The sequence below is a fragment of the Typopeltis vanoorti genome, chromosome 20 (genome assembly GCF_054136105.1).
Source record: "Typopeltis vanoorti isolate ZY-2024b chromosome 20, IOZ_Tvanoo_1.0, whole genome shotgun sequence".
NCBI lineage: Eukaryota > Metazoa > Arthropoda > Arachnida > Uropygi > Thelyphonidae > Typopeltis > Typopeltis vanoorti.
The window spans coordinates 59,877,141-59,949,229 of NC_143568.1; the positions used below are offsets into that span (position 1 = coordinate 59,877,141).

General features: G+C 36.1%; 1 pseudogene; it reads right to left on the minus strand.

The window, feature by feature from the left end:
- Nucleotides 1-17,364: 17,364 nt before the first annotated feature.
- Nucleotides 17,365-53,942, minus strand: LOC150095471 (uncharacterized; annotated as a pseudogene).
- Between the last annotated feature and the right edge of the window lie 18,147 nt (nucleotides 53,943-72,089).

A 72,089-nucleotide genomic window follows, 5' to 3' on the forward strand; every position in this document is an offset into this window, starting at 1 on the left:
GAAAATGTGACATGGATGTGTGTTTTTACAGTGTTTGGAATGTTTGGGTGATGTTTTTGAGATAAGATATCTTGGAATTTTCCTATGGTGACACACATTTGTCATTGTTGTCGTCTTTTGTCTTTGGTTGTGTATAGATGGCTGTACTAATTTTCCAATACATTTTGGGGTATTTCGTATTTCTTTCCTGTTAAAGGTGGGAATGCTTAGAGTAGAGTCGTGATGGCAGGAGTGTTTAGGCTTTTCTGAATAATTTAATTATATGCTGGTGTCCCTCAAACACATACACACACACACACACACACACACACACACACACTAGACATGAAAAGTCGCTAATGTATCCATGTTGATACTCTAATATGTACCCTATAATTATTCTTATGAAAAAAAAAACTATTCAGTATTAGAATTATGCTTACCAAAACATACGAGCAGTGATTATTGAAATTACAATTATCAATTGTTATGTTTAAGTTAAAAAAAAACAAAAAACACTAACTCACATTTCTTTCCAGAATGGGAACATCTTGGTACTATCTAGGTTTTCTGAATATTCCAAATTGTTGAATTTTAACATATATTCACAGCACAGAACACAAACACAAGTCTGAAAATGCAGTTGACTTTTTCATTATAGGTTACTTAGCTAACATATATTCACAAGACAAAAACACACAAAACATAGGAGTTGAAATATATTTCTGTAAATAAACAGAAAATATAGGACACATTGTTTAGATTACCACCCATTGGGTTCTGTTCGTTTTCTTGGTGATGACTCATTAATTTCCGGTCTTAGTTTTCGGTTCTCTTTTCAGACTATGGAACTAGAGTTACACAATTTGTATACAAGTAATTACATCCTGTAAGATGACGTTCAAAAAGTATAATTTCCCACATTTTCCCCCGCTTCTGGAGCTTCTCTGATTACCGACATCGTGGAAGAAAAGTAAACTCAGTTCATGCCTTCCTCTTAATCTCATTTATTTCCGGTATTAGTCTGTTTGTATTAATCACATCCTGTAATATATGAGTTACGGTATTGTTCAAAAGGTATCATTTTCCCACGATTGGATGTTTCTCAAATGCTTACATATGACTAAGTGATTACCATTCACATGATTGTGATGACACATATCCTAAAATTATTCATTCTTGATTAAGGATTTTATACACTTATTGTTTTCAAGTAGATGGCTTGTTTGTTTGTTTACATTTTGTGTAGCTAGGAAACTGGAATTTATTTCAAATGAATATTAGCTCTGTAATATACATACCTTGTTAATTTCTATGTTACCTTTTATTTGACTGTAATATTATTAACAAATTGTATTTACTCAATCTAACATACAGAAATTAAATAAAGGGAAAAAGACAGTATTTTTTTTTCTTATTCTTCTGATTTCACATTTGCACTGATGATCATAGTATATGATTTCCCACTGGTGCGAAATGCCAGTTCATCTTGAAATTTCACGTGCAGTGCATTCCCCATGTGTGGAGCTGCCAATTGTGTAACGGTCTCGTGTTCGACCTCGTGCACAACTGCAATAGTTTTTTTTTGGGTCTCCCACTTCTCAAACCTTTTCATCATAGCTATCAGTAAGGAACAAGACATCGGGCCCTTTCCACTTCTAATACACCGCATCGAACGATAGGTGCGCAAAGTCACACTTGCACATTCGGAGTTGTGATAATACAGCTGAACTAAAAGTGTTTATCTCGTAACGATAACATGCCTCACCTTGGCAGAACGTTTAACTTCAGTAAAAAACGTTAAATGCTCAAAGTTAAACTTCAGTATTCACTGCATCTGAAATTTACGTACCTCGGTTTAAATAGTGACAGGTAGCAGCTCCGGGACCGCTGCACCGCCACCTGTCGGTGACAAATGTAACTCTTCTGGCAATAAAATTTTTCTTTCATTATTAAAAAATCCCATGTCTTTCTGTGCATTTCTGTGAAAACCGCATTGTGCTACTGTCTATACTTTTCGAATTATAGAATTTTTACTTTTTCTGTGACTTTTGTATCACCCGGTATATATATATATATATATATACCAGGTGATATATTTGATTTTTCTCGCTTTACAGAAAAGCTACCCACGCCAACAGATATCTCCACGGTCACTCCCATCATTATCCTCCTCAGAAGTTTGGAATCTTTTCTACACTAGGACATCGTTCTCGCTCTCTTCTTGATGATAAGATAGAACTTAATAAAGAACTCAATTTTCTCAGGTCTACTTTTCAACTAAATGATTATTTACAAAAAGCAATTGACAAATTTTTATTAAATCCACCCCCTCGCAATAATGAAGAGACCAATAAAGTGAAAGGTAATATTTCTATAAGTACATAAGCTCTGTCTCACCCAAATTGACCAAGGTTCTTAGGAAATGCAACATAAGAACTTTATTTACTCCTCTTCCGAAAATCCACTGCTTAGTGAGCCGTCCGAAACCCAGACATCACAACCTTAAAAATCCCGGTGTTTACCAGATTGGGTGCAACTGCGATATACCATACTGAGAAATCAATCGAGTTACGCATTGAAGAACATAAGAGAGACGTCAGTTACAAGAGAACGCAAGCCAGTGCTTTGTCTAGTCATGTTCTGTTCTCGGCCGATTCTGATGAAGAAAACCTTAGCCATACAGTCCTATGGATAAAGTCTGATAACATTTTCCGTTGCCAGGATGAATTAGAAAGAAAGATAATAGAATCAAAAGAAATCATTATCAAACCCCTACATCTCAACAACAACCTGAGTTACAACCTTAGAGACTGTCACTGTGCTACGATCAAATACTGGTGTTCGCGAGATGCTATACGCATGCATACGCCCAACAATGAAGCCAACGAGAGAACAGTTTTGAATGCGCAGACTTCAACGTTTCAACGTTAATTAATTATACACTAACTTTCTGTGCTGCTTACAGTTATTTCCCTCTATGTTTCAGTGGTTATTTCTTTTGTAATATGCACCTGAAGAAGGCTGATACAAGCCAAGCTGAAACTAGTTGTGCTGTTAAACTTTGTTTTCATTTTTCTCGGTTTCTAGTCATTCAATATTTTTAAAAAACGTATATCAACCGACTAAATCAATCTTCCTATATATATATATATATATATATATATATATATATATATATATATATATATATTGATCAAATCCCTTAACTGTTTTAGTGAAAAGATGAAATAATATTGTTTAGATATTAAAAGTATTTATTTAGTAAACCATGCATTATTAAATGTAGAATAGTTAATGCAACAATAGTCATTTAAGCTGATATTTTTAAGAACAAAAAGGATATGATCTAGTGAAATTTTAAATCTTTTTCGTGGATACAAGCTCCTCTCTGGCGTCCGTGCCGACCAAACATTACGCGAGGAAGGTTGCGCGCATTTTTATTATTGTTTTCTATATTTCGAGTTTTATCAAGTACCTACCGTAGAAAAATGAGTTCAGATATAGAAAAAAATCAAACTCTGACCGAATTTGTATCTGAAGAACAGTTCAATGAAACTGTCAGGATGTTTTTGAACAAGCGGCATGAAAAAGAAAAACCTTTGTGGACTCGCGAAAGGATAGAAGAAGCTGTCACAATCATTGAACAATTTAAATTAGCACCACTACTTAAACTGCAACGGACACATAAACAGTACTATTATGGAAAAAAATACGATGTTATGGAAGTAGGTACTAAAAAATCTTTGATTTTGAAGAGAAAGTCTGAATTCGATCCAATTGTGAAAATAGTACCAACGGAACATTTTTACCACATACTTCGGGAAACCCATCAGTCAACTGGCCACGGAGGAAGAGATAAAATGCTGTATAGTTTGAAATCGAAATACCTAAATACCTACTTCAGTTGTACTGGAGTTTTCAAAGCTGTGCACGGTATGTCAGTCTAAAAAAAAATTTCCAAACAAAGGAATCGTTGTTTGCCCAATTGTATCTAGCGACTTCAATCATCGTGGCCAAGTCGATTTAGTTGACTTACAGTCGACACCAGATAGAAATACAAATGGCTATTAAACTACCAGGACCACGCGACGAAATTCAGCTTTCTTCGACCGTTGACTACAAAAAGAGCTGCTGAAGTAGCAATGGAGCTATTAAAAATATTTTTGGAAGTAAGTTGTCCTCATATACTACAAAGCGACAACGGCCGTGAGTTTACGGCTGCTGTCATACAAGAATTAACAAGCCTGTGGCCAACGTGCAAAATTGTAAATGGTAGGCCTAGACATCCAGCTAGTCAAGGGTCTGTTGAGCGATCAAATCAAGATGTTCAAGCTATGTTACGTGCTTGGCTAATTGACAATGACACAAAAAATTGGGCTATAGGTTGTTACTTTGTTTAATTCCAAAAGAATTCCTCTTTTCATCGAACCATTAAACGATCACCTTACAAAGCTTTATTTGGAACAGAACCAAAAACAGGACTCCAATCTAGTCATATTTCAAAAGAGTTGCTTGAAAAACTTGTTACTGAAGAGGAATTGGATCTACTACTTAATCAGCAGGACCATGACATTATTTTAACACCAGAAGACTTACCAGCAGCTTCCTTAGAGAACAACAACAACACTTCAACTTCAAAAGATCCAGCAGCATCTGAATTAATTGATTACAATGCTTCAACTTCAAATGATCTATTAATAGTTAAATCAACCAACAATAACACTTCAATGTCACACGATCTACCGGCAGCTGATTTACTCACCAAAAAGGCTATTAAATTTAGAGGATCTAGCAGAAATTGAATCAATTTCTTTATCGACAATAAGACAACTCGAACCAGTTAACAACTCTACTTCAACTCCTGCTTCAACAGTTAAAACATCTGTAGTGTTACTTGCATCAGAAGGGGAAGCAGCTGTCAGCGACAATAAAGCATGTTGTGTTATTTATAGAATGGAATCTACTGGAGCCCATTCATGTGATATTTGTAAAAATCCGGTGCAGTCAATATGTGGGAATACAGTAGGAGAAGAAGAATGATATGGATCGAAAATTCTATGCTATTTATGCCAAAAAGAAGAGAGCATTAAAGATCAAAGGGAAAATGCTGCAAAACACCTGAAAAGATCAGCTGAAAAAATGAAAAAAGTTTCTTTGAAGAAATTTAAAGACGTGTTAGTGAATTCCACAGTTTTGGTGTATGTACCTAAGGTAGATAGAGGCCCATTAGATGGAAATAACATCGTGAGGATCGTATTAGATATAAAAAATAATTTATACCAAATTGGTACCTCAGTTGGAATTATAAAAGATTGGCTACCTAGAAACGCTCTTCAAATAGCTACTACAACATTTACCGAAACAGTTCCACAGATTAACCTAAGTCTGCGTGAGATTGCAGGAAAATTATCCCTATTTGGAGGGCAAGGATTTAAGAAGTGTTCCTGTGAGCAATCCAAATTACGATGTAAAACAAAAAGATGTGCCTATAAAAAAGTAACGTACTTTGTAACTCGAGATGGCACAAATTAACAACGTGTTTTAATAAAAATGAATAAACATTATTATTTATTAATTACATTCACGAAAAATGTTTAAAATTTAACTAAAATATCCTTTTTGTTTTTAAAAATATAAGTACCTATTTCTTTTGTTAATTAGTTTCGAATAAATAATTTGTGTTTCAATGACTATTGTTGTATTAACTATTCTACATTTAATAATGCATGGTTTACTAAACAAATACTATCAATATCTAAACAATATTATTTCATCTTTTCATTAAAACAGTTAAGTTTAGGGATTTGATCAAATCACAAAAACAGTTAAAGGATTTGATCAGATCACTTACTTTCTTCAGGGAAATCACCCACAGAGTTGTTATTTTAACATCTTCCGTGAATTGATCATATCCCTTAGGGATATGATCAAATCCCTATTTTCATCATTTCCTTGCGACACACACACCGACCAGTATGTACCTCCTAGCGAAACCATGAATGCTGTAACTTATAGAGGCGAGGTCGTGGACAACTCTGTTCGTCAATATGCCGGTGGTGCGATATGAGAGACATTTATGCGAGATAATGCTTGTCCTAATATAGCGAAGCTCCTGGACCGCGAACTTCAGGAAGAGACTATCTCACTTATGGACTAGCAGCCATCCCCCTGACCTTATTCCTAACGAGCATGTTCAGGATGTTCTAGATAGAATTTTTACTGCTTTTAACCAAAACCTTAAATAACTCACGAGAGCTTTGCAGGAGCAATGGTTATTAGCGAGTGAGTTCCTGAACAACATCGATGTGAACACAGCATTGGTGTGAGAGGGTGATAACATTTTTTTATTAAGGCACTTGTGTAATCTCATTTTGAGCTCTTATTTTTGACCATCACCTTCTTCTTCTTACGACTTGTTATTGAATTAAACTATTTATTCACAATTTTGGGGGATGTTTCCTTTACATCTTATATTATACTTGTTTTTCACAGAATTGTATAAAATTTCATTGTACAGTTTTTGAGTTATCGTAGGTTTTATCTTTGTTCCTGAGTTTTTGGATACCAGCGTATACATGCATACACCGAATATGTATTTTCTGTATTGATTGTATGAATTGCTACCAGTAAAAAAACATTTTACTAATATGTGTCATTTCTAATAAGTGAGTCAACATGGGTTTACTTTTTATTGTATAATATAGGCAGTTTTATAAAACAACGTCTCCATGAGTTGATGTGCTTGAATCGTTTCACATTACAAACAAACATGCACGCATCTACACATGTATACATATTCTACATACGAGTAAAAATGATTTTTTTTTCAAATAAACAAAACTTTTGCTCAAAGAAAATCGTGGTCTTCTCAGACATTGCTTAACATTTTCATGCATCGTTTAAAGCATTGGTATCCAACCTTTTAGGTTGTCTAGGCCACATTGAGTGAAGAGGAATTTTTTTGGGCCGCATATAAAAAATAAATAATAATATACTTAATGTATAAAAGTAACAAAACTTTCTTTATTTTTTAAATTTTTTATTGTAATAAAAAAGGGGGGCAGCATAAACAAAGCACTAGTGAGATAGTTGGCCTTCTTTACTTGAAACTAATGCATCAATGTCTGGTTCGATGGAAGTGATTGTAATTCTTAGTGAGTTCTCAAGGTTCTCGTAAGAAATTTTTGATCTAATTTTCCTCTTCGTATGGTTCATTCTTAATAATAGTTGTTCACAAATGTACCTACTACCAAAAAGCAATGACATGAATAAAGCGTGATTGTGAAGCGAAGGATATTTTTCTCTGGGAAGATAGGCCTTTTAAAAATCTAGCAAAGAGACATGATCAAATTTTTCTTTGAGTTGAATATCTGATTGCAACTCTATACATTCCATTTGAAACTTCAAAGGTAATGTATCATGTCGACTGAAAATAGAGTCTCAAATATATAAAAAAAAATGATAAGTTTTTCTGAAATCTTGAAACCTTTTCTCAAATTTCTGCATCAAAACCGAAAGAAAGAGAACATATTTTTCACATAATATGATAATGTTAAACGTTTAAGATCTTATTGGACCACATTATTAACAGTCCGGGGCAGCCGGTTGGACAAGCCTGGTTTAAAGTAACATTTTGAACATTCTGAAACCTATGATATCGAACACTATTTACACAGTACTTTTACGAATTACTGAGGTTTCAGCCTCCAGAAACTTTGGTTTTTCTAACTAAACAAATCAAGAAAATCAGCCGGAGGACCGCGTATTGCAGACAATAATTACAACGTATATATATATAAAATTTTTTTTTTTTTCAAAATAAAATAATATAAAATATTGAATTTTTATATAAATATAATGTGACAGTTTCGTAAATTTCATGGTTTCGTTCATTTATAACACCAAAAACTACCCACGCAACCAACCTTTCTTCCAATCTTTTCAAATTCACATAGCTTTTAAATAGTGTATATTACATCTGCAAATGGAACACGTTACTTCCGCAAATGAATCAAGTTCATTAAAATTCGTTTCTGGAGTTTGTCTTCTGTTTTTGAAACTTCCGTTGGATAGTTATAGAAAAAGTTTGTATTTTTCAAATTATTCATGCTTCTAGATCTTCCCCAATTAATTTCTTAAATAATGATATTCTCACCGCAGCGGCGAGAATTTAATCTAGTGAATTTAATTGCTACCAAAACACAATCTTGCCTTATTTCTAGGAAGAAAGATCTCACTTACCTCTGCCTTACGGTTATCAATATTCTAATATCCAATGAAGATCAATTTTCTAACTGTGGATTGTATACTGCTCACACAAGGTATGTGTACATCAAAATCTCCCTAAGAATTACTAAGAACTACAGCACTACTACTCAGAAGAGAGCAATCCATTTAAGAGATAACTCCTCTCTCACAAACTCCTTCCAATCGCTTAAACACCCTTTCTCTCACCTCCGCCATTGATCTCATCGTGCCAATGATCTTACACAAACTCCCTTCAATCCATCTCAAGATGCTCTGCTTTTGCATTCTATTTTTGATGTACTTAGCATATTCTCCATCGAAATGACCACCACCATTTCTTCACATTCTTCTAATCATATGAGAATATGATTAGAAGAATGTATATATGTACGCACATATATTATCGTAAGGCTCAGAGGAATATATACAATTACTCTCCGATCTACTCTCCACTTTAGTCATCACTAGAAATTTCGTGAAATAAAATGGGAGCGAAAATGATTCCAGAATAGCATGAAAATGTGGCTCTCATTCTCTGTGGTTATGAATAATAGTCTATACAATTATTTTTTCGATAATTAGTAGATTATAATTAGTACATTATTCGATAATTTGTAGAGCATCTAAGATTTTCTCGTGCAGGGCTACTTTAATAATAATAATAATAATAATAATAATAATAATAATAATAATAATAATAATAATAAACTGCATAATTTTAAAGAAAGCGTTTACGATTAGCACGACTTTCTGCAGGAAAGTCGTGCTAATCGTAACTTTAGGCTTCTAGGCTGCTAATCGTACTTTAGGCTTCTAGAAAGTAGTTCTGCGCATTCAGAATTCCAGGAGTGAGCAATCTTTACTGACGTCTAAATTTTGTTTTAACTACATTTTGGTTTTGATAATGTGACAATGTCGACTACCTAAATTTTAAGAAGAATTTCCGAAACGGTTTCTTTGATTTGAATGAGATACACATCTACATTTCAGCTTCGCGAGTACATTACGCGCAGTATTTAATCATATAAGCTTTTTACATTCACCGAAAAAACAGCAGAAAAAAAGTATTTATTTTCTTTGTTGGTTAATTAACCAATAAAGAAGTTTTTGGTTCAAAATTGCGAACTAACTTGATCAAAGTATTTCTCAAATTTAATTCTTTATCATCGCGAAAAATCCACAACCTATTTTAAATGTAACTTTTTTTTTTGAATGAGATGTGCTTTCCTAAATGCGTCAATCTTGGAATTTCTAAATATTAAACGCAGATAGCTTTTTTAATGTTCACTTCAACTGATTAACACATGTCATTTCATAACGATTAGCAAAAGAATATCAAAATAATACTGCAATATCAGTTAAGAAAGATCAAGAAATGATCCTTTATTGGGTTAACACTGCAGTTAATAGTTTCATTTTGTATTTTTGAAAAATAAAACGTAATTAAATTATAAACGCAATTTAAATACCTGATCAAAATCCAATATCCCAATCGACGTTTACTACAGCACTTCATTACTACAGCACTTCATATAACGATTAAGACTTTTATATTCACTTAAATGCTTGCAGCTTAAAACACATTTGCGTACCTAGATGTAATTTCACTGGCTAATAAATTGCTCTTGTAGCTAGCTACTACTACGAATGCACTACAGTCATGTATTTGCCGACTCCAACAATTGCCTACGTGGCAGAGAAATCCCACAATTCCAAATTCCGAAATTAAACCAAACATGATAATATCTAATTGTTGACTTCGATTTCAATAGTAAGAATTTCACAATCAATGACGAAGGCATCACACCTGTAGTACCAACTGCGTCCTCTGCGTTCAGAATAATAAACTGTTAAAACAAAAGTACTAGCATATCACACTGCCTCATTAAAGGATGATATATGTCATCATTATTGGCGTGAATGTCACAAATCCAGTGCGCACGTGGAAATGAATATTAATTTGCAAGTCTAACTTCAAGACTGAAAAAAGGTATCAGCTCGCTCAGTATGAATATCTTTATAAAGTTTTACAAACGTTTTGTATAACGATATTATTACTATAATTATTTCCTACATCGAGTATTGCCATTGAGTGAAGATTATCATTTTCATGTGAAGCCATCTTCAAAATCTAGTGTCATACAAACCATGAACTTGTTATAACGCAAACGACACAACATGGAAAGTGGTAAGAAAACGTTCACACTTAACCACCTTACCGGCCACTATGGATCAGATAGCATCGTCATACGCTTCGTATTCATCGTGTATTTCAAATTAATATCAATTGTATTACAATTTTAATAGGCACTTCGCATCCACGTTTACTTGGACGTATATATACGTCCTGGCCGATAGCGTGGCAGGTTCTATGAGACATTGCGGATAATGATAAAAAAAATAGTTAGGCATTTTGTTTGGATATTTTGCAGCTGATTGAAATTCATGAAATTTTCTCAAGTATGTAAAATTTAGTGAAGAGTGAAAGCTCATTGTTCCCATTATAACCCTTACTTTCACAAATCGTGAGATTTGTGAAAGTAAGGGTAATAATGGGAACAATGACCTTTCAGTAACAGTTTCAAAATTACCTTTTTTTTTATTTTATTTTCTTTTTTGTCCATTACGAGAAGGAAGATTTTTTTTCATAGGGACAAAGAGGTACTTTTTTATTTCAGTATGCCCCTTAATTTTCTTAAACCAGAGAAAAATAAAAATCACCACGAAGTTCGCATTTTTTTTTTCAATGAGTTGAGGTTATCCTTCTCTTTTAGATGCAAATGTGTGTATATTGATTGATGCTTCTGATAATTTTAAATCTTAAGAACCATTATAAGTTATTATAAAATTAATATCATGCTAGATTTAACGGGGGTTGCTTCTTATGATGCCACTTGAAAGAACAGCTCTTGAAGATTATTTTTGTTAGATGTTTTGTAACTTTCTTTTTACCCTCCATTCAGAATTGTTTTAAAATAATTTAAAAGTACTAATTTAAAATAATTTAAAAGTACTATCGAAAGAAGCATATAATTCAAGGAGTATATAACTTTTCCTCAGGGAAAGAATTCTTAAATGAGGATCCCTTGGTGAGCTACTCGCAAAGTATAATTAATATTGCTACAGTATAGAAATGACAATTGCAAATAATAATGTTTATGAGTTATATTATAGTGTAATTCATAAACTGTGTAACCTAGCAACCGTATCATTCTTACGACATCTCTGGAAAGTTTTATTTTTTAATATTTTTTATCCAAAAGAGTAATTAATATCTCTGCTCTATTAGGAAAGGCTCTATTATTCTTTATTCTTTAGTTATTATAACTCAATTAAAATTATAATAACCGAATTACTATCAAATACTCTGCTTGGAAAGAGGTCAACGGACATCCGCATCGGCAAGGTGCATCGTGCCCTGTAACGAGTGACGTGTTTCTGACGGTATAAATTGGAGGAATATGATGTTTCCAAGTCAGTGCAACTGTGTCCTGGTGAAATGGCTGCGAGAAGGGAAGGGAACTGAAGGTGTTTGAAAGAGGCGTTGCGATTGGATGCCATTTTGCAGACCTGTTTGTTGAACATATTGGGCCCTGCTAGATCAACCATACCGAGATGGAAGCACAGGGAGTCAAGTAAACGTCGACCCACAATGGACGAACTACCACACCCGAAAGTGACAGTAGGGTGTTACGAATAATAATATGTAAAAACCCCCATTCGTTGGCCAACACTTTGAATCCGAGCATCGACCGGAACACGAAACTGCACAAAATCATTCAGAACTGAGACCCACAATATGGGTTTCCATGGTCGGACGCAATATGAAAGCCCCACATTACCTGAACCAACGTACAGCATCGTATTCATTGGTGCAAAGAGCCTGTACAGTGGGATGTGACGCTTGGAATGTTGTGTTGTAACCCCAACCATGAAATTCGGTGGTCGCAGAGTGATGCTGTAGTCGTGTGTTTCTTGATTGGGCCTAGAACTTCTGTTTGTGGTGCCACGAAAATTGATCTCCGAGAGGTATCTGAACATTCTGGACAATGCAATGCTTTTTTACTTTGTGGCGTTTCTACGGAACTGACCATTGTCTCTTTAAGCAAGACAATTTGCACCGTGTTATAACGCTGCTGCTGTAACTGCGTACTTTGTGGACATGCGTATCATCATACTTGACTAGCCTCCATAGAGTCCTGATTTCAACCCTATTGAACATATTGAAGTCTCAGTGGCGCAGAGCGAGCTCAATAAAAGTTTGTTTTAAAAGATGTATACTTCTTCAGAAATTTGCTGAACCTGACAACTTTCTTAAGGAATATGATAAGGATCCTTCCATTCGGCTGTATGTTTATGGGTAGCACAAGAACTTTGTTGCGACACGGTATTTTTGTGTTGTTCTAAGAAACGAATTAAGCCATTGAGTAGGGAACATCGACTAAGTCATGGAAAAGGTTCCATACGAGGTCCATTTGAATCCACCTTCAAGATCTACGTAACTATCATGCACTTCACGAAATTGGTATTACACATACGACAGTGTGGAAAGTTTTAAAGAAATGGTCATAAACTTTTGTCTTCCATCTACAAGTTAAAAATCCATAGTATATCATTACTAGACGGAGCTTAGGAATTTTTTCATATTTTATAAAAATATTTTTGGTATTTTTTTATTTATTTTCAATCCACGAATAAATGGAGTAGTGTCGCACCATACCATGAAGTTCATCTCGCACCTAAAGACAATCGAAAGTATCCACTATCACTGAGGAATTTGAACCCAAAGCCATTTGAATTATTAGGACAGCAGATACGTTAACAACTCGACCAACCAGGCTGGCAAATTCCAACACATTACAGACTGTGAAAGCTGATAAAGATTTGTCAGTTGTTTTGTGTTGATATCCTACATTCGCTTGAAAATGAAGACAGGTTTCTCAAGTCTGTAAAGTTTAGTGGCGAGTATACACTTTGTTATACTGATAATGGTTGAGTTCTCATCTGAATTCTCTGGAGCGAGAACTGATGGCACTAAAAAAATAAATTTTTCCAGTTGAAATGTCTGAGTGATAGAGACTTTTATTCAGTAAGTTAACAAGACTTACGCAAAACCCTCAGCCTGGGGACCAGGGTATCTTTAAAGAGTCTTGCACCTATCTCTTGACCTGTCCAGCAAGGAAGGCCCACCAGTAGTAACTACCGTTGCCATAGTTTTTGAAGTCAGTGGTGTGCGCAAGTCTCCTAACGAGGTCAAGCGGGAGATACCATTAAGGAGATGATACCATTCAGTTTATATTACAAGACAATGAAAATGACCTTCAAAAATTTTGTTTATGAATGAAACAAAAAAAAATATATTAGAACGAAAGTCGTGGTATTTAAACGTCGAGATCGTATTATATCAATTTTTGCATAACATATCTAAATGACAAAAATTTACATGAAGAAATAAATAAAAGAAATATACATAACAGTTAAAAGAACACTGAATAAAAAAAACGAGACGAGAAACCAAACTTAAATTTACAGAGTTATGCCTGCTCCCATTCTATTATATGGTTCAAAAAACATGGACTGTTAAAAAGAAATATTAAAGTAAAATACGGGCAGCAGAAATGCGATTCTTAAATGTAACTAAATGCACAAAGACTATATAAAAATGAAGATCTCATTGGAAAAGTGCTTCGTATCTACAACGTAAATGAAAAGATCGAGGAATATAGAGAGAAATATAAAGAGTACTTATATAGAAGGAAAAGATATCGACTACCCAAAGAGGATAAATATAGAACTAAGAGAGAAAGAGAGAGAGAGAGAGAGAAAGTTGGGGGGGGGGGAAGGCGAGCTGCAAGACGGAAAGATCAGTAAAGCAGGAATAGACAAGTGTCAAATCCCTCATAAGAAGAAAGTGAAAATATTACTTCGAAGAAAATCCTAGCCAACAACCATTCTCTTTTCCAACTGAACAAATTTAATAATAATAATCTGTTGCTCTTATAATTCTTAACGGCCCCAACCTGTCTAAACTGTCTTTCGTAACCATATTTTTATAAGGTGGTTAGTTATTTGCCTAAATATGCACTTCTGTATGGAAATTACGTTTGTTCCGCTAGCGATGTGGCCTGGTTGCTGGACGAAAACGATCTGAGTTTCTGGAAAGAAATATCTTTTCACCTCCATATGAGACGTGCAAACTTAACTACACTTGAATTTTCTGATAAAGATTCTTCGAGTCCAAGTATTCAGACTCCTAGTCGTGCCACTAAAGATAATTGAAATTAACTGAGTAAGGATATTTCGAACAAAACACAATAAACATAAGTTTCAGATATTTTTTCTTAACCAATGGAATATTTCACTCGTATTTATGGAACCAAATATTTCGGATAAATGTTGGCAACAGTAACATCTTTTTAATTTTCAATATAAGTTTGAATTATCTTATATTGATTTATTTCATTCTATAGAATATTCTTTTTAGGATGGCTTTTCCGAATGTTTAGGTTAACTGCAAAATCTTTATATTAAGATTTTATTTTTTGAATGAGTTTTAATTATAATATGGATGGGACTTGGGGTACAGTTTTTGTTCAATCATATATTTTCAGTTACTTACTTTACTTTCCGAGTCCGGAATACCAATCATATCCTCTCCATCCAAAAAACAGCGGCTTGTATCGCCCTGTCATTGACCGTCAAAATGTCATCCGTGGAGCACACCTCGATTAGATTTGGTAACATAAAAGATGTTCGTCAGTTTGGACGTCTCCGCAGTCACAGCTGTCATCATCTGCATAATCCCATTTCATCAGGTTACTTCTGCATCTGGACACTCCCACTCTAAGACGGTTCAAAGTCCTACAGGCGCTATAGGGTAGGTGATATCCCTTGGTTAACTCTTCCTTAATTATGGGGGCTTCTTGAAGTTGAACCGAATCCCTCCATAGAACATGGCGTCGCTTCTCAGATCTATGGATCAATGGTTTAATTCTTTGCATAAAACTATGCCTCAATTTGAGTCGAGAAGCCGTCATGATATGGCCGTACATTGGATGTCTTTCGTCCGTCATCTGCTTTTTTTCTCCATCTCATCGGCCACTTGACGTCTTATGCCTGGTCGCGCTATGACTGCTAAGGGATGCAGCTTGTTGACTGGGGTTGGTCTTAGGCATCCGGTTATGATCCTAATAGTATCACTTAAAGCCACATCCACGTGTTTCGTATGGGCGGATGCCTCCAACACTGAGGCAGCGTCCCTGCAGCAAAACTCAATGTCAAAGCCGTCAAGCGAAGTACCTCTGATTGAGCTCCCCACGTCGTGGCAGTTATTTTTCTTATAATGTTATTTCTAGCGTAGAGTTTTCCTTTTAGTTCCTGGCAATGTACTTTATACGACAAGGTACGATCCATCCAGCTTAACTCCAAGATATTTGGGGTTGCTGCAGTGTTCGAGGCTTTTTCCTCTCCAGACAATGTTTAACTGGCGTTCTGCTTCCCTGTTGCGCAGATGGAAAGCGCATACCTGAGACTTGTTTGGGTTAGGCTTCAAGCAATTGGTCTCATAGTAATTGGAGAGTATTTCTAAGGCTTCTGTCAACCTCTTCTCAACTTCTTTTCAGTTAACTTGCCGAGCTAGAAGAGATGTAATCTGGAAGTCATCAATATTAGACAGTTTTCAGGAAGTCTTTCAACGTGAGTTAAGGCCAACGGTTTCAACATCACTATAGACGATTATTACCATTTTGATAGAAGAATAGATCATTTATGATCATTTCAATAGGAACTAAAAAGTTGATGATAGCTCCTCCTAGTTAGTTTTTCGATTCATTGGATGCTGCATTTACCATTTACTTGTGAGCGTATAGGGTGATATGATATCCTTATACAGTATGACGCAAAAAACATAGTACTGAATAACTAGGATGATGTATTTTAAGTAGTAAACGAGTTTATTTACGAAGAAATGTGTTTACACATGATGATGATATGTACATCCACAACTATGGGTGGAATCTTGGTCGAATAAAACATTTACGACCGACGGTAGATTATGTGCTAGAAATGCGCACCTTGTTTTTAAGATAGGTTTTGTTGCACATGCAAAGGTTCTCTCCCATCTTGGAGAACAAGGGTTGGGACATCTGCTGGACATATCGTGTAATTATATCCGTTTGTTCATCAAGGTTTGAAGGTGCGTAGCGATGGAATGCTCATTCCTTCAACATTTACCAAACGAAGGCATCAAAGGATGTGAGAACAGGAGAATGTGAAGGGGCGGGAATTCTGTGAACCTCGAAACGAACCTTCAGGGGAAGTGTTCTGATAAATAGGCTGTAGAACCACGTGATTTGTGACAGGTTGCTTCGTCTTTCTTTTTTTTCTCGTTTTTTTTTTTTTTGCACGACACATTTTATGCAAATCCTGAGTGAACGGAACCAACACACTCTCCATCTAGTGTTTGATATTCAAGTTCACAGTTACACCACCCTCTTAAGAGAATCCTTAAGGTACCCAACTCCTTGAGGATTCTCTGTAATGACCGCCACTGTATCCCAAGTTTACCGTTGTTCAGAGTTGACTGCGTTTCGAAGACTGCAACACCAGCACATGCCGGTGATGCTCATTTATTTTATCAGTTCGGGGTCTCTCCGAATTCCCTTTGCATTGCAGCAGACTCCGAGTATTTCGGAACCTCTCTAGATTAAGGCAATGGTGACACTATTGCTTGGGGCACGCTTACTGAATCGACGGACGAACAGCTCACAATCATCTGGTAGGCTTGAACCATTTTCTGTACCAACCCCGTATGCACAAAACTAATGCTAAACAATAAACGTGTTTTTTTCCAACCTCAACACCATTGCTACCGCAACATGTAATGGCGAAGAGGCCACACTTCACCTTCTATTAATGTGCATGGAGTCGAACGGCATATCTTATAGCGCATGCATTGAAGGAGGATGTATAAGTTCAGCACGGTTTTTTTCTTTTGTTGTACAACCAAAAATATTGCTATGAGTACAATCAGACATCAATCACAGGTTCCTTAAAACAATTTATTAGAAATATACATGCCAGCATTTAAAAAACGGATCATTGACTAATGTCCATTTATTTATAATATTTCGTGGACTATGATCGTGACTGCTGATCATTCGTTTGTAAAAGCACGGCTGTAAATCTTTCTTTGTACCATACATTCCTATTTGAGCTAATTTTGCTTACTCCAGCTTTTTCAGCGACAATTCCTGTTATGTACACATCTTCGAGATATAAATAAGGTGTATCAAGTGAGGTCTCGAAAAGGAATCTAGCAGCATCTACAGTAAAGATATAGCTTGGTCCTAATTCAAAATCTGGAAAAAAGTGTTTATTGTATTCCTCATAAGTTAGATACCATTTACTACTTGGGTTTCTATGTGGAGCCTATTAACCATTAAAATACCCATTATCGTCTTGGATACATTACTTTTCTTCAAAGTCTCCATTAAAAGGTTACATTAATTTATTTATTATATATAATATATATATATATATATATATAGTATATATATTATATATATATATATAGTATATATATTATATATATATATAGTATATATATTATATATATATATAGTATATATATTATATATATATATATATATATATATATATAGTATATATAATATATATATATATATAGTATATATATTATATATATAGTATATATAATATATATAGTATATATAATATATATATATTATATATATATATATAGTATATATATTATATATATATATAGTATATATATTATATATATATATAGTATATATATTATATATATATATATATAGTATATATAATATATATATATATATATATATATATAGTATATATAATATATATATATATATAGTATATATATTATATATATAGTATATATAATATATATAGTATATATAATATATATATATTATATATATATATATAGTATATATATTATATATATATATATAGTATATATATAGTATATATAGTATATATAATATATATATATATATACTGTATATATATTATATATATATATATATAGTATATATAATATATATATATATATAGTATATATAATATATATATATATAGTATATATAATATATATATATATAGTATATATAATATATATATATATAGTATATATAATATATATATATATAGTATATATAATATATATATATATATAGTATATATAATATATATATAGTATATATATAATATATACAGGGTGTTCGGGATAAATTTGACATATTTATAATTAATTATATTTTTCCGTAAGTTACATGTATTAACACACACTTCTCTTCATTTAAAAGTTTGGACCCTTCTTCATTCATATACAAGATGTCAGAAAGGATGGATAGCTGGAACCCACCTGAATCATGGAAGAGAATAACTTGTATCATGATGATTCGTGCCCGCCATCAAAATAAGGATATTACGACTGCTGCCCAATGCTCCCTGAATACAGTAAAAACAATCAGGCATGAACTAGAGACTTGCAATGGTGACTACGAGGATGTAGCAAGAAGAAAGATCCCTAGCAGACGATCTGATTGCGTTCGTACAGCAGAATTCCTCGCAAATCTGCAGGAACAGGTGTTGAAGAACCCTGGCATTGGAATTCGGGCTTTGTTCGTGGAGTTGCTAACTGTAGTCAAGCCCTGGATAACAAGGGTAGCCAATGGTAGGCCGTATGTATGGCAGCAGGATTCGGCCCCTTGCCACACCTCTGGGAAAAGTCAAAAATGGTTGTCTGAAAATTTCTACGACTTCACCAGTCCAAATGTTTGGCCTCCAAACTCCCCAGACCTTAACCCCATGGATTATTTTGTATGGGGCGCAGTTGAAAAAGACACCAATCGCACTTCCAGTAATACAAAAGCCCAGTTAATGGATAAAATTAAAACAGTTTTTGCGGCCCTTCCCAGGGAGACTGTAGCATCAGCTTGTTCGAGGTTCCGAAGCAGAATTGAAGCTGTGATCGATGCTAATGGTGGTTATTTTGAGTAAATCTTGTTGATAGTATTGTAATTAACTCTGCCTGTAATGTTTTTTTGTCAATTCTTTAAATTTAATAGATACAAAGAAGATTTTCTTTTTCCTTACGAAACTGTCAAATTTATCCCGAACACCCTGTATATATATATATAAGTGTGTGTGTATATATAATATATATATATATACACACACACACACAGTTAACCTTGAACAACGAGTGGACTAGGGACGCCAAACCTCCATGCTGTTCAAATATCAGCGTGAAACATTTGACTCCCAAAAACTTAACTCCTAATAGCCTGCTGTTGACAGGAAGCCTTACCGATAACATGAACAGTCCATTAACACATATTTTTATGATACTTATTTATATATTATATACTATATTCTTACAGTAAAGTAAGAATATAGTATATAATATATATACTACGTCTCCTAATTACGTCTCCTTCTGTTTTCTCTTTTGATCTTGCACAGCATGCACGCTTTTCTCGTATTTTTGTTATGACATTACATTAGGGATATAAGCAACAGGTTTTAATAATGGAAGATTGGATACAACATCAGGCTACAACAACAAAAGGAAACTATGGCACATGCGATAGTTTCCTAATGCAACAGCGGTATTTTCTTCCCCGATTAGCGTGCGATAGTTTCCTTTCGCCATAATTATTTCATGTACTCAATATAAAATTCTCCAGGTATATTTTAATATCAGCGATGTAGTTGGGTACGTACGCCTGGCAGATTCCTGGTGTTATTCCTAAATTGAACAACTAATTTCACCGTCAACACAGTCACGCATGGTTAGGATTGACTGCCATGCTAATATTCCGACAGTAATGAAACTGCACTGTTCGTACAGAATATCCTTTCGTTCAATTATTTTTATAAACATTGTTTATTCATTTCTAATTAAACTATCCTTAGGAAACAAGTAGGGTAAAGATATTTAAATCACTTCGCAATATACATTAACTTATACACACGTAGAACGTATCATCATTTTGTGCAGACCTCTTCGGAATAACTAAGATTCATCATTGAAAGGAAATAAAATAAACGTAGGTTAACCTGTGGAAAGACTTGAACGTTAGTTGAAATGGTACCACTTCTCCTGTTAGAATTCTGAGTAGCGGAAGTTTACGAAAACAGCATGCCAGAAAGCGGAGCTCTTGCCGTAAAACGCATCTAAAAACGTAGTGGAGAGAAATCATCTTACTCTTACAACGGTAAATCTTCCATGACGTCACACGTAGGGGAAAAAGACATCGCCAGGTTAGAAAGGAGAAGATCTTCTGAGCAGTGATTTGCATTTTGTGGCGTTTCTCATATGAATGCTGTAGACCAGGGTTTCCCAAACTTTTTCTACGACGGAACACTTCACAAATCCTGAAATTTTCACCGAACACCTTGGTTACTTTGTAATATATTAATTAATAATTAATTGTTAATTTAGCTGATTTTTTATTATTAATTAATAATTAATTAAACATCAATTAAAAATAAACATTATTTAATTAATTTGTGCTGGTTTTCATTGGCATATCCCATTCTGATCACCAAATATATTTATTATTTAAATTAAGGGAATATTAAATCCCACATTGTTTTAAAACCAAATAAGAAACTCAAAGATTGGAATCAGAAAGTTTCATGCCGAATATAGTATAGTAAACTATAAAAGTATCGGCGACTACTAGCGTGAGCTAATGCACGTTGTACATACTTCGGTTTTAAAACAATGTGGGATTTAATATCCCCTTAATTTAAATAATGTTCATATCGCCGAAATGAAGCTATTGGCTCTTTATATTTAAATATATTTATAATATTATAAGTACTTACGAGTGAATGCAGACTTTTTCTCCTGTGTGCTGGTAGTTTCCCCCTCCTTTTGTACATCCTGGAGATCGCTCTGTAGGCTTGAGATGGATGAATCACTATTTGTTGCGTCACAAACACCTTCAATACGAGAGATTTCTTACCACCAAAAATAAACAAAGTCCCTTGTCTCTTATTCATATTAGAATTTAAAAAATCTATATTCCTATTACTTTTAAAAAAATCACGGCATTCCAGTTTCAGAACAAGCACTTACACACTGCAATACGAACTTCCGAAGGAAGTATTCAGTATTACTAGATTGGAGAACAGGATGCAGACTACCTTGATCTTCAATTTCAGCGGAAAAATTTTCTTTATATTTCCTTGCTGATTGGTCACTAGCATTTGCAACAGATGTTATTTCTTTCAGTTTTGAGAACAGAGGAAACGCCGCCCATTGCTGTAATCGACTTGCAGGCAATTTTTATGATCGGTTATAAACAGGCGTATTCTCCTCCTCGATTGTTGAAAGATTTCGATGTGTGAAAATGAAAGATAATTCATGAAAATTTCCATGTTTAAAAATATGCCGCTTGGTCACTGACATTTATGCACAAATGTCATTTTCTTCAGTTTTGAGAACAGAGGATACGCCGCCCATTGTTATAATCCTCTTTCAGGCAATTTTTATGACCGGGCATAAACAATGGTATTCCCTTTCCCAAATGTAAAAAGGTTTCGATGTGTGAAAACTAACGATACACAAATGATATTAAGCGTTCTGGGTCTAAGCTTTTAGACATATTCACGAATATTATTCTCCTCAGAATATTTTTAAAATAAAATATTTATTCATGAAAAATGCTTAGAAAACTAAAATGACAAATTCCAGGAGAAATTCTCGTGGAACATTTATTCACCTTCCAAGGAACACAGTTTGGGAAACCCTGCTGTAGACAACGCCATTAGGTTCGAGTGGGTGCGTGACAGCATCGGATCCTCTCGGTGAGTTAGAGATCCTGCCTCTCCCCATCTCTCTAACTCAACGAGTAACGAGTTAGAGATGGAGAGAGGTAGGAGCGAAGAAAGACGTCCTCCTTCCACGACATGTTTCGTCTCTCTTCTCGCCGACAGAAAGGTAGGGAAACGTCTACCGTTCTGGACGGAGGTGACTTCGGCCTTTTGTCGAGATATGCTGCGAGAACGCGAAGTAAAGTGTTGGGGATACCGTTGGAAGAGGCTACTGCTGCCTATTGCCGAGTGGATTCTGGAACGCAAAGTGAAGTGAAGTGAAGTGTTGGGGGCTAGGGTCGAAGGATGTAACTGAAGTATTTGGCGCTATTGCACTAGAACGCTTATTCAACGCTCGCAGGACGAAGACGCCTTACTCTTATAACGGGACACTAGCCATGCGCAGAATTCGTGCCACCTCGGACGTGAGCGTCCCGCGTATGGGAAAAAGGACGTCGTCGCCAGGTTAGAAAGGAGCAGATCTCCGGGGCAGGGATTTGCATTTCGCGACGTTTCCCTTACGAATGCTGTACACGACGCAATGAGGTTCGAGTGGGTACTTGGCAGCATACGATCGTCTCGTTGATTTAGAGATGGGGAGAGGCAGGAGCGAATGAAAGACGTCCTTCTTCCACCACCTATTTCGCCTCTCCTCGCACCGACCGAAAGGAAGGGAAACGTGTCCCTTTCTGGCCGGAGATGACAGCGGCGTTTTTGTTGAGCATATGCTAAAACGCCAAGTGTAGCGTTGGGGGTTAGAGAGAGAGGGAGGTGACTACGGCCATATGTTGCTACTAGATTAAATCCATTATTTTTGGCTTCTCCATGGAGTCCAGAGAATCATCGTGAGACACTAAAATCAACCATCATAAGATTCCTATTATACTTAACCTTGAATTGATTCACGGTCTGGGAACTCTCAACCAATTTTAGTAATCCATTCCACTCACTACTCTCAAAGTCAAAAAAATAAAAAAAAATAGTCCGCATATCCCTGCTCACCACAATGTACAACTTCCTTAGACAGTCATGTATTGAAATACATCGCATCAAGTTTATAAAACACTTAATATCTTAAGCGATCATTATTTCGCCAGTTTCCGTCTATTAACAAAACTTTAACAGAAACCTTCAATCTATCCTGATAATCAATATTCCTAAGACCATCTTGATCACTCATCTCTGAATTTTCTCAACAACTTGGTCCTAAGAAATTCAGATGAACAAATCTGAGCAATTTTATGACCGAACATGACTTACAAAGAGAACTTCCTTACCTTTTTACTTGTTACATTGTATTTAACATTACTTAAGTACATGTATTAACATGTATTTAAGTAATCTGCCGAGCTATTTTAGCAAGTTTTGTAATATACCCTTATTCAATGCTAGCAGGAGGAAGTCGCCTTACTGTTCTAACGAAGAACGGCTTGTGTTCCTTATAATGAAGCACAAGCCGTGCTCCGAATGCATGCCACCTCGGACGCGGGCGTCCCACGTAGGGACAAAAATACGTCGTCGCCAGGTCAGAAAGGAGCAAATCTTCTGGGCCGGGATTTGCACCTCGCGACGTTTCCCCTACGAATGCTGTGGGCGAAGCCAGAAGGTTCGAGTGGGTGCATTGCAACATGAGCTCATCTCTCTAACAGATAAGCTTAGGTGTTGATGGTTATTCATGACTTATTTTTCACGGTATTAACAACACCACAAACACTTTTATCAACAAAGATGTTTTATTAATGCTAATATTTCGCTGATTTTCAACTCAGCATCATCAGAGCACAACACACATGTAAACGCGACAGTGAGTGAGTGAAACAATATAATTGCAAAAGACAAAGGATCTAAAGTCCTATTTTTGGCGCCATCTAACGAAAAAAAAAAAAACAGCAGTTATCCAGGAGTTTTTCTTAGGATAACCGTCTCCCAAATTTTGGGCAAATTAATGCAACCATATTTGTTAAGGTTGGGAGAATTCTTCAAAGCCATTGCTGACTCAAAAAATAATCTTTCAGATCTATAACGACTCCTAAATAGCACATTCGTTTTCCTCCATCTAATCCTGTGTGAAGGAGTGTCCAAAGCGTGGTCTGCCAGTCCCGACTACCATAGTAATAGTAGCGAATGTATCTTTCATGTTCTTCCAGGCGGATGTTCACTGATCTTCCTGTTTGCCCATAATAGGCCAAGTCACAGTCACATGGAACTTCATACACTCCTGGGTGTGCTAAAGGGTGAAGTTTATCCTTTGGCGAGCGGATCAGAGTTGCCAGCTTGACATGAGGTTTGAAGGTGGTGCGAAGGCCATGTTTCAACAATAGTTTGGCTATCTTTTCCGATGTACCTCTGATATAGGGAATAGAAATTGTCATGTTGTATTCTTGTGTATTAGGGGAGGGCAGAGTAATGGGCCTATGTAGTATTTTATCTATTTTGTAGGGATTGTAGCCGTTGGCTAAGAACGTATGGCGCAGGTACTGGAGTTCAGTGGTCAGAGCTGTATCGTTAGAACAAATGGCTCTGGCTCTGTGTGTAAATGTTTTAAAATGCCGTACTGTTGGACTGGATGATGATGTGATTGTTTATGTAGGTATCTTCCTGTGTGTGTGTGTAGGCTTTCTGTAAATAGAAAAAGATAGTGATCCATCTGAAAGGTGGGTGACTAATGTGTCAAGAAATGGTAAACAGTTATTTGATTCTTTTTCTACTGTGAAGTGAATTTTGGGATGTTGGCTCTTTAGGTAGGTGACAAAAGCATCCAAAGTGTCTTGTCCATGGGGCCAGATGGCAAACACATCATCTACATAGCGCAACCACACTTGTGGCGTGTATGTAGCTGTGTGTAAGTACTTTGTTTTCAAAGGGTTCCATGTAAAAATTTGCTAACGGGGGAAGGAGGGGGGAACCCATCGCAGTACCATTAATCTGTTTGTAGAATTCCCCCCCCCCATGTAAAGTAACCTGCATTCATGGTAAATTGAAATAATTCAAAAATATCTGGGGGAAATTTAGACTTGATTAAATCAAGAGTGTCTATAAGTGGTACATTGGTAAATAAGGAGGTGACATCGAAACTAACCATTATGTCTGAATTTTTTAGGATTAGATTTTTAACCAGTGTTTTGAAATGGATTGAATTTTTTACAAAAGTATGGGAGTTGCCAGTAAGAGGGGCAAGCGACTTAGCTAAATGCCGAGCCAGTTTATATGTGGGACTATCTATGCTATCAACTATGGGGCGTAGGGGAATATTAGTTTTGTGGATTTTTGGTAATCCATAAATTTCTGAAAAAAGTGACATCATGGCCCAAAGAAATCATCAGGAAAATAAAACCAATTCATGTTAAAACACCACGTATTTATGGATTACCAAAAATCCACAAAACTAATATTCCCCTACTCCCCATAGTTGATAGCATAGGTAGTCCCACATATAAACTGGCCCGGCATTTAGCTAAGTCGCTTGCCCCTCTTACTGGCAACTCCCCTACTTTTGTAAAAAATTCAATCCATTTCAAAACACTGGTTAAAAATCTAATCCTAAAAATTCAGACATAATGGTTAGTTTCGATGTCACCTCCTTATTTACCAATGTACCACTTATAGACACTCTTGATTTAATCAAGTCTAAATTTCCCCCAGATATTTTTGAATTATTTCAATTTACTATGAATGCAGGTTACTTTACATGGGGGGGAGGAATTCTACAAACAGATTAATGGTACTGCGATGGGGTCCCCCCTCTCTCCCCCGTTAGCAAATTTTTACATGGAACACTTTGAAAACAAAGTACTTACACACAGCTACATACACGCCACAAGTGTGGTTGCGCTATGTAGATGATGTGTTTGCCATCTGGCCCCATGGACAAGACACTTTGGATGCTTTTGTCACCTACCTAAAGAGCCAACATCCCAAAATTCACTTCACAGTAGAAAAAGAATCAAATAACTGTTTACCATTTCTTGACACATTAGTCACCCACCTTTCAGATGGATCACTATCTTTTTCTATTTACAGAAAGCCTACACACACACAGGAAGATACCTACATAAACAATCACATCATCATCCAGTCCAACAGTACGGCATTTTAAAAACATTTACACACAGAGCCAGAGCCATTTGTTCTAACGATACAGCTCTGACCACTGAACTCCAGTACCTGCGCCATACGTTCTTAGCCAACGGCTACAATCCCTACAAAATAGATAAAATACTACATAGGCCCATTATTCTGCCCTCCCCTAATACACAAGAATACAACATGACAATTTCTATTCCCTATATCAGAGGTACATCGGAAAAGATAGCCAAAGTATTGTTGAAACATGGCCTTCGCACCACCTTCAAACCTCATGTCAAGCTGGCAACTCTGATCCGCTCGCCAAAGGATAAACTTCACCCTTTAGCACACCCAGGAGTGTATGAAGTTCCATGTGACTGTGACTTGGCCTATTATGGGCAAACAGGAAGATCAGTGAACATCCGCCTGGAAGAACATGAAAGATACATTCGCTACTATTACTATGGTAGTCGGGACTGGCAGACCACGCTTTGGACACTCCTTCACACAGGATTAGATGGAGGAAAACGAATGTGCTATTTAGGAGTCGTTATAGATCTGAAAGATTATTTTTTGAGTCAGCAATGGCTTTGAAGAATTCTCCCAACCTTAACAAATATGGTTGCATTAATTTGCCCAAAATTTGGGAGACGGTTATCCTAAGAAAAACTCCTGGATAACTGCTGTTTTTTTTTTTTTTCGTTAGATGGCGCCAAAAATAGGACTTTAGATCCTTTGTCTTTTGCAATTATATTGTTTCACTCACTCACTGTCGCGTTTACATGTGTGTTGTGCTCTGATGATGCTGAGTTGATAATCAGCGAAATATGAGCGTTAATTAAACGTCTTTGTTGATAAAAGTGTTTGTGGTGTTGTTAATACCGTGAAAAATAAGTCATGAATGAGATCATCTCGTTGACTTAGAGATGGGGAGAGGCAGTAGCGAAGGAAAGACGTCCGTCTTCCACGACTTATTTCGCCTCTCCTCTCACCGTCCGAAAGAAACAGAAAAGTGTCCCTTTCTGGCCGGAGTCGTGCGTCTGCGGCCTTTTGCTGAGCACATTCTAGTACGAAGTGAAGTGTTGGTGCTAGAATGGAAGGGGTAGCTGTTTCATTTGGCGATATTGCCCTAGAACTCTCATTCACTGCTTGCAGGACGAAGTTGCCTTACTCTTACAACGGGACACTAGCCGTGCTCCTAATGCGTACAACCTCGGACGTGAGTGTCCTACGTAGGGAAAAGAGATCGTCGCCAGGTTAGAAAGGAGCAGATCTTCTGGGCAGCGATCTGCACCTCGCGACGTTTTCCCTGAGAATACTGTAAACGACGCTAAGAGGTTCGATTGGGCGCGTGGCAGCATGAGGTCGTCTCGTTGAGCTAGAGATAGGGAAAGACAGGTGCGAAAGAATGACGTCCTTCCTCCACGACATTTATGGTCTCTCGTCTCACCGACCAAAAGGAAGGGAAGCGTGTCCCTTTCTGGCCGGAGATGACTGCGGCCTTTTGCTGGCACATGTTAGAATGCGTAATCTGGTGTTGCAGCTAGAGTCGAAGGAGAACACAACGGCCTTTTGGCCTGAGTTTGATTCCACAGGTTCTTGAGATAATAAGTGTTAACATTTCAGCGATCACCGGAGCAGATTACATATATTTCAAAACATTCCTGCCTATTTAACAGAAATATTTTACTTGGCTTCTCTCTGTTCCAAAACCCGAATACCTAACAATTACAATGGAGATGTTAATTAATTCATGCTTCTGAATCCACAAGATAACCATTGTTTTTTTTTTTCTTTTAAAATAAAAGGAATTCTATCTTCTGTTCCTATCCGTTCAATGTTTTACTTATCTCGTATATATACGTAATCTCTAATGTTCTCCTGTTCATATCTACGTATAGCATATTGTATTGTGTTATTTACACATACGTGAATGAAGTTAATGACAGTCAGACATCGCAGATATTTATGGCAATATCGTGCTTTACACATTTTTACACTGCAATAGATATTCTTTTCATTGATGCCTTTTCATGTATTCAGTATAAACACTTAAACAGCTATTAATTGCAACGAGGTACGATGCAAAGGAGATCTTCCTAATTCCTGTTCCCTTTAAAGATACTTTTCCACTGACCTGACCTACTACAATGAGGCAACTTTCGGCCTAACGCACACGTTAATCATCCATCAATAGCGAAACTAATTATTGCTGCATTGTTTTTTTCTAGTTTAAAATTTTAATAAATTTTATCGACATGACGATATTTTATACATATTTTTGTTATACATTTAATTATCTGTATAATTACCATTATTTTAAAACAACTCATGTGAGTTAAACTCTTTACTAGGCGCCTTAACAGAAATATTCTAAACATGCATTTAAAAATAATATTAGGCAAACCTTGAAACATAGTAATAGCAAATGCATTATTTTTATTGCACGCTAAAACCTTAACATACTGATCTTCTTTGAATCTGGTCGTCAATAATCCTATAATTGGTCAGTGACTTGGATTCAGAGATGCACGTTTTGCTTTTTAAGCTATCATTTCCATCAAATGATTCCACCTGCTCATGGGATGAGATTTCATTTCCCTAGCACCACAGCTAGAATATTTTAATATCAGATAAATTGGTAAGCCCTTTGATAAGATGCACGAGAACAATATTTTTATGCGCGGTCAGGCATTTTGATTACTAAACATTTCTTGATTAGGCATTCGTTCTTAATTCTTAGATTTATTGAACTTTTTGTAATTGGAAAGGTAACAACTTTGTGCTTCCGTTCGAGATTGCCTTCTAATGGTTACCTAAGAGAAATGAGACGTGTTATTGTAATATTTTTGATAGTAATATTTTATCCTATTTCATTATCGAATCGTCCGCGCGGTTAGCCTAGTGTCTATGAGCTTCGCAACCGTATGCCTGAGGAAGGAGTGTCCTGGGTTCGATTCCAGTCGCCGACGTGAGGAGCTAAATGATTTTTCTTAGCCAAGTTAGCCGGTCTTGGGCGTGGACAGCAGGGTTTTTCCCCAGTTTATCTGGGGTTTTTCCTCCCGCAAGCAGGCAAACCGGCCCCATGAACACACGGATCTGCAGCCATAAATACTTAACCCCCCATAAGGGGGCTCAACCCCCCCCAATAGGGACGGTGGAGAAAAAGGAAGAAACTCCATATGAATAAATAAATAAATTATCGAATCGATTTATGATATAGTAGGCGTTTTGATAACAAGCTTGTAAGTTACAGGTGATATTTCATACTCCTAATCATGATGTTTTTTTCTTAACTAATTTGAAGCTAATCTAATCCTTTCAGATTTACTATGCTTTCTTTTACTACAAAAGAGGCGATAAGCCTCTATAACAGTCTTATCTGCATCAAAACTAAGAAATCACTTTATCTCTGATACTGCTGTACACGCAGTATCACTTAAATTTTTTTCCTCGTCTTAGTGTTTAATAAAATATTTATCTAAAATTAATCTGAGATTTGTTTCGATTAATTTTGATGATCTCATTTAATTGTTTGTTTTGTTCTTTCTGCAACCGCTCATGGAATGAGAGAAGAAACGATCGACTAAACGAAGACAACACTCGGCATGTCATTTTATACTACTCAAGGAAAGCATTGCAGGTAATTAGATCTTTTTTTTGATGTGTGAATAAAATTTTTAAAATTTCTTGTATTTTATTCAAAAAGATTCATTCCTTCAACATATACTGTATATAATTATTCCCTTATGATTTGAGTAATCAGCCTTTCCACGATCGTTTCAACTTCCCGTGCATCATCCCAATTTGTTTTCTTAAATATTATAATGCTAGTAGCACTTTAGTGCTGTTTGACTTTCACTCTGGTTAAATCAAACAGATGCTCACATGTATATACAGAATATATGCGGAAATGTCATTTTTCAATATTTCTGCCAGTGTTTTGATAAAAGCATTTTGCGAATATGAAATTAGAGCCCATAATCGAAATCACGTTCTGTATCTTTGAAATACAATGACATATTTTGATCTTTATATTCTTTGTTCCTGATTGAATTTATGGATTTATAATTTGATCGGCTTTTTACAGGTAGTCGCCATTCATTCAAATATTCTGTTCCCATTCTGCATTTTTGTTCATTTTTACTTAGGATAAAATATTTAATGTGGTAAACTAGCACATTGAATATTTGAACTCTTCAATTATTTTCACCACCTGAAATAAGCAGCACTCTCGTTTCATTCTTCTTGGTTACTCATTATTTTTGCAGCAACTATGACTGCCTTTAGATAAATATGCATAAAAAATAAATCAATGATTTGCATAATACATCAGATTGATATCGAAGATCTTGCATGTTAAATATTTGCATGAAGAGATTGTATGTTTGCATTTTATTTTCTGCCACCAGCAGCTGACCAAGATGTTATTTCGACTTTTATTGTAAATCAGTTCAAATTTTTAAAATTGCGTAAACTGTGGTCACTTATTTTATTACAATTTTTTTCATTACAAATGACACCTTCATAGTACGTAGTGTTTGTTTCTTGTGCTTTTGGATATATTTGAAATGAAACCCACTCAAAAACTTTCTTTTTCAGTAACAAAACTTATTCCGTCTCAGATTAAGGAAGTTCGATTACATAACGTTTTCTACTTCAAACTTCATGGAGCGTACTTTCCAAGCATTGAAGAGATAGATTCAAGATCTGCTATGAAAGAGAGAGTCTTCTGTGCCTTTTTTCAATTAATTCTGATATAAGGCAGTGTTTGTCTATTTTGTAAGGTTTTTCTCGCGGATATCAAATCTGGGTTTTTCATCCTTCAAAATAGGGAAAATTCTGAGGATATCAGAAAAATGCATAAACTAGGTGTTTACGTTGCGTTTACGTTATTCAATGGTATCTTTACTTAAGTAAGTACATCACATGAGCTGTGGTGCCTGTGTTTTCCGTCGCTATTAGTCTATGTTCATTTTATGAATGTATAATCTGTTTCTGGGAATAAAACTATATCCAATATATTTCAGAATTCTTCCCAACCTTCAATTCATGGGCTGGTATGTAACACTTCTCTCAAATCTTTTGCCTTTTGGGATTGCCATCAAAATATATAATTTGAGTAATTATAGGGTAACAAATAAGTCGGAACATTAATGTCACAACACCAGTTATGGCAGTGTTTCTCAATCGTCAGATATCCAAGTACCCCTTCTTAAATTTTTATTATTACCAAGTATCCCCTTATCAAATAATAAATAAATAAAGTATGTTTCATTTTAAATGTTATTTTATTTGAATTTTTATGTTCATGTAAACAAAAAGTGATTTCTTTTTAGTGGAACAAAATTTAGAATAGGTTCCTCTTCATTTCCAGTTCATGAAAATCCACATTTCAAGTAATTCATATCATACTTACGAAGATTTTTCATCTTCTTCCTAGTTGGTTCTCTAGAGATGTCAGACGATACACCCTTATCAATTTCATTCGATCCAGATGCAAAAGCAACGTTTTCTTGTTGCTTACAGCTGCTTGTATATGCTATATTGCTCTCTTTTGTGGGTTTTATAAATCCAATCTTTAACCAATGATCCATACTTAAGAATTTGAAAGCTAAAAACTTTAACGTATTTCCTCGAATATAACTCGCACTTTTTTCCCAAAATTAAAGCTAAAAAAATCGTGGTGCCAGATATATGCGGGGATTTTCTGAAACTAAAGTTTTCAGAAAAGAACTGAAAATGGTGTGACTTACCAAGAAGCTCCTACTCGCTATCGTTACTCGTGGCATCGAGAACAGTGTCCTTGTGTGCATCGTCAGTCATCTACCCAAATAGCTTCATCTTCTTTCCCATTATTTTAAGCAAACATTACAAGCAATTTACAAGACTTGAGGTACGTAGAGCAATTATGAAGTAGTGCATATGATTGGTGTGGTATTAACAAAAGATCGCGCGAACCAAAGACAAATTAGCATTTCAACAGTTGAGTTGAAATGTTAATTCTTTTCAACGGAATTCCATAATATCTGAAACACATTCACTATATATTTCCTAGTTTTGACACGTTCAGGACGGGGTGGTGTCAAGCAAAACCATATGTTGCACCGGAAACATATAGTTTTGCTTGAGTCTATACAGTAGTTTCTATTGGAAGGGAGATGTCATTCATTAGTTAGTGCCATGTTTATCCTAGTTTTCTGTAATTGCACTATTTATTGAGAAATATAATGATTCCATATGTTAATGATGCATAGCCGAAAATTGCCACGTATCCCCCTGAAGACTTTTCGCATATCCCCAGGGGTACGTGTACCACACTTTGAGAAACACTGAGTTATGGGATACGAAAACAAATAGTTGTGCTTTGAATGTTGGTTTTGGTGTTCCGTTCCCGTAGAGAATTTGACCTCGGGGAAATAGCTTTACAGGACTAAAGATTAGATTTTAAAAAGAATCCGAGTGCGTGCGTTGCTGTAGACGGAGGGTGCAACTAAAGTTTTCAAAATAATTACAACATAAATCAAGGGTAGCATTCTAATTGAATAGTAATTGATGTGATCGATGTCGGATCTTTTGTTCGGAAAACCTGTGCTTAGATTCTAGAAAACTTGGACTCGTGTATTAGCGGATTAAAATGTATAGTAATATAGAACTTATTATATTCGCAGATTTTACAGCAGAAATTCAATAAAAATTACGAAAATATTTAATTTGAGTGAGTTCCCCGCACATAGTTTGCGTAACATGTTCAAACTTAAATTAATTTATCTGAAAACTGAACAGATTCATTAATACTTAATTGAAGGATGCCGCAATACTAACGACGACGGTCGCCCGTCAGAGGTAGCGGTGATTCCATTGTGTAATTATCAGATAATCTGGACTATCGTTGCGTGACAGTTGCGACACAAGCGTCATAACCTCCCTCCCAACTGCCCTCAAGTTTTGTAGGATGTTTCCACGAGGATGAAATACCTTTTAGGAAATGTTCATTTAACATCTTCCATATCCGCCTCAGTGATTGCCATTCACTACAACCAGTATAACTAGTTAACGATCCTTCATATCGCCGCGGAAAACTTCGCCTTCCGAATGAGGTTGGATGAACAGATTACTGTATACATAAGAAACCTGAAAGTTATATCCCTCTCAAAACAAATATTGCCATACACATCTTCACTCTACATGCCTTTTGTATTTCTATGAAAATTCATCGAACGACAATTCGTCGAAAATGCAATTCACCGAAAATTTAAACTAAAATTTCATTAAATTGATCCAGCCAAAGCGGAATTGTTAATAGCATTTGAAACTTTCTTTTTCGAACAATTTTATGATAAAAGTGATCCATTTAGAAAAAACCTGAACCGTGCAGACAGCTTCTTGTACCGACAACTTCTAATTCCTCTAAGTCAGTTATTGTAAGACATAATTTGGACACGTTATTTCTTTTGCCCCGAATATAGCTGAACTCAAATCTGGAAAGGTTCGATATTTTCTTGCAAAAGTTTCAAATAGCGAATTTGATTCAGATTCGCTATTTGAAACTTTAATTCATCCCATAATAATTGCTGTATTGAAGTCGCATATTACTACTACTAATAATAATAATGGAGCCTGCGTAGGCTGGACTATTCCTCCTCTGGACTATTCCGGAAAACAGGCAAATCAGTCCCATGAGACAGTTATTATGAAATATATTTTTCTATGAATGATTGTTTCGACGAATTGTTCATTCGATGAACAACTATGGATACCACCTTTTTTATAATTGACTTTTCGGCGAAACGTGATTTTTAGATAAATTGCCTTCCGGTAAATTGTGGTTGGTTAAATTGTTTTCGGAGAACTCTCAGGATACGCTATTCATCTATATGCACGACATTAACCAGCTACCTCTCATAGTCAAGATGTTGCAATATGCAGGTAATACAGCAATAATATCCATCTATAATGCAAGCATAGCCCAAACAAATATGCAGCATGATATAAATCTCCTCACTGACTGGCTCACTAAACCTCCATTCGCCTAAACTCTGAGGCAAAACTAATTATATTCAGAAATCCACCGAGTCAACCAGTTGATTTATTGATATATAACTATCCAACATAAACTCATATCACGGATAAAGATTCCTCACACAAAACAGTAAAACCCCACCATCACTAAGGTTGAAACAATGCGATACCTTGGAATATATTTTCATGCAAATATGAACTGGAATAACACATAAGCCATCTACAAAACAAACTCCGAACAACAACTAGCAAACTCTACAAATTAAAAGACATAGTTCCCACATGTCTAAAAACACTAATATACAAAGCACTATTCCAAATTATACTTCTCCTTCTGCGCATTTATCCCGCTTCTAATACAGGGTTCGCGCGTTACAATTGATGCGACGTTTTGCTAGTACAATCCCCAACGGGCATTCTGCTAGGGGAGGTGTATTTTTTGACTGTAGCAGCGTGTGTTCACGGGCTGGTTTGCTTTTTCTGAGGGACGAAAAACCCGAGTTTCGGGGGGGAGGGGAGGGAATCCTCTACATCCGTATGAGGCTAGCTCACCTTTATTCGAAAGAGACCGGATAAAGATTCCTCACAGCATGGACGGTAATTTATCCCAGGTCTTTTCAGCCAAGCTTCGTCTGTACCGACTGAGCTTCGCAGACTCTAACTATGACAAATTATATTGAGATACGCTATAACATCATATGCGGTATGTGAACCCTATAAATTAATGTCATTACAGCACTAAATGAAGAAAAACTGATATTTTGGGAACAACAGATAATACCAGCTTTATATACATTGCAATGTCAGAACGCAAAATACTGACAGCAAAACACTTATGTCACTATGCAGTTATGCTAAAATGGTATTTTGATGCCAACTGCAGGACAGCTAGAAATACATACTGTATAAAGAGACTTCAGACAACTAATTACTTATCACATATAATAATCAATACGAAAAGGTCACTCGAAGCTTCTACATTCCAGATATGCTAAATAAACTACGTTTTGAATTATATATTAAATAATAAATGTTGAAACAAATATGTTAGCAGGAACCTTCCAAACTACTATAACCTGAAAGGAGCCTTAAGGACATATTATGAACGAGAAATATGCACCCTTACAAACGTAAGGAAACCTATCAAAACCTATTTAAAAAAATGTTATCAGTACGTATAACCACCTGCATGCAGATTAGTGTTCAAGTGTACGTTGTAAATATGTGTGAATAAAGTTTGATTAAAAAAAGCATTATTATAGAATATTGTCTAAAAAGCATTATTATAGAATAGATAAGTTATTACTTGATGTAAATTCTACATAGCTATCATCACTTTTATTACTGAATGTTACCAGCATACTGTGAAGCAAGTAATTCCTTTGAATGATGGAATTGTAATAAGTAGAAACCTCTCATAGTGTTAACTACAAATTCAACTCATTCTTTTAAGAATATATAAAACAGTTCATTCAGAATCATGAGAAGCGGTTAATGCGCAAAAAATCTGGAAATTCAGTCATATGCCAGGAATCTACAAAGCATCCTGAATTACATTTTACTATTGAGAAAATTTTGATTGTCAGACTTGTGGTTATGTCGTGGAAATTCTATCTAGCTGTAACCTACTTTTTACTGCTCATTATTTCCAATGTACGGTGAAGCCTCTAAAGTTTGCCTTTCTTCACATGATGTAAACAGAAATTGGAGAAATATTTTGAGAAAGTTGTCTACAAATTCAGCTCCTCCTTTTGAGAATGTTCATTTCAGGGTCATGAAAAACAGTTCGCTTCTGAAATTTCATTCCCATATATTATGATTAGTATGTGGAACATGGAAATCATTTCCACAAGTTGCATCTCTTAAAACCCATATCCACGGGTTCACACTAATGAGAAACCTTTTACTTGTGAAACCTGTAAATACTTTTCATAAGTTGAACTGCTTAGAAAACACAATTTAGTGTGGACTGATCTTCTGTGTGAAGATTATTTTCACGATAAGTCTGACTTATCGTGAAAATATTCTTCACACAGAAATCAGTCCAGACTAAATAGAAGCCTCATACTTGTGGTAAATCACTTTCACAAATCGGAACTCTCACAAAACACACGAGTGCACATTTACCATTACATTTAATTAAATTCACACTGGTGGGAATCCTTTTGTCTCTAAATTTCATGGTAAATCATAATATAAAACTCAGTCTATTCAGTCATAAGCGATGAATTTCAGTAAAACATTTACTAGTTATTAAAGCATAAGATGATTAAATTGAAAAACAGAATAATCAGAGTTATGTTTACTTTAATAAGGTATAGTAAGTGAAAATGTGACTTGCGGTTACTAGTAACCAATAATTTTAAAAGAGAGACCAGAAAGACTTCATCTAATATATATATATATAAATGAAAAATTTAGAACTATGGCGCCTTGTTAAAAGAAAAACATAAAAATATCACGTGCCAAGAAACTATATAACAAATGTTTCCTTACTATTTGTCACTCATTCGTACAGCAGAAACAGTTTGTGAAACTTACGAGGGTGGTCTGAAAAGTTCTTTGTCTGCACCGTAGATGGCAACACTGTCGGCAAGATGTTCTCTACGTTGGTACGTCTGTCATAAGCATCCATGTGAAATTGCAAATCATTCTATCAAGTAGTTTGTTTTATACAGCTGTTTGAAGCAAAGGTGTCGTGCGTATCCCTTGAAATGGATAAAATTGAATATCGTGCGGTTATAAAATTCGTTGTAAAAGAAGGTTTAACGCCAAAAATAACTCATTCGAAGTTCATAAAAGTTTATGGGTACTCCTCGCCTTCGTTTTCGACAATTAAAAAATGGGCTGCCGAGTTTAAAAGTGGCAGTACCAGCCTTGAAAATGATCCACGCTAAGGACGTCCAAACATAACTTCTGCCAGGTCTAACAAGCGTAACAACACCAGAAATCATTGATCAAGTGCACGATATGGTATTAGATGACTGGCGAGTCAAAGTGCGTGAAATTTCTGAGACTACAGACATTTCAAAAGAACGTGTAGGATATATTTTGCATGAAGAATTGCAAATGAAAAAGCTATGCGCGAGATGGGCGCCGCGCTTGCTCACAGCAGATCAAACACGCACTCGCATGAAACTCTCTGAACAGTGCTTGGAGCATTTTAACAAGAATAAAACTGATTTTGTGCGTCGATTTTTTATTATGGATGAGACCTGGATTCACCATTACACACCAGAATCCAAACAGCAGTCAAAACAGTAGACAGAAGCCAGTTGTTCGGCGCCAAAGAAGACAAAGTCGGTTCCAACAGAAGAAACGGTCATGGTATCGGTATTTTGCGATGGAAAAGGCATTTTGTTTATGATTTTGAAAAGGGTAAAACAATAACCGGGGAATATTATTCCGATCTTTAAACAGACTAGAAGAAAACATTCGTGAGAAAAGACCCGGTTTGCAGAAGAAGAAAAAAATCATCTTTCATCAGGACAATACACCTACCTAAAATTAAGGGACTGCAGTATGAATTATTGGAACATCCACCCTATTCCCAGATTCGGTTCCCTCTGACTTCTATCTCTTCCCGAAACTAAAACTCTTTCTCGCTGGTCAGCGTTTTTCTTCGAATCAAGAGGTGATTGCAGCTGTAGAGGGATATTTTGCAGATCTTACTGAGAACCACTACAGAGACGGGATAATGGCGCTGGAGGATTGATGCAATAAATGCATTAGTCTTAATGGAGATTATGTTGAAAAATAAAAATAATTTTGAAATTATAAATTCGTTTTTTTTTATTGTTAGGCCGAGAACTTTTCAGACTCCCCTCGTATCATACTGTCCTAAAACGAATGCATTTCATAGTTGAATTTAAAGCTAATATGCTCAATTCAGTTTCTGACAAACCGTTTATTTTGACGTTATCTTTTCATGTGCTTGCAATATGTACATTCATGAATGAAAAGAATATGATTGCAATATTTTTGTTGAGTTATTTACTGATACAATAGAAGAGATTTTCAAATGATAAAACTAGAGGAAAGGACTAGAACTAGGGGCATTCCTAGAAGTTGCGAAAGATTGTGCTGATTAAGAGCGAGAACTTTTTTTTATTATATTACTTAGACTGACTAATGCGTGAGTGGAATTAGAGTGCGAATAGATTTAAAACACACATACTGGCCACTGATTTAGAAACCTTAAAGATTTACATAAACGGCACTTAGATCGCGTATATATACAAAATACTTGGTCACATGCGTCACTTGGTGACGTATGTGACCAAGTTGTATCATGTGATCAAGTTGTCGCCATATGACCAGGCAACTATTTAAGAATACTGATAGTCACAATAAGCTCTTATTAGATGAACTCACGATTAGCCCTGTAACGAACTCTAAAAGAGTTCGATACAGGGCTTATTGGGAGTTTCCGTCTGGCTGGAGCCATAATTTGAAAACAGCAAAGCTGACTAATTTCTCAAAAAGTGAGATATACCGGTGCTTAACCAGTGGAAAAAATAATCCACTTTGCTTGTCTCTTGTCCTAAGACAGTCTGTCAGGAACGAGATCGCCGTCATCTAAGAAAGCTTACTCATACAAGCTCCATGTGTGCAGCAATTGACCGAATCATTTAATGAAGACTGTTCCCAACCTTTCGAAAGCCTATACGGAACCCCTAATTTCTGTGAATAACCGGAAAGTGTCCTGCGGTTAACCTAGTGGCTATGTGCTTCGCAACCATGTGCCTGGGGGGGAGTGTGCTAGGTTCGATTCCCGTCGACGACGTGAGAAACTCAAGGATCTTCCTCAACCATAGCCAAGTTAGCAGGTCTTGGGCGTGGACAGCAGGGTTCCCCCCCCCAGTTTATCTGGTTTTCTTTTATCGCGCAAACAGGCAAACTGGCCCTGTGAACACACAAGCTACAGTCATAGGATACCTCCAGGAATAAGGAGTAACGAACCTATACCGTTGTTTTGGTTCCGAATGCCTACACGGTAAAAAGTGTAAGTCTACGCGTAAGCGTAAATTAGGATAGGATAGGAACCGGCAAGTTCATTTGCAATGGTGTCAGGATCACCGTGACTAGACAAATGAAGACTGGAACTCGTCAAACCACTTGACCTTCCTGTTATGTGGTCCCAGAAGTGATGGTATACCTTGCTCTGTACCGACGGTGGGAAACTGGTTTGGCGGGATCCTCATGAAGGCCATGTGCACACAACTCAAGGTCATGGAGATGTTTTCATAGGGTGGGGCATATATATATATATATATACGCTCACACTATGTTTTTAAGTTTGTAAATATTTGGGAATATGCAAGCATCTTACTCCTAAATTGCATGCTTCGACTATCTCCTATTGATCCACTGAATCCTCTGGTATGTGCCACGGAAAAATCCGTTCTTGTGATGCACGCACAAGGAAACATTATTTCCACATCTGTCTTAATCAGTGAAATTAATGACATTATTTTATTATAATAAGTATGACGCGAAATATCTTGTGTTAGTGAATCTAATTTCACAGAATCGTCAGACAATAAGACTAACGAATTTAACTTGCAGAAGGAGTGAAGGAATAATACCTGAGATGGTGAATAACGAAGACTTTTGAAACCCGAGAAGCAATTCAGAAGGAAAACAGTGTAGGATGTGAGATGAAAGAACGAAATGACAACGTAATAAGTAATCAAGTTAGAACCGATTAAGATAATGAAGAAGTAATGAACGAGGAAGTTTGGAGAAAGGGATGAGTGCATTTATCACCAAGACCACTGGATAACACAGAAGTAAAGTCTTTCTTATATCACTAAATATAGATGATGTTGCGTGGAAGGAGGAAGCTACTTTGGGTTAAGAGCCAGTTTAGTATATCGTCTTTTCAGCTTACAGTGTGTGGTTTCAAAAAGAGCTGCAACATGTATGTTTGTGATGCCTTAAAAATAGCAGATAATTTTCGTCACGTGATATGAGATCTCTAACTTATTTATTGTAGGCTTTAAATGGGTTCTAAAAGAGGACCAGTCTCCCACCTAGTGGCACAAATTGTCTACCGTTCAGAGACCTTCACAAACCTCAATGCCCAGAGCTCGCAGTTTGTTGATTTGAGACGAAAAGCACTCTTCAATCGACCAACTACAAGCTGTCAGGACATAATGAATAGTATTAGTCATGATTCGCGTGGAAAGGCAATACTAGCCATACAATACTAACCTTAGCAATACTAGACAATATAAGAATATTTTAAAGAAATTTATTGAAATATACAACTGAGGAAAACGTTATGGAAAAAGAACTATGTTTGATTATGTTATGCAGGAGATATGATAGGAACGATTTTCACAACCTCCTGATATAGAAATTTCTTTTCTGACACTTAAAAGAAAAATCATGTACTAATGTACATTTCTTTCTCATATCTGACGACTTGTGACCATGACTGCTGATCATTTTTTTATAAAGGCATGGCTGGAAATTTTCCTTGGTAATATGCATTCCTGTTTGAGTCATTCTACTGATTCTAGCTTTTTCAGCGTCAATTCCCGTTATGTAGACATCTTCAAGAAATAAATAAGGTGTATAAGTGAGGTCTCGAAAAGGGATCTAGCAGCATCTGCTGTAAAGATGTAGCTTGGTCCTGCTACTAAAGCAGGAAAAACGCTTTTATTGTATTCCTCATAAGTTAGATACCATTTACTACGTGGATTTCTATGAGGTGCCCAATTGACCACAAAGTAACCTATTATCGTCCTAGATATATTACTTTTCTTCAAAGTCTCCATTAAAAGGTTAACATTAATGAAGATTTCATCATCTACCCCTTGAGGATAAATTTCACTTTCGCTCAAAACTCGCTCACCCACTTGAGCATTGATACACTTTTAATGGTCAGGTTTCTGACAGAGTCAATGAAAGAACACTGCACAATATCGTGGAACTTATTCTTTTCTTCGACGATTCTTTCTTGTTGTAGAGATGAATTATACTTTTTTCCCAGTAAGAATATCATTTTGGCACCTCTAGTTCTGGCATAACCACCCCACGTCTCGCGGATCGCATTCCTTTCGTCGAAATGTAATGCAGCTGTGATAACTACGATAAGCAAGTCAACTTTTTCTCCTTTGCTTTCAACAAAGAAGGATGATTGAGTGTGAAACTGTAAGGATGCGGATTGACGTGTTTTACATGTCGACTTGATGAAGTCTATATACGTTTAGTGTAATTTAAATGCCAATGTGGATAATTAGCATTATTTCTCGCTTCGCGTTTAGCATTAACGAAATTCACAGTGGAATTTAAAGTGAATCCATCCTCTGCTAGGCGGGTTGCTTCTTCATTGGTCGTATTGTGACTAATGCTCGTTGCATCCAGTTCATCCTTGAATGAAATTTTATTTGGTGGTAGCATTTGGCCAAGGAATAACCGACCTTGTCGGTCAATTGTCTTCTGGTTATGTTTAAACGATTCAGTATAATACTGAAAAAATGTAATTGAAGCAATTCTACACGCAGCAGCTAACATAAGACACACGAAAACAGTTTAGATTGAGACATACCCTGAAGATATCCATCAGAAAATACCTGAAAAATACAGAAAGAAATATTTTTATTTTACAAGGTTATTTAATAATTTCTAAACTGTTAACAGGCTAGATACGATGGTAATAATACAACCTAATATGATTATAATAATACAACCAGTGAGATTGATATTCTTTAGATATTGATAATGTTCTTTATCATAACGATTTACCTTACAACCTTTTTAGGCATATCTATTGCAAATATGGTTCCGATTTTTCTGATTTTAGCATTAAAAATGATCGAACTGAAAAGACTTGGCACATTTCAATGGTGATCGTAGTTGTCATATTTTAGTAAATATATTTTTTTCTTTGTGTTCATTTAGACAATACAAGCTATCCAAATTATTATATAACAAAATACAGGTTGTCCCAAAAATTACTGCGTATTTTGTGAAATTGGGAAAATTTTATAATACCGGAATGTCGTATCCATATGCATACTTTACATACAAAATACATTTCATTAAATGGGTTAACCGTTGTTTATAAAATTTCATAATAATACAACTGGATATGTGCATCACATAGATATGCTTCCCCCTCACCCCCCAAAAAAAAACATAAGCAGGCATCGAAACTGTTAGCTGTCTTCGAAGCAGATCAGGAATTAGATGTTAGAATGTATCCTGCAGATTGAATTTACTCAGCATAATAAATCACAGAACCAGGCATTTAACTCCAAAGAATAAGGTTGCTTTCTGTTTTACGCTAACGGGTCATCCATAGGTTTCGAAACCGCATCCGACGGGACTAAGGAATTGATGACTAGGAATTGATCCTTACTCCCGTAGTCTTCCAAGTCTACTTATATATTGCATCGTACGTTGCTTTGGCCAATTTGCCTGTGTTGTTACATGAAAAATTCGAGTCTCCTTACGAAAAATCCTTGCTACCTCCGTAGAAACTGTTTAACACACTTTCAGTTGACACGTCCATATAGAAATTCTTCATGTGCTTAAGGAGTTCTAATTAAGATGTTTCCAAGCAAACGGTATTGTCGACAAAGGCTCTCAGCAAGCCTCACCACGTTCAAAAGCTTGAAAACCCACAAAAAGAAGATTGTCTAAGATGATAAACAGTACATGCAGATATTGTTGATCAAATCCAGAATAACAATTTAGTATATCACGTTTTGTTCAGTGATTAGGTGACTTTCTATACCTACCTTAGACACAAATCAACGAGCTCACTCTAACTGTCGCAACTGAAGTGAGACAAACTAGCTGAGTTCATTGAATGAGAAAGAGACTCGCCTGAAGTAAATGGAGATCGTAGAATGATAATTCCAAGGTACGCATAAACGAGTTGTTATTGTTGTTGAGACTACAGTGGCAGTAACTGTAGGCTTCAATATTTTCTTAAAATGCAGCTTCTTCAGGATTTCGATTCTGAAATCTTTCAGAAAGATGGAGCACCATGCTGTTATGCCAGAATCGCTCAGGAATATCTAATCAGTCAGAAGTCGTTTTCGGACTCATGGACTGTGCTTGAAGGCACAGTCCATGAAAAGGACTATAAAAAAAAGGACATATAAAAATGACTTTAAGTAGGATGAATTCCAGATTTAATCTCATCAGAAGTTGCATTAACTATGGGTTTCACAAAAGAATTCATCAACCAGATTTTTGGCATCGCATTAAGGAGGCTATTTAGAAAATAACACCTAAAATGTTTAGAAAAAGGTTCTTAACGCATATGACTCATTTGTGATTAGCTGAGCGTCTGATGCGGCACAGAGCACATATGGAAAATAATAAAAGTTTTGCACCATACACGATTTAATAGTGCATTTTGTATAAAATACAGTAATACACTGAAGTGCCATTTAATTAGAGATAGATACCTAGTAACGTGATGGAACCCCCCTCTGACCCTGATAATCTTGCGGAGTCCTTGCCACACGAGGCAAGGACTCCGCAAGATTGCGAAATTATTTCACAGGTGAGGCAACTGATGCATCTTTAAGAGCTGTCCGTAATTCACTCAGTTCGGTGATGATGGGACAAGCGCCGGAGCACTCTTCTCGAGGGTATCTCAAATATTTTGTTGAGATTTAAATAAGTCTATTAGGTGGCCATTTCATTATTTCGAACTCAACAGAATGCTCCTGGAACCAAACAGTAGCCTGCCTGGAGCTGTGAGATGAAAACAGTTTTCTTGCTGGTAGGGGCCATTTCTATTGGGATGCATGATGGACATAAATGGATGTAAATGGTCGGCCATGAGTTCTACGTACCGGGATGCATTGAGAGTAGTTGGTAGATGTATCAAAGTTCCCAAAGACGTCAAACTGAAGACACCCCAGGGCCATCACTGAGCCACTACCAGCTTGTAGAGTTCCGATCTGATATGCACGATCGATGGCTTCATGGGGTTGGCGCCATATCCTCAGTCTCCCATCGGCGCTATGAATCTCGATTCATCAATCCTGGCTACGTGCCACTATTTCATATCCATTGCTAGTAACAAGCCTTGTTACCTAATCTACCAATTATCCTCAAACATTTTGAAAAAGTAACACGCATTAGATTAGACTACAGAAGTACAGAACAACAAAAGTAGAAGTAACTGAAATATTACATCATTTCAAAACACCAATTCGGCCTCCAAAAAAAGGACTATAAAATTTTTAGAAGGTCCTTCGTAGAAAAGGCTATCAATAAAAATCAATATGCTATCTTTATATTTCTTGACTCAACCAAGGCTTTTGACGCATTTGACCATGACATACTGGTGACCAACTATATGCATTTGGAATAAAATGTTCATATCTGGTTAAGGACCATCTCTCAAGCAGAACACACCTCACAATAATGAGTGCAAATCATGGCTATGTTTATGCAGATAAATCACGGTGTTATCTCTATATTAAAAATATATTATTATTAAATCACCATATTATCAACTACTCGGTTCAATATTTCGTGTAAATGAATTACGCGAAAAAATATATTATAAATTTCGTACAAATTAAATAACAATATCGTTTTGGCAAAAGTTACAAATTTCCTAAGGATCTGATTAAGGAATTAAGTACAGTGCATACAGAAAACTATGCAGAGAGACATTCCAGTATGGAACATTTCACTGGCCAACTGCGATGCAGCTCTTATAACGATGTACCATACTTAGCACCAAGTGAGTCAGACGTTATTGAAGAAAACTGGCCCACTCTTTCTTCAGAGCAACTATAATGCCTTGTTTTTTTCTGTAGGGGGAATTTCAAGCAGAATGCGTCTCTCTATTGCGTCACAAACGTATTCTATTGAACTGAGATCTGGAAAACGTGCTATCCTCCCGATTCGATTAATAGTTTCGGCCTCCAAGAGAATCTGCGCTGCTTGTGTACGTGTGGTGTGTCATCGTCATCCATAAAAATTATTCGCCTTCAGCATCCCACAAAAATCGAACATTACGTTGAAGAATATCGTTGGAATATCGTTCACCAGTCATAGTCCCTCTTTCCAGCAGATGTACCTCGGTGCTTCCATTAAGTATAATGCCTCATCACACTATGGCCCCACCACCGCCGTATCTATCTCTTTTAAGAACATTCTTGCGATGGTATGCAGTACCACTTCCACCTCAGATCACGTGTCGTCTAGAATCGGAAGAAAGACTAAAATGACTTTCATAAGTAAAGAGTACATTAGCCCATTGGTGTCTTGTTCAATTTTTACGTACAACACCACTGAAAACGTGTTCAACGATGAGATGTGGAAAGGGATGCAGTCTTCAGGTCTTCAGCCGAACGAATAGGCCTGCTTGTAGCAGATGATTTGTCAGAGTTTATCGAGATATCCGCGTACCTGTGCATGAATATCGCCGACATGCAAGCTGACCTGGTCTGGTGCGTCGATTACGTTTTACTGTTATAACCAAAATAACCAGAAATTTGTCTTCATGCACGAAACGCTTCCTTCAAACACAATTGGCATAGAGTATCCCTTTTATCCTGTTGTGTACTACCACGTTACCTATTTGAGAGTGATTCGAAAATTTAAATGTGTACTTGTTTTCTGTTCTAAATCGTCAGTCGTACAAATTGACACAAATTGCTTGGTTTGAATTTGCGGTTATAGTCTTCAGAAATAGTGTTGATCCTTATGGTTTGGACAACAGTGTGTGTGTGTGTGTGTGTGTGTGTGTGTGTGTGTGTGTGTGTGTGTGTGTGTGTGTGTGTGTGTGTGTGTGTGTGTGTGTGTGTGTGTGTGTGTGTGTGTGTGTGTGTGTGTGTGTGTGTGTGTGTGTGTGTGTGTGTGTGTGTGTGTGTGTGTGTGTGTGTGTCAGCTATAGACCAAGCAGTCTATAGCTGATAACATTTACACACTTCACGAATCACACAAACACAACCCTAACACCAGGTCCTATATTCCATCCATAAAAAGTATCCAAAATGCAAATAGTGTATGCTAATCACACTATCTTATATCCGGTATTCCAGCTACTCGTAGATATAGATAGCATGGAGTCCTCCAAGGAACAACACTATCGTCGAATAATGCTATTTTTCAACATATAGATAAATGGCATTCATTACTTGGGAATACAAAGTGAAATATATCAATAGCAGATGATAGTGCATTACTAACAATCCACACGTACATTAACACCTCTCTCTCTTCAGAGCATAACATTATCTAAACAAAATAGTCACCTACTTGTACTGCATTTTACTAATAGTAAATAACACTAAAATGCAAAACTAATCATATCAAACCCAATAATCAAGCACCCTACACCACTGACAATGTGCATTTTCACATACCATTGCATTACCCATAGCAGCTGCCACTGCTCCAAAATCACACCCTTAACATCGCATGCTGATTACCTTGGTCTACACAAAGACAGCCACCTTAAATGAACTGAATATAGAATACTCTCATAACAAACTACGCAATATTGCTGCAAAACTCTTCCAAGCAAAGGATGCCAACCAACGTAAAATAAATAAAACAAACGTAGCCTGGAATTTGTGAAACAATCCTACGTTATGGTATAACTTTCTTCACAAACACAATAACCAAACTCCTCATGGCCAAACACGAAATCTTGAGTTTATATAACCTATGACATTACACGTTATGATTAGTAAGACATTATTTCAATAACGCTTACCATAACAGTAGATAGATCTTGTATAACACGACCAAAAATCAAGCACCCTACACCACTGAAAATACGCATTTTCACTTATCATTGCATTACTAATTACCCATTATATTACCCATTGCATTACCCACAAACCTTTACTCTAAAGGGCTTACCTGTATGGCCGTGAGAGGGCTTCTCACACTATTCAACAACTTGTCAAACAATATCGAATATCTGAACAGTATAAAATATTAAAAAGATCTGTGAAAATTGTATCAACACACCTAGCAGTATGAAAAGTTGATATACATATCATATAAAACACAGTAACGAAAGCAACTAACGCTAACAAAAACAAGTTATGCTAAATCGTTAAAACTACTGTCTTCAGAGAAGTAGCTTACAAGTCAGTGGGATTACTTCTCCTCATCATTCTTTTGCTGCTAATATAAGCATCCAACTAACTTCATGATATAATTTCCTTTCGTTTACTTTATCCTATACATAATTTACACACACATCAAAACGCGCATATATGTACAACTGTTTTAAACCTTCAGGACATACTTCGCTGCACATCATGGAACTGTTCGTGTCTATCATGTTGCAACACACGCTCTTAGTCTACTCTTGTTTTGGATAGGAAGAAGCAGTTCTAGTTTTCACGGTAATTTCAACTGAAACTATATTAGCTGAAACAGTAACAAAATATTAACGGTAACAAGTGTGTACCAACTAAACAAAATATCTGAAATGCTTGTATAATAAAAGCCTTCTTATGATGAAAATCCAATTTTAGTGATAATCTTTGCCTGATAAATCGTGAGTCATCTTTGATTAATTACCTTAAACATTAATTAAATAAAATAGAATAAATCACAGATCAGACTCATAAAAAGAGAAATTTAAAAAATAATAATATTCTTTTCCAGCCCTTCATGACTGAACTTTGTTAAATAATACCATGGAATGTAACTCAACGTTATTGTTGTAGATATGTAAATATTGCAAAGATCGATAAATAAACAAATAAAATATTACTACTAAAATTATTATTAACAATGATAATGATAATAAATTAATATGAATATTACTACTTTTATTGTTAAGTAGCAGGAAGGTTATGAGGCAGTGTCAGGTTCTGGTCCTGTTTTTCCAGGTTTGGCCTCTGGCATCCTTTTCTGCTGTTACAAATGTTGAACTCAGTCTGGACAATGCAGCGATTCCTACTTTGTGACGTCTCTACGGAACTGATCATTGTCTCTTTCAGCAAGACAGTTCATGTCATAAGCCTTCTGCTGTAACCGCGTGATTTGTGGACATGAACGTCACCACACACTTGTCTGGCCTCAACAAAGCGCTTATCTCACCCTACTGAACATCTTTGGGATGAAATGGAGCGTCGCTTGAGGCCAGGGGACTTCTGTCCCACACCAGTCCAGGACCTCATTATGTGTTAAGTGCCTATAGGAAGAATGGTCGAAAATTTCCATTGATCACTGCCGTACGCTCGTGGAAAGTATGTCCTTTACGACTGCTGCAGTGACTACGGCGAAATGACGTTCTACATCTTATTAATTTGGGCGCCATGACTGTTTGTTCCTGGCACTGTGATCCGTTAACTTCTTTCCAAGCAATGTATTGCTTAACAGATACTATTTTTACGTAAATATTTTGAGCTTGACGAACTGAATTCATTGATACCCCTCTGAATATTAATCCGCAAGTAAAAAAAACGACTTTAGCCGTTAAGAAACGGGAGCGTAGCAATAGAATGTTTGCTCAGATGTACACCATTAAAATAATATATTTGTGGTCACTAAATCATTTCGTATAATCATTTTTAATACGAGGATTGTTTGAAAAGTTTGGTAAATTTTGAATATACGGCGACACAGTTCGTTCATTCATACCAGTGTCGGCACGTATCATCTTTCTCATAACCCCTGGCAAAACGTTAGTTACGTGCGACGCATAGATTTCGTTTGGCAGATATTTAAAATGACCGTCTTCACATTTTTCATAAAAATGGAGAAAAAGCAGTTTCGTGCGTTAATAAAAAAAAACAAAACTTTTATTTAAAGTAGTGCGAGGCCACGCAGATCAAAGCGGAGTTAGATCCAGTTCATGGGGACTCTGTACTAGCATTAAAGACTACAGTATTTATCTTTGGATAAGTGAGTTTAAACGTGGTCGTAATCCCATTGAAGTTCATCTTCAATGGACTTACGACCACGTTTATGAAGCTCGCTCCGGACGCCCGATTGAGGTCACTACGAAGGAAATGATCGACAAAATGTGTGTGTGTGTGTGTGTTAAACTAGTATAAAATATTTAGACATAGTATTTACATATGCATGAACATGTGCGGATATGCATTGTTAATACATACCCGCACACATTTGCATTGCATATAACTGTACAATCGATATACGTATAACCTTAGCAGTATATTTAATTTTTATTTTGTTCACTTTCTTCGAAGCCGATGTTTGGCTTATATGAAGATGTTATAGGTGCCATTAGAGTATACAATTGGAATAGAAATTGTTTTCATATTCGATACTCTTTAACTTATATGCTTATAACTATTATTAAATATTGTTAGCAAATGTATAAAATACTAATATATGTAGAAATAAGGTATTATCATTATTCCCTTTCTGATACATTTATGCTCACAAAGCTGAGAGCAGGCATTAATTTTTTTAATATAATTAATTAAGTGTAATACATGAAATTAATTAAATATAAATTAAAATAAGAATAATAATGATATACACAAGAAAGTGGAGTGTATGTTGAATGGAGAAAATTCATTATCGCGAGAGAAAAAAAATACAGGGGACGTATATGGTTTGTAACCATGATTATATGAGAAGGGGTTAGTTTTATGCTTACAAGAATTCTTTGTATAGAACTTGCATATTTTCTCCTGGCAGGTTTGCTGGATAGAAATCCTCCGTTTTCTGGAGGTAAAATCCGTTCAACCTCCGTATGAGACCAGCTGACCTCTAACACATTACGCAACGCGAAATAAAGCCTTACACATGAGTAGCAGTAGAACATATGATGAGGTGCGATACAATTTGCATAGAAATTGCAGTTACAATTTCACATTGGTCATGGAAATTGTATAAATAATATTAACTTATCAAAAGTAAAAGCGTTGTATTTTTAGATAAGATATATTATAAAATATTCGCGGTTATAGCGATCATAGACATCAACAAAAATTACTTATTTCTGAATTCACAAATTATATTTGCATTAAAGCTGGAATAAGCTTTTGTAAAGAAAATGGGATAATTGCTTACTGTTGGTGTTTTGATGTATTATGTTTATTTGTTTTCCATTTCGAGTTGAGTTTATAACACTGCAGCTAATGTTTCGGTATCTTTTATAGTAAAATGCCATTTAAAAAATAATTTGTAAAGAATCTCAAAATTTAATTTAAATTCTGGTTAAATCCACCATAACAAATGATTTTTTTCGCTACACTATTTTTCTAGTGAACATGACCGCGTTTGCAACTGAATGCTGTGCGTCTTAAAACAAATTTACTTACCTGGATGGTATGTCTTACAGAGGAATGATTTGTGCTTTAAACCAGCTATCTTCTAAAAATGTGGAGTCTTGTATTTACTGATTCGAATAATTGACTTCGTGGAAGCGAAATCCCACAATTCCAATCTTCAGAAGTGAAATGAACTGCGCTTTCACAAAGTAGTTGTGAAACTGTAATGTTGACTCAAATAGTACGAATGACTCAATCGACGATGTGCGTCAGATGCATATCGAAATAGTTCTATCTCTCATCAGAATAACGAACTGTTTCCATCAAATATTAGAATCTCTCTCTCTCTCTCTCTCTCTCTCTCAAACAATACAATACATTTCGTTATCATTTCCTCAGAGATATGCACATCATAAAGTGCACACACGTACTATTAATACTTTAATACTATGAACGCAAATCCCTCAGAAATCGCATTAGCTGACACAATATACAGATGTATTACGGTTTTAAGCAGCTGGGCAGAAATATCGAATAGGGTCGGAATTTTGTGAGAGTGCAATTTGTACTTTCGCTTTTTTTAATTAGAATAAACTATGACAGCTATTCAGATTCAGAGAATTTTTTAAGTCATATAGTCCATTTACGAGTGGGAAATCGCGGTTATTGTAACAGGATATTTGTTACAACTTGCTAAGGAAGGACTTTACCCTGAAATGGAAAACCTGCGGCCTCTTGATGTGTTTGGTTCGGCCTTCCCACATATTTATATATCTTCATCGTCTACAAATTACACATTCTCAAACAGGGTGTGTTGCAATAAACAAAAATAATTAACACTGATTTTATCTCATCTAATCTTGGTTTACCCTCTTTTGCATTGCGGTGTCGAGGGTTTATTAATCATCTGATCTAATCGGTTTATAGGATAAGGTGGTGAGCCCTACGCCCCAGTGTATCTATGTCAGCAGTGATGTTGAGTTTCAAGGCCGTTTGCCCGTTTAATTCTTGACATTTATGTTATGTTAAAAATGCCGGTTTGCCCGGCCAGTTTTAAACATAAATTTCTTGAAATTTATTAAGTATAAGCTTAGCTGGTGCTCACCCTTCCTATGAGAGCAAAACATGAAACTTTGTTGCATTGCTACGAAAGGAAATACAAAATTCCGATATACCTTGATTTAATTTTATTCTAGATTACGTCATCAAAATCTTTCAGTCAAAGCTGCTCTTTTAAAAGACACATTAAAGAAAGTTTTTGATGTTGTTAACTATCAGGGAGCAAAGCCATCGTAATCTCGCTTCACATTTATGAGGAAACATTAAATATATACGTTTCTTATCACTATAAAGTACGTTGAGTGTCACAGGAAAATTCTAGAAACAGTTTGAGCACTATAAATTACAAATTTGTGAAGCGAACAGAATCAAACTTTTAAATTTTCTAAAGAGGATTTCTGCAGTAATGCTGCAATTTTGGAGCATTTAGTATCAAATGGTTTAGTATCAAATTACTAAATGATAATTTAGTAATTTGATACTAAACCAGGTGATACTAAATCACCTGGTTTAGTATCAAAATACATCCAGCTAAATGTTTGTCTAAAGTCAAAACTAAATCAACATATGAAATGTGGCAGAATATTCAAGCAATTAGGAACAAGTTTATTTTTTAAAAAAGCCTCTTGTTTCCAAACCTATAATTTCATCCGAAAATTTTCTTGAACTGGCAAACGTAGTTTATGAACTGTGTATTAAGAAAACCTTAAAAAACTGTGACGATAATCAATGCCCGTCTTAGACTCATTGACAGGTTTCAATATTTTAAGTAACGTGATCTCACACTAAAACTAGCTTTCCAACCACATCTTGTTTATGTATGTAGTGCATCTGAAAATTTACAAATGGTGCTGGTTTATCTCTGAGAAGACAATATTCTGAACTCTATATTTGACAGTAAGAAAGATTCCATTGAAATATGGAAGAATGCTATCGAGTAACCCAAATTTCATCAACATGCTACACGTGTGCTGTCTGGTTTCGGCACAACCAGCTGTTGTGAATCAACGTTATTACACACGGTTCAAATTAAGACGTGCTTGAGATCACAAATGGAAGACAAACTGAAGCTAAAACCTACAATGATGCAAACAAATATCCACTACTTTTTTGGCTCTACTCGGTTCTCCAAGGTTCCATCCGAAATCACTGGCGCAGTTGGGACATATTTCGCATTAAGAATGGTCATCAATTCCTTTATCTTATGTACATTACTTGCATGCGTCTGTTCCACGCCACGTCGAATTCAACTGCACTCACAGCCCGAAGTGAGCCTAAAGTTTATTAATAAAAAATTTTCCAAATATTTTGTAGGTGTTTCCATTATTTTGAAAACCTCTGTATTTATGGATGGTTAGGATATTTGATTTTGTACGTACGCATTGATTGAATGACATACTGCTTCCAGTGGTAGTTTCGACATTATAGTTTTTTTATCACTAAATGCATCAAGGATCAAAGATTCTTGGGAGATTATTGTTTTTTACTCATTTCCGCAATCTGTGCGTTGTAGAAATAATATAAAATGATTTCAGTAATTAGGATAAGTAGGAAAGGAGCCAGATTCCTTTGCTCAAGAAATCAAACGCGTCGTACTTTTATTCACTTTACATGTCATCCGGAAAGCAGAGTGACGATGGTCTCACACCTGAATGCAAAAATTGTCTACGACCAATCAGGGCTTTCAGGAGCATCAATGCTCAGAACAGGATTCAAACTGAATCCGTTGATTACAGAGTGGAAACACTTCACTGGACGAAGCAGCTTAGTCAAAATATAAAATATAATATTGCGTAATAACACAATATTCAATATGTAAAAGCTACGTTATTACGTGTTCTAATATTATCAGACAAACAATAGTTTATTTAAGTAATTTATTGAACTCTACAATTAAGCAAAAAAAAATTCAAAAACAACTCTTTTTGATTCTATTATGCTGAAGGTGTGTTATGACCGAGCCATTTATAAACATTCCTCTCATTAGCACTTAAAAGAAGGATCATTCACTAATTTCCACTTATTTCTAATATCTGATGGACTGTACTTTTGACCGCTGATCATTCTTTTATAAAAGCAGGGATGGAAATCTTTCTTTATAATACACATTCCTATTTGCGCAATTCTGCTGACTCCAGCTTTTTTAGCGACAATTCCTGTTATGTACACATCTTCCAGATATAAATAAGGTGTATCAAGAGAAGTCTCGAAAAGCGGTTTAACAGCATCTGCAGTAAGGATGTAGCTTGGTCCTGCTGCATAAGTAGGAAAAACGCTTCTATTGTATTGCCCATAAGTTAGATACCATTTGCTATGTATGTTTCGCACCGGAGAACTGTTAACCACCATAAAACCAATAATTGTCTTAGAGACTTTACTTTTCTTCTTCAAAGTGTCCATTAAACTGTTAACATTAATAAACATATCATCATCTACCTTAAGAACAAATTTCACTTTCGGGCAAAACTCGTTCACCCACTTGAGCATTGATACACTTTTAAGGGTTAGGTTTTTGTAAGAGTCGATGAAAGAAGACTGTACAATATCGTGGTACTTATTGTTTTCCGCAACGATTCTTTCTTGTTGTAAAGGTGAATTAGAGTTTCTTCCCAGTAAGAATATCAGTTTGGCACCTCTGGTTCTGGCATAACCACCCCAAGTCTCGCGGATCGCATTCCTTTCGTCGAAATGTAATGCAGCTGTAATAACTACGATAAGCAAGTCAACGTTTTCTCCTTTATTTTCACACAAATTAGGATGATTGAGAGTGAAATTATATGGATGTGGATTAGCGTGTTCTGCGAGTTTATTTGATGAAGTCTCTATATGCTTAGTTTCTTTTAAACGGCGATGAGGTTGATCCGAATCATTTCTTTGTTCACGTTTTGCAGTATCAGTATAAAAGTCAAATTGAATTTAGAGTGAATCCGTCTTCCACTAAGTGGATAGCTTCCTTATCCGTATTGTCAGGATAAATTGTACTGGGATCCAGTTGATGTCGACCTGAAAGTTCATTTGATGGTAGCGTTTGATCTAGGAATGAACGCGCTTTTACGATTCTCTGGTGACGTTTAAAAGACTCAGTGCCGTAGTAAAACAAGGCTATTGAAGAAATGCTACATGTAGCAGTTATCAAAAGAACAGCACGAAAGCTGTGTGTATTTCTGCATATCTTGAGGGCAACCATTAGAAAACACCTGAAAAAAATAGACTTTTTTTTATTTTTCTCCATCTATTTCATAATATCTGAATTATTTTCAGGTTAGATATTATAGTAATGAAATGGTTATAATAACTGAACCATAAAGATTGATATTCGTAATCATTTTTAAATCTTGATTTTTTTTTATTTATTCTAATCGTTATTCTAATTTACATAAAAAAACCTTTCATTTTAGTGATATGTACTACAGATATGGTTTGATTGGTTCAGTTTTGAAATTAAAATGGTTCACTTTAAACGTCTTGGCAAATCTCAATAATATTTTGGTTGTCAAAATTCATTATACGTTATTTCGAAGGCAGAGTGCATGTTATGTCATTTATGACATTCTAATATAATTATCACATTTTGAAATGTTTTTCTAATAAAATAAAATTTTACCAAGAAAAAGATTTCTTTAATGAGTCTTGAACTCAGTTAACGAATTCTAAACGAATAAGCTCCGGGGCCCAATATGAGGCTATTGCTAGATTGTTGTAATATTTTTGTTTAATTTCATTTATTTACTTATTCTGGTGGAGTTTGTTTAGACCCTTTCCCTTTAATACATATTAATCTATTTATCCACTCTGATGCTAATTTAATACTCTGATGTGAATAACTTTTGTCTAGGCTATGTACCTCTGCACATGCGATCCACTAGTCTAGTGCACAGCAAGTCGACAAATCTTTCCTTTCGTTAAGCGTATTCATATTATCACTTTGCAACTGATGGGAATTCTGTGTTTCTGTGGATTCGTTAGCATTTCACCTAAATTTTCTGCTTGCTTTTATATTTCGGTAGCGCGATCTTTTGTTAATGCCGCACCAATCATATGCACATCTCAATAACCTGCCATTGCTGTCTGTTTCGCGCCCTGCTTTCACTTCTCACTAGTTATTCTCTTGAAGGATTGTTCATTACGTATCTCAAGTCTTGTATATTACCGCCAGTAATTTACAGGTAACGTTTACTTGAAATAATGGGAAAGAAAATGACGCTATTTGGGTAGGATGCACTCAAGGGAATCGCTCTCTAGGCCGGAAATAGCAATAGCGAATGGATATTCTTGGTACGTTATGCCCATTTTCAGTTTCTTAGTGAAAACTTTAGTTTCCGAAAATCTCCGCATATATCTCGCATCCCGAGTTTTTAGCCTTAATTCGGAAAAAAAAAGAGCGAGCTATATCCGAGTAAATACGGTTGTAGGCCTACATAAACACAAGAATATTACAGTTTTCTTTGTGCTTCTCACAATCACGAGCTCTGATAAACAACTGCTAATCTGCTGTTCTATTGTTGGTTACTGATTGTTGCTGACAGTGTTGCCAACCAGAAAATACAAAATATCGCCACGAGTCTGACAAAAATTCCGCTACACTAGGCTGCAATAATGTTTGCTTGTCAATCGCTGCAAGATAACGCATTGCAGGAAGCTCCAGACCTCCCTGTCCCTTTCATCAGGCGTTCGTAATTAGGCGATTGTTGATATTGACTTTATTATTTTAAAAGTCTTTATGACTTTATGCATTCAAAACTGTAAACAATTGTTGAATAATAACACAATAATGTTGGCATAATTACGATAAAGGGAGAAACGTTACAAAACAGAAAAATGTTCCGGGGCCCAGCCCAGTACATAAAAAGGTTCGGAGACCGGTTCCTGAACTGCCCCGGCTGAATTTAACCACTTCTTGAACTGGAACTGCTATGTGGATCGCAGTTTAAATTGTTAATACATTAATTTTCGTTTTCCGATTTTTTGTTCTTTTCGCTGGAATCATCACAATATCATATATAAAGCTTTGATATTTAAAGAATTTTGGACAGGTAGCAGTAATTGGATAAAAATCTGAAAGAATACAAGGTCATTTATGACAATCTGGCCAATTTTTGGCATAAAAGTTTTTAATCTACTTGTATTGAAACTCCGATTAAATCAGGCTACATGCTGAATGAAAAACCTGGAAACTGTGATCAACTTAGAAGAATATTATCTTTGGTCCCATGGTATCAGTTACTGAATGGAAAAAATGTCAGCAATGCATGGGAATCTTTGAAAAAGTGCTTGAATAAGACGGTATCTGAATGTATCCCTAGTGTTCGAAGAGTAAATAGGTTGGGTGCGATATGGATGTGCAGCCTTATTTAGCTAGATATCCACAAGAAGAAGATGACGTGGAAAGAGTATCGTGAGAATAAGAGTGAGAGGAGTTATGAAATATATAAAGCTCAGGCCAGAAAAGTAACGAGTATTGTGAGGAAAGCTAAAACAGAGTATGAAAACAAATTGGCCATGCAAGCTAAAGGTAATCCAAAAGAATTTTATCGTTATGCCGCAAGCAAAAGAAAGAATGAATGTGGAAGAATAAATTTATTGAATGCAGATAGTACACGAGTGTCCGCAGCTAAGGAGATTGTTCAGTTAATGAGTGCTCACTTTGCTAAGATATATCAACCAGGTGTATGTAGTATGGTGCACAATGCTACTGCTACGTTGCATGAAGAGTTAGAGGTTCGTGTAAATAAGGTTGAAGAGCTTTTGCAAAACCTGGATAAGAATTTGTCAATAGAGAGAGATGGAATATCTGCCCGTTGGTTAAAGGAATGTTCTGTTGAAATGGCTAGGCCTTTCACACATTTGTATAACTTAAGTCTCAGCTCAGGAATGGAAGGAAGGAATGTAACATAGTTCCATTGCACAAGGGTGGTGCAAAAAGATGTGTCTAACTACCGACCTATTGGTATCTCTGGTGTGGTAGTGAAGATTTTAGAGACGTTGGTAAAAACTCGCATATAGAAATTGGTAGACAATCATTCTATACTCTGCAGGGGAACAGCATGGGTTTACTAAAGGCAGGTCATATTTTAGCAATTTGCTCATATTTTATAACAATGTTACGGCCGAGTTGGATAAATGAAATGGATACACTATGATAATGTTGGAATTTTCTAAGGCATTTCATAGGATACTACACGATAGGTTGTTGCGTAAACTAGAGAATATGGGATTGGAACATAATCCATTGACTTGGATCAGGGGATGGTTAACAGACAGATATCAAAAAGTGGTATGAAGTAGGTGTGAATCTACCAGATTTAAGGTAACCAGTGGTGTACCTCAGGGTTCAGTCCTTGTGCCACTATTGTTCAATCTATACATTGATGACTTCAAGCAGGGTCTATTATCAGATTTGCAATTGTTTGCTGATGATGCGAAGATAGGCAGGGCAATCAGGGATTCTACTGACAGCAATTACAAAATGGTTTGAATAGACTGGAAATCTGGGCAAACGAAAATGGCTCTCAGTTTATTGTTAGTAAGTGTAAAGTTATGCACTTTGTCGTGATTACAGATCCAGCGGCATATTATATTAGCGGGGTTATGCTACGAGAAACTGAAGAAGCGAGGGATCTTGGTGTATTGGTGGATAAGAATTTAAAGTTCAAAGGTCACATAGAGAAAGTTGCAAATACAACGCAGAGGTTAATTTCTATGCTGAAGCGAACTTTGACATGTAAGGATAAGGAAGTAATTTTGCCTCGTTATAAGACTTTGATAAGACCACACTTGGATTACTGTGCGCAGATTTGGTCTCCCGGATTTCAAGGGGATAAAGAAGCTGCGGAAAGGGTGCAAGGAAGAGTTACAAAGATTATATCCGGATTATTAGATTATGAGGACAGATTGCGAATATGTGGATTACAGACTCTGGCTAACAGTAAACAGAGGGGTGATATGACAGAGGTCTATAAACTTTTGAATGGATGTTATAGCATTTTAAATGATGAAATTTTTCGTTATATGGAAGGCGGGGGGAACACGGGGGCATCCATGGAAGTTAAGTTTGTTCGCAGTCAAGAAAGGGGTAAGAGCTACGTTTTTCTCTCAGAGAGCGGTGATTGAGTGCAATAATTTGCCCTTAGGGGTAGTGAGTGCATCTAGTGTAAATAAATTTAAGGGAAGGTATGATAGCTGGATTGGGTAATTTACAGCCTCCAGGGAGTCCTTGACTCCCTGGAGGTCTCAGATAATAATAATAATAATAATTTTGTTTTTCTTTATTTACTACAGAAACAGTCCAATTGAAAAGAAAATTTAAATGATTTCACCAATAAAACAGATTATAAATACGAACTTCGATTTTATTAAATTCTATTTCATCCATCCATGCAGTAAGGAAGATTCCTTGGAATCATCTTCAAATATATTGCAATACAAATTATCTGACTGACCCCAAAACTGAATACAATGGCCATTATCTTGTTTATATCCTAAGCCTCAAACCTAATTCAAGTCCAGGTAGCAAGAGTGAAGATATAATTTATAATAGAATTTCTGCCTTTTAATTTCTTATTTTTCTAATTTTCTACATTTCTCAGTTCTACTCAAAAATTAAAATATCTCTCAAATTTTCGTATCTTTCAAACACCGACTGATTAAGATTAAAATCCATCCACTCAATTCCCGAAATAGTTGCCTACGAATGTGCAAAATAAAACTAATAAACTATCACTCTGCCGTCAAACAAGCCGCAAATCATTCGGTTGGTCAAAATATCTTGCTTACCAGTTATAAAAAATATTTAATTATCTTTTATTTTATTTTAGGATCTCAAATCCTCTATATTTTCTTTAACTTGTTAAACAGTTACATAAAATGAATGGATTATGGCGATTTTACACAACTTGTTTTTAATTTTTTTTCTTCAGCATTCCTTAATACAGCGATGTTAGTTTATATACTGAGGTGGCACTTTTATTTCGTTGATTGGTCTGCACCATATCATTCACCAAATAAACAAAGAAAGCAATGATTTTTTTAACATTATTTTTAAAAAATATCTCCGAAAACAAAGAGTATTACATAAAATTCAATGATTTTATCTCGGATCAGGCAGAACTGGCAATTCGTAACGATATTTGACAGTCACTTTATTTAAACGGAAATGTTTCATTTAATTCTTATATCTCTCCCTGGCACTAAGTAAGTGTGCTTTTTTTTAAAACATTAATGAATTACGAGCATAATATTAACTCCTATCCATTAAAATTATAATAGTAATAAATATTGCCTATACTTATTTATTTATGAAAACGTAATATAGAAATTGGTTGACAATCATTCTATACTCTGCAGGGGAACAGCATGGGTTTACTAAAGGCAGGTCATATTTTAGCAATTTGCTCATATTTTATAACAATGTTACGCCGAGTTGGATAAATGAAATGGATACACTATGATAATGTTGGAATTTTCTAAGGCATTTCATAGGATACCACACGATAGGTTGTTGCGTAAACTAGAGAATATGGTGGAATGGTGAAATGGCGGCAATAAGAAAACTGACGGACTTTGTAAGAGTTCGTCTTTGGGTTTTGTGACAGGATGCCATGTTGCAGCCTGTCTGTTTGATAAATTATGGAGTCAAATGCAAGTGCTACCCGCAGTGAACGACTCACCACACTCACCAAACATGACTTTATTGTGCTACGAAGGATAATATGTAAATATCGGCATTCCTTGGCCGATACATTTTGAATGCGTAGTTCTCGCATCGACAGGAACACAAATCTGGATAAAGACATCCACATTCGAGATACACCGTATTGATTTCTGTGGTAGGACCGCAATACGCAAGTCCTACATTACCCGACCCTACATGCAGGTCGTCTTTACTGAGAACGTGTACATTTGGAAGTGGAAGCTAGGAAATCTCTGTCATGAAACTACGAATCATACTTGGGTGTCCGTTGACTTCTTTTCAAGCAGTGCATTACTTAACGAGTACAATTTTACGTCGGTATTGGAACGACAAACTTAACTGACTTGAAAACAAATTTACACACTACACTCATACACTTTCTGCAACATTTTAAATGATGTATATGTGCAAGTAAAAAAAAAAAAAAAACTTTAGCAGTTAAATAATGGGAGAATAGCAACAGCCTGTTTCCACAACTGCCTATCTGTGATAATAATAAAAAGAAGAATATACACGACGGAAGTGGACTGTATGTAACCAGGGATGAAATTCATTATCGCAAGAAAAAAAATATAGATAATTTTTAGGGAACGATTATATAAGTACAAGGAAGATGTTCTGTGGATAATACCGGTTAGGGTAATACTGTATGAGGTGGATTTTAATTATTCCAATAGAATTATGCCTACTGTGGCGTTATAAACACAGTCTTCGGACTTTTCTGAAGAGGATTATTGTTTACGGTTTGTGTTTTCATGTATATGTGCATGTGGTGTTTTCTCTTTACTTTATGTAAATGATAATGTTTTGTCTTTCGGTTCTATGGACGTTAATATCACTTACATGGTTCTTGGTTTAGTCGATAAGATTTTAATTGCTTCAAAGTGTGTGTAAGATAGATGAGCAGATTATGTCTAATATTTTAAACTAAAAATAATCTTTATTAGTCTGCAACAATAACTAGAAATACTCATTATTACCATCATCTGCAGTGGTTCTAATAGGCATTTACTTATGTTTGAATTATGGTTACGAACTATAATTCTAGGAAAAGGTGGTTAGTCCTATCACTACAAGTATTATTTTTATATAAACTACATGTTTGCTCCTGGCAGATTTGCGGAATGAAAATCGCAAGTTTTCTGGAGGGAAAATCCCTTCAACCTTTGCATGAGACCAGCTGACCTCTAACACATTAATCAACGCGAAATGAAATCATACACATGAGTAACAGTACAGCATATGTACTGCTACTCATGTGTAGCAGTACGTATGCTGCTAAACATGTGACACGTCGAAATATTTGCATTGAAACTAAGTTACAGTTTAACATTTACAGTTAGTGGTATCATATAACATATGATGGCATTGAAAACAAAAACAATTTTCACAATTCACATATTACATTTGCACTAAAGATAGAGTCCGCGCGGTTAGCCTAGTGGCTATGTGCTTCGCAACCCTATGTCTGGGGAAGGAGTGTCCTAGATTCGATTCCCGTCGACGACGCGAGGAGCTTAAGGATCTGCCATAGCCAAGTTAGCCGGTCTCGGGCGTGGACAGCAGGGTTTTCCCCACCAGTTTATCTGGGGGTTTTCATCCCGCAAGCAGGCAAACCGGTCCAGTGAACACACACGGATTACAGTCAGGAATACTGACCCAGTCATAGGTCTGATTCGTCAGCTGTGCCGGAGCCGGGATAAAATTTAGGGGGACTGAGATGGTGCCGTACCTCCCCGTAAATGGGATTCGCTGCCGTGTATCATCATACGATTATTATTATTATTATTACTAAAGATAGATTAAACTTTTGTAAAGACAATGGGATTATTGTTTACTGTTGTTTGTTTGTATTATGTGTACTGTATATATGTTTGTGCGGATGTTTTCCCTCTTGAGTTGAGTAATAACACTGCCTCTAATATTTTTGTATCTTTTATAGAAATATACCATTTAAAAAATAAATTATATCGAATCTGTAAATTTCCTTTCAATTCTGGTCAAATCCAAATCCCAAATGATTTTTTCCACATCACTATTTTTCTAGTAAACATGACCGCGTTTGCAACTGAATGCTGTGCGGCTTAAAACAAATTTACTTACCTGATGATATTTCTCACAGATGAATATGTCCTTTACACCTGGTGACTACGAAGAATGTGAAGTCGTGTATTTACCGGTTCGACTTGATTTCATGAAGAGAAATCTCGCAATTCGAAATTCAGGAATAAAATGAGCTGTGCTCATACCCAGCTGTGAAATTGTAATATTATTTTGAATAGTAGAAATGGCACAATCAATGATGAAACGTCAGCACGCATGACGAAATAATTCTATCTGCTATTTGAATTACATATTCAAATACTAGAATGTCTCTCTCTCTCTCTCTCTCTCACTCATTCACTCACTCTCTCTGTCTCTCTCTCTTTCTCTCTCTCTTTCTGTGTCTGTCTGTCTCTCTTTCTCTCTCTCTCTCTCTTTCTGTGTCTGTCTGTCTCTCTCTCTTTCTGTGTCTGTCTGTCTCTCTCTCTCTCTCTCGCTTTCTGTCTCTCTCTGTGTCCCTCTCTTTTTTTCTCTCTCTCTCTCTTTGTTCTTTCTTTCTTTCTCTCTCTCTCTCTCGCTTTCTCTCTCTCTCTCTCTGTGTGTCCCTCACTTTTTCTCTCTCTCTTTGTTTCTTTCTTTCTCTCTCTCTAAAACAATACATTTCGCCATCATTCAGGAAGATATATATACCCATCATGAATGCACAGGTACATTTATTACTATGAGTTTTAACACTGCAGCTAATGTTTTTGTATCTTTTATAGAAAAATAATATTTAGAATAATAAATTGTAAGGAACCTATAAATTTCATTTACATTCTGGTAAAATCCACCATCCCAGGCAAAGGTCTCAGAAATAGTATCATCTGACACAATATACAGGTGTTCATAAGCTTATATTACGGCTCAATCGGCTGGGAAGAAATATCGAATAGTGTCTGATTTTTCGATAAATTGCCTTCCGGTAAATTGTGGTTGGTTAAATTGTTTTCAGGGAACTCTCCGGATACTCTGTTCATCTATATGCATGACATTAAACCAGCTACCTATCAAAGCCCGCAAGGAGATGTGCTTTGCATTATGGGAGATACTGAGACAAGGAGTGATGAGATCTTGATACACGTTTGCTACGAGTTGCCAAGGGATGTACCATCTTACCTCAGTCCGGAAGATATATTCAGGCGTAAACTTTGTTTGCTTATACTTTGATAAAGGATTAAACTAAATTTATTATGGTCTAACCAAGTGCAAAATAAATTTCCAATAAGGTTGTGAATGTTTGGGAATATGCAAGCATCTTACTCCTGAACTGGATGCCTCGACTATCTCCTATTGATCAACGAAACATACACTGAATCCTCTGATATGTCCACGGAAAAATCCATTGTTGTGATGCACAAACAAGGAAATGTTATTTCCACATCTGTCTTAATCAGTGAAATTAATGACATTATTTTATTATAATAAGTATGACGCGAAATATCTTATGTTAGTGAATCTAATTTCACAGAATCGTCAGACAAGAAAACTAACGAATTTAACTTGCATAAAGAGGGAAGGAATAATACCTGAGATGGTGAATAACGAAGACTTTTGAAACCCCAGATGCAATTCAGAAGGAAAATAGTGTAGGGTGTGAGATGAAAGAACGAAATGACAACGTAATAAGTAATCAAGTTAGAACCGATGAATATAATGAAGAAGTAATGAACGAGGAAGTTTGGAGAAAGGGATGAGTGCATTTATCACCAAAACCACTGGATAACAGCGACGTAAAGTCTTACTTATGTTACTAAATGTAGATGATGTTGCGTGGAACTAGGAAGCTAGTTTGGGTTAAGAGCCAGCTTGGGGTATTTTCTTTTCCGCCTACAGTGTGGGTTCAAAAAGAGCTGCAGCTTGTATGTTTGTGATGCCTTAAAAATAGGAAGATTTTCATCACCTGGTATGATACTTCTAGTATCATACCAGGTGATGTGTTCATTAGAGACGAGAAGCACTGTTCAATCGGCCAACTACGAGTCGTCAGGACATAATGAATAGTATTAGTCATCATTCGTATGGAAAGGCAATAATACCAGGCAAAATAAGAATTTTTCGGAGATGTATTGAAATATACAACTGAGGAAAACGTAATGGAAAAAGAACTATGTTTGATTATGTTATGCAGGAGATATGGTAGGAGAGGTTTTCACAACCTCCTGATATAGAAATTTCTTTTCTGACACTTAAAAGAAGGATCATGTACTAATGTCCATTTCTTTCTCATTTCTGACGGCTTGTGACCATGGCTGCTGATCATTTTTATAAAGGCATGGCTGGAAATTTTCCTTTGTAATATGCATTCTTATTTGAGCCATTCTACTGATTCCAGCTTTTTCAGCGTCAATTCCCGTTATGTAGGCATCTTAAAGAAACAAATAAGGTGTATCAAGTGAGGTCTCGAAAAGGGATCTAGCAGCATTTGCAGTAAAGATATAGATTGGTTTTGCTACTAAAGCAGGAAAAACGCTTATATTTTATTCCTCATAAGTTAGGTACCATTTTCTACTGGGTTTCTGTGTGGAGACAAATTAACTACAAAGTAACCTATTATCGTCCTGGATATATTACTTTTATGTAAAGTCTCCATTAAAAGGTAAACATTAATGAAGATATCATCATCTACCCCTTAAGGATAAATTTCACTTTCGGGCAAAACTCGCTCACCCACTTGAGCATTGATACACTTTTAATGGTCAGGTTTCTCACAGAGTCGATGAAAGAACACTGCACAATATCGTGGAACTTATTCTTTTCTTCGATGATTCTTTCTTGTTGTAGAGATGAATTATAATTTTTCCCAGTAATAATATCATTTTGGCACCTCTAGTTCTGGCATAACCACCCCACGTCTCGCGGATCGCATTCCTTTCGTCGAAATGTAATGCAGCTGTGATAACCACGATAAGCAAATCAACTTTTACTCCTTTGCTTTCACACAAAGTAGGATGATTGAGTGTGAAACTGTAAGGATGTGGATTGACGTGTTCTACAGGTTGACTTGATGAAGTCTGTATGTGTTTAGTGCAATTTAAATGCCAATGTGGATAATTAGTATTATTTCTCGCTTCGCGTTTAGCATGAACGACATTCACAGTGGAATTTAAAGTGAATCCATCCTCTGCTAGGCGGATTGCTTCCTCATCGGTCGTATCGTGACTAATGCTCGTGGCATCCAGTTCATGCTTGAATGAAATTTTATTTGATTGTAGCATTTGGCCAAGGAATAACTGCAATTTTCGGTCAGTTGTCTTCTGGTTATGTTTAAACGATTCAGTATAATAATGAAAAAATCTAAATGAAGCAATGCTACACGCAGCAGCTAACATAAGACACACACGAAAATAGTTTGGATTGAGACATACTGAGGATAATCATTATAAAGCATGTGAAAAATACAGAAAGAAATATATTTATTTTACAGGATTATATAATTAATTTCAAAACTGTTAACAGGCTTGATATGATTGTAATAATATGATTATTATACTAATACAACCAGAAAGAGAGATTGATATTCTTTAGCTATTGATAATGTTCTTTATCATAACGATTTACCTTACAACCATTTCTGGCATGTCTATTGCAAATATGGTTCCGATTTTTCTCATTTTAGCATTAAAAATGGAATGATCCAACTGAAAAGACTTGGCAAATTTGAATGGTGATCACAGTTGCCATATTTTATTAAATATGTTTTTTTTCCTTCTTTGTTTTCATTTAGACAATACAAGCTATCCAACTTATTATATAACAAAATACAGGTTGTCCCAAAAATTACTGCGTATTTGGTAAAATGAGGTAAATTTTATAATGCCGGAATGACGTATTCATATGCATATTTTACATACGAAATATATTTGATTAAATGGGATCACCGTTGTTTATAAAATTTCATAATAACAGAACTGGATACTGGATATATGCATCAAATAGAGAGATATGCTCGTCGTCGTCCCCCCCCCTCAAAAAAAAAGCATACGCTGACATTGAAACTGTTTGCTGTCTTCGAAGCAGATCAGGAATTAGATGTTAGAAATGTATCCTACAGATTGAATATACTCAGCATAATAAATCACAGAACCAAAAGCATTTAATTCCAAACAACAAAGCTTCTTTCTGTTTTACGCTTACGCGTAATTCATAGGTTTTCTAAACCGCATCCGACAGAATATACTACAGGAATAAGGAATTGATCCTTATTCCCCTACGTCTACTTATATATTGCATTGTACGTTGCTTTGGCCAATTTACCTGTGTTATTAGATGAAAAACTCGAGTCTCCGGATGAAAAAACCTTGCTACCTACGTAGAAATTGTTGAACTCACTTTCAGTTGAAACGTCCATATGGAAGTTCTTCGTGTCCTTAAGGAGTTCTAATTAAGATGTTTCCAAGCAAAAGGTATTGTCGACAAAGGCTCTCAGAAAGCCTCACCACATTCAAAAGCTGCAACACCCGCAAAAAGAAGATTGTCTAAGATGATAAACAGTACATGCAGATATTGTTGATCGATTCCAGAATAACAATTTAGTATATCACGTTTTGTTCAATGATTAGGCGAATTTAGGCAACTTTTAGGCGACTTTCTTTCTAGGCGACCTTAGCCAAAAAAGTAGCATACTGTAACTATCGCAACTGGTGGAGTGAGACAAACCAGCTGAGTTCACTGAATGAGAAAGAGACTCTCCTAAAGTAAATGGAGATCGTAGAATGATAATTCCAAGGTACGCCTAAAAGAGTAGTTATTGTTGTTGAGGTTACAGTGGCAGTAACTGTAGGTTTTCAATATTTTTTTAAAATGACGTTTCTTCAAGATATCGATTCTAAAATCTTTCAGCAAGATGAAGCACCATGCTGTTATGCCAGAATCGCTTAGGAATATCTAATCAATCAGCAGTCATTTTCGGACTCGAGAAGTGTGCTTGATGGACTTTGATTTTAAGTAGGATGATTTCCATATTCAATCTCATCAGAAGTTTCATTAACTCTGAGTTTCACAAACGAATTCATCTACAAGATTTTTTGCATCGCATTAGGGAGGCTATTTAGAAACTAACACCTACAATGCTTAGAAAAAGGTTCCCTAATGCATATGACTCATTTGTGATATGCTGAGAGTTTGATGGGGGCACATAGCACATATGGAAAATAATAAAAGTTTTGTACCATACGCGATTTAATAGATTATTTTGTATAAAATACAGTAATATACTGAAGTGCCATTTAATTAGAGATAGCTACCTAGTAACGCGATGCCCCCCCCCCACCATCTGGCCCTGATAACGGCAAGGACACACGAGGCAAGGGCTCCGCAAGATTGCGAAAATATTTTACAAGTGTGGCAACCGATGCATCCTCCAGAGCTGTCCGTAATTCGTTCAGTTCGGTGATGATGAGACACGGGCCGGAACATTCTGCTCGACGGTATCTCAAATATTTTCCTTGAGATTTAAATAAATCTATTAAGTGGCCACTTCATTATTTTGAACTCAACAGAATGCTTCTGGAACCAAGCAGTAGCCTGCATGGACATGTGAGGAGAACAGTTGTCATGCTGGTAGGCGCCATCTCATTGGGATGCATGATGAACATAATTGGGTGTAAATGGTCGGCCATGAGTTCTACGTACCGGGATGCATTGAGAGTCGTTGGTAGATATATCAAAGATCCCAAACATGTCCAACTGAAGAGAATCCAGGCCATCACTGAGCCACCACCAGCTTGTACAGTTCCGATCTGATATGCACAATCGATGGCTTCATGGAGTTGCCGTCATACCTCAGTCTTCCAACGGCGCTATGAAGTTTAAATTGCGATCATCACTCCTGGCTACGTGTCACTATTTCATATCCACCGCCAGTAACAAGAGTTGATACCTAACATAGCCTAACCTAGCAATTATCCCCAAACATTTTGAAAAAGTAACACACATTAGACCACAGAAGTACTGAACAACAAAAGCAGAAGAAATAACAGAAATATGACTTCATTTCAAAAAACCAATTCGGATTCCCAAAAAGCACTATAACATTTTAGAAGATAGCCCCAACGTCATAGAAAAGGCTATCAATAAAATCAATATGCTATCTTTATATTTCTTGACTTAACCAAGGCTTTTGACGCATTTGACCATGACATACTGCTGACCAACTATATGCATTTGGAGTAAGGGGTTCATATCTGGTTAAGGACCATTTCTCAAGCAGACCACACCTAACAAAAATGAGTGCAAAGCATGCTATGTTTATGCATATAAATCACGGTGTTATCTCTATATTAAAAATATATTATTATTAAATCACCATTTTATCAACTACTCGGTTCAATATTTCGTGTAAATGAATTACGCGAAAAAATGTATTATAAATTTGGTACAAATTAAATAGCAATATCGTTTTGGAAAAAGGTACAAATTTTCAAAGGATCTGATTAAGTAATTAAGTACAGTGCATACTGAAAACTACGCAGAGAGATATTTCAGTATGGAATATGTCCCCTGCGAACTGCGATGCAACTCTTTAACGATGTACCATAAATAGCACCAAGTGAGTCAGACGTTATTGAAGAAAACTGGCCCACTCGTCCTTCAGAGCAACTATAAGGCCTTGTTTTTTTCTGTAGGGGGAATTTCAAGCAGAATGCGTCTCTCTATTGCGTCACAAACGTATTTTATTGAATTGAGAACTGGAAAACGTGCTATCCTCCCGATTCGATTAATAGTTTCGGCCTCCAAGAGAATCTGCGCTGCTTGTGTATATGTGGCGTGTCATCGTCATCCATAAAAATTATTCGCCTTCAGCATCCCACAACAATCGAACATTACGTTGAAGAATAGTTGGAATATTGTTCACCAGTCATAGTCCCTCTTTCCAGCAGATGTACCTCGGTGCTTCCATTAAGCATAATGCCTCCCCACACTATGGCCCCCCACCGCCGTATCTATCACTTTTAAGAACATTCTAGTGATGGTATGCAGTACCATTTCCACTTCAGATCAAGTGTCGTCTAAAATCGGAAGAAAGACTAAAATGACTTTCATTAGTAAAGAGTACATTAGCCCATTTGTGTCTTGTCCAATTTTTACGTACAACACCACTGAAAACGTGTTCAACGATAAGATGTGGAAAGGGATGCAGTCTTCAGGCCTTCAGCCGAACGAATAGGCCTGCTTGTAGCAGACGACTTTTCAGAGTTTATCGAGATATCCGCGTACCTCTGCTTGAATATCGCTGACATGCAAGCTGACCTTGCATGTCAGCGATATTTTACTAATAGTAAATAACACTAAAATGCAAAACTAATCGTATCAAACCCAATAATCAAGCACCCTACACCACTGACAATGTGCATTTTCACATACCATTGCATTACCCATAGTAGCTGCCACTGCTCCAAAATCACACCCTTAACATCGCATGCTGAATACCTTGGTCTACACAAAGACAGCCACCTTAAATGAACTGAATATAGAATACTCTCATAACAAAGTACGCATTATTGCTGCAAAACTCTTCCAAGCAAAAGATGCCAACCAACGTAAAATAAATAAAACAAACGTAGCCGCACCCTACACCACTGACAATACGCATTTTCACTTATCATTGCATTACCAATTACCCATTATATTACCCATTGCATTACCCACAAACCTTTACTCTAAGGGCTTACCTGTATGGCCGTGAGAGGGCTTCTCACACTATTCAACAACTTGTCAAACAATATCGAATATCTAAACAGCATAAAATATTAAAAAGATCTGTGAAAATTGTATCAACACACCTAGCAGTACTGAAAAGTTGATATACAGGGTGTTCGGGATAAATTTGACAGTTTCGTAAGGAAAAAGAAAATCTTCTTTGTATCTATTAAATTTAATGAATTGACAAAAAAACATTACAGGCAGAGTTAATTACAATACTATCAACAAGATTTACTCAAAATAACCACCATTAGCATCGATCACAGCTTCAATTCTGCTTCGGAACCTCGAACAAGCTGATGCTACAGTCTCCCTGGGAAGGGCCGCAAAAACTGTTTTAATTTTATCCATTAACTGGGCTTTTGTATTACTGGAAGTGCGATTGGTGTCTTTTTCAACTGCGCCCCATACAAAATAATCCATGGGGTTAAGGTCTGGGGAGTTTGGAGGCCAAACATTTGGACTGGTGAAGTCGTAGAAATTTTCAGACAACCATTTTTGACTTTTCCCAGAGGTGTGGCAAGGGGCCGAATCCTGCTGCCATACATACGGCCTACCATTGGCTACCCTTGTTATCCAGGGCTTGACTACAGTTAGCAACTCCACGAACAAAGCCCGAATTCCAATGCCAGGGTTCTTCAACACCTGTTCCTGCAGATTTGCGAGGAATTCTGCTGTACGAACGCAATCAGATCGTCTGCTAGGGATCTTTCTTCTTGCTACATCCTCGTAGTCACCATTGCAAGTCTCTAGTTCATGCCTGATTGTTTTTACTGTATTCAGGGAGCATTGGGCAGCAGTCGTAATATCCTTATTTTGATGGCGGGCACGAATCATCATGATACAAGTTATTCTCTTCCATGATTCAGGTGGGTTCCAGCTATCCATCCTTTCTGACATCTTGTATATGAATGAAGAAGGGTCCAAACTTTTAAATGAAGAGAAGTGTGTGTTAATACATGTAACTTACGGAAAAATATAATTAATTATAAATATGTCAAATTTATCCCGAACACCCTGTACATATCATATAAAACACAGTAACAACAGCAACTAACGCTAACAAAAACAAGTTATGCTAAATCGTTAAAACTATTGTCTTCAGAGAAGTAGCTTACAAGTCAGTGGGATTACTTCTCCTCATTATTCTTTTGCTGCTAATATAAGCATCCAACTCACTTCATGATATAATTTCCTTTCGTTAACTTTATCCTATACATAATTTACACACACATCAAAACGCGTATATATGTACAACTCTTTTAAACCTTCAGGACATACTTCGCTGCACATCATGGAACTGTTCGTGTCTATCATGTTGCAACACACGCTCTTTTTCTATTCTTGTTTTGGATAGGAATAAGCAGTTCTCGTTTTCACGGTAATTTGAACTGAAACTATATTAGCTGAAACAACACTAACAAAATATTAACGGTAAAACAAAATATCTGAACTGCTTATATAACAAAAGCCGTCTTATACTGAAAATCCAATGAATGTTTGTGATAATCTTTGACTAATAAATCGTGAGTTATCTTTGATTAATTACCTTAAAGTTAATTAAATAAAAAAGAATAAATCACAGATCAGACTCATAAAAAGAGAAATTTAAAAAATAATAATAATCGTTTGCAGCGCTTCATGACGGAACGTTGTTAAATAATACCATGGAATGTAACTCAACGTTATTATTGTAGATATGTAAATATTGCAAAGATCGATAAATAAACAAATAAAATATGACTTCTAAAATTATTATTAACAATGATAATGATAATAAATTAATATTAATATTACTACTACTATTGTTAACTAGTGGGACGGTTAAGAGGCGGTGTCAGGGTCTGATCCTGGTTTTCCAGGTTTGGCTCGGGCATCCTTTTCTGCTGTTACAAATGTTGAACTCAGTCTGGACAATACAGCGATTCCTACTTTGTGGCGTTTCTACGGAACTGTTCATTGTCTCTTTCAGCAAGATAGTTCATGTCATCAGCCTTCTGCTGTAACCGCGTGATTTGTGGACATGAACGTCACCACACACTTGACTGGCCTCAACAAATCGCTTATCTCACCCTACTGAACATCTTTAGGATGAAATGGAGCGTCGCTTGAGGACAAGGGACGTCTATCCCACACCAGCCCAGGACCTCATTATGTGT